General features: G+C 33.1%; 1 protein-coding gene across 1 annotated transcript; it reads right to left on the bottom strand.

Annotated features, from left to right (window-relative positions):
- Positions 1–3,044: 3,044 nt before the first annotated feature.
- Positions 3,045–6,223, bottom strand: LOC110101884 (putative disease resistance protein RGA3). The gene has a single exon (XM_020829982.2). The coding sequence runs from the start codon at positions 6,194–6,196 to the stop codon at positions 3,089–3,091; it is 3,108 nt and encodes a 1,035-aa protein (XP_020685641.2). The 5' UTR covers positions 6,197–6,223; the 3' UTR covers positions 3,045–3,088.
- Between the last annotated feature and the right edge of the window lie 65,866 nt (positions 6,224–72,089).

Genomic DNA, 72,089 nt, shown 5'->3' on the forward strand with positions numbered 1-72,089 from the left:
GGGAGCATGACATGCAGAGGAAAGTGGATGGAGGACGAACACGGACTGTGTCTCTCTGTGCGGCTTCTATTGCTAGTTCGGAGTCAAAATTGAAGGAGCATAGTCGGCGGGTGCAAGTGAGGGAGGCGGAGGGAGGTGGGTTTGATTGCTCAGAGAAGGAAGATATTAGAGCCAAATGTTTGGATTTCCTGAATGTAAGTGCGCACGATGTCACCAACGTGGGTGCCTAGGAAGATTGTGTGAAGTGTGGTGGGTGAGGCTTGCTGACAGTTAGAGGTCATCAGATGAATGAAAGAGGAATTTTGACAAAGAATTTTGGTAGTTAGTTACGGTGAGTCAGAAGCACTAACTTCTGGAGAGTTTAAGTTAAGAGTCTCTTTATGATAGGAAATTGGATCTAATGGAAGGGCTGGGACAAGGGCCAGGTGTAACCATAGCTGTCCTCTCAGCTATTTGAAGGGATGTATGGGAGAGTGAGGTGGTATGAATCTTGTTAGGTGACTGAGCAGGGTTATGGTAAGAGGAGATAACAAAGTTGTGAATGGTGAAAGCTGCAACACTGACAATGTCAAGCTTCTTGGATGCTATTAGAGAGTTGGAATGCGCAAAGGTACCCCAAAGGTCAAAGGGAACAAGTTTCCATTCGTATTGAATATTCAGGTTAATCATCTCACCATCTACAGATATTAGGGAACTCACCTTCAATTAAAACAAATATTATAATTGAGCCACCTCCTTATTTGGACAACAGTTAACTACATAGCTTTTTATAAATCTAAAACTCCGTAGAAAAAAATTATTCAAATGAAACCATATTAATTAAGACAACAATTTTCTTAACAGTTTGTAGATTTGGAAGTCTCCATATCATTATAGCTATGCCTATCAAGTTGAGAGTGTCATGAAATCGAAAGCCAATATTCCCTTTTTTTTATTGTCGTATACAAAGATATAGTGGTCATATTGTTATGAACACTTTTATTGTGAAGGAAATAAGAAATCAAACAAGTTACGTTTTTCGTAACCCCTTCAGATATCACCACAGACCTCTACCCAATTACTATGTTGTCTTATACTACTGATCAGCAAAAGTTTTTGCATCCAACCATTGAGACAATCAGTAAATTTGTTGAGAATAGGGAGGCACTAAGTGGTTTTCAACTTGTTGGAATAGACCATAATACCAAAGGTATTTCTACTGTAACGGGCTACATGTAATACCAAGCAGGGAAGAAAACTATTCAGCATCATAAGGTTAACTGCTTTGGACATATTTAAAGTATATTTAGAAGGGTTAATTATGATTGTAATAATAACTATAATATAGTTTATATTATTTATTTGATAAATATAATTTCTATGGCTGATATTAATGTTGATATCAAGTAATCATAATTTAAAAAGTCGATTGGGTTAGAAAATATCAAAACTCAAGCACATTGATTTAATGTTTTTAGTCACTGATATTAATGTTGGAATCAATTCGTAAATTTTTCTTCAATCTTAAGCTGAATGGTGAGTTCTCTGTCACTGTTCTCAATAAGAATAATATTTTGATTAAGCTTAGGAATGAATTGGATTACTGTAGAGTTTTCGCTCACCGTTCCTATTTTTTTAACAACTATTACATGAAGTTGGTTAAATGGTCTCCACATTTTGACGTTTGTGTGGAATCTTCTATCATTCCGATTTGGATTTCTTTCCTAACCTTCGTCCTCATCTGTTCTCTTATCGTATTCTTCAAGGGTTGGGGTCCATTTTTGGTAGACCTTTAAAGACTAATAACGTTACTGCCAATGGAACTAGACCGTCAGTTGCTCGTATACTTGTTGAGCTAGATATTACTAAACGGTATCCGGATCAAGTTTGGCTTGGTTCTGAAACTTTGGGTTATGCCCAAAATGTGAAAATGGAAGTTTCCCCTTATATTGTGGTCATTGTAAAGCTTTGAGTCATTCAAAAACTCATTGTAGTGTGTTGCATCCTCATCCTGCTGTTGTCCCTACACATGTGATTGGTTCAGTTTTGGAACATGTGGCTGAGATTGATAAGGTGGTTTCTGGTATTTGTGTCCAATCTTTGGCACATGTGGATTTGGGTTTGTCTGCTGATGCTATTTGTTCTCCTCTGATTATGCCTAGTGCTGTTGAGTTAAATAACTCGGATGTTGTTGCGGTGATTGACATGCCGCAAAACCCCTTGGTTGTTGAGGTTGATCCTGTGGATGCATTAGTTGCACCAGTTGTTGTGCCTAAGTCGGTTGCTCCTTCCTGCACTACCCCTTGCTTGTCTCACCTGATGGAGTTTTGACTGCTGGTGTGAAAGATGATGCTTATTCGGTTGGTATTGATGGTGAGGGTACCTTGCCTATTGTTGTTGGTTTGGGGAAGAAGATGGATGGTAGGGGTGTGGGTGGATTTGATGCTATTTTGAATACTGCTGCTGTGTTTTGTGCTCTTTCAGATAGCGATGATCCCTTGTCTAATAGTTTTGAAGAATCACTTTTGAATGTGCCTTTAACACTTATTTCCAAGGATGATCTGCGGTCTCACATTTCAAGGGATAGTGAGGTGATGCGGCGTGACTAGTTACATGCCGATAATTCCTCAGCTAATGGTGAAGATTTTTATGAGGATGATTTGGCTTCAAGAACTGAACTTATTAAAAGAAGTGGAAAACGTAGAGTTCGTAACTCTAGGAAGAAGTGATGCTCTTTTTTGCTTTGTTTTTCTGTTGTTTAGATTGTTGTCTTTAGTTTGAATCTTTGGCTCATAGGTTTTCTTTTTATGCTGTATTTCTAAAGGGCTTTAGATTTTTTAAGGACTTGTACCCTTACTTTGTTTTAACTTGTATGCCCCTTCTGCGGGTTTTTTGGAATAAAAAAAAAAATTGATTTAATGTTTTTAGTCTTACGAATATGTTCATTACGCGGAAAAGATCTTTTTAACTTCAGGAAGGGAATATAAATGTCATAAAATTCCATGGAATGCTAATGAAAACTCCAATCAAGCGATTTAGAAATAGATCTCTAAAATTCCTTCTATTTATCCTTATATTATTCTCCCTGTTTGACGAATTGTTATAGAGCTCAAATGTTTGTCTCATAGCAGAAAGGTAGCTTGACGAATCGCAGATATCCTTCTCCCTGTTTAATGTAGGCGTTCATCCGTGGAATGTGTTGGATGAAAGCCCAATCTTCCCCTCCTCTCTGACATCTTCTAAGCAACCTTTCATTGCACCATAACTGAAGCAGGAAATCGTCTCCATCATCCTGAGCTTCTCTTCCTCTTAGCAGCTCTTCAATTAACCTTAGTAACCACTCTGGTAGACAATCCATGGAGTCATCAACGAGTTCCAGCTGCTGCAACCCGTCCAAACTCTCCACACATTTTAAAGCGTAGCACCCTCTCACTGTAAGGCATTTCAGTAAAGGAAGATTAGAGATCCTTTCCAAGCTTTGGTTTTCATGCAGGTCAATCCATTCAGATAACTGCGTGAGATTTTCAAGTTCCTTGAGACTACTAGCTCCTGTAACAAAAAGCTTTTTCAAACCAGTTCTACCTAGTTCACCAGGAAGTGATCTCAGCTTAGGACAGTCCACAATGATAAGTTCATGTAAGCGAGGAAAGAGCACTAGTTTCTGTGAACCATCATTGTCTTCATCATAAGAAAAGAAACATTCATGCAGATTCTCCATGCGATGGATTGTGAGTAGTTGGAGCAAAGGGAAAGCTATTTTGTTCTCAGACCTTGCTGCTACTACACCTCCACCAAGAAATTCTGGTCCAATGCTCTTGACTGCATTTCCACCAGCAATATAAAGTATTCTCAAACTGGGCAATTGACCCAATGGAGGAAGAAGATGGCTTGATATGTTGTCCACAAGATCCAAGATTGATAAATAAGGGAGATATGATCCAAGGGACAGCGACATCATCCACTTCGGATAGCTATTGCCAAAGTAGCATTTGATGTAGAGTTCTTCCAGAGACTTAGGAGGGACTAATTCCTCAAAGAGCTTTTCAATCAAAACAATTTCCTTTTCACTGTTGTTTTCGTCATTACAATGGACAGGACTACATGAAAGCTGTAGTTCCTTGAGTCGAGAAAGTTCTCGGAGAACTAAAGAGCCTGATCGAGCCCTTTCAAGATTGTATACATTCAGGATGCTGAGATTGGAAAGTGAGCTCAGGTCCTTCAATCTACTATGCATTATTATCTGTTCTCCTCCAACCAGATCACTGATACTGTCATCACCCACGACAAAACCTTTTAGTCCATTGAGCTGCTTCAGTCTCTCTATACCTTTGGGTATGAAACTAAGTGGCGTATCTAAAAGAGCCAATCGCCTTAGATTTTGTAGCTGGGTAATACTTTGTGGCAAATGTGTTAAATATTTACATCCGCAAAGACTCAGAAATTGTAGGTTTGATAGGCGCCCAATGGATTCAGGCAAGTGTCTTACATGTGATCTGTCAAGATCAAGGTGTCTCAAATGAATCAAATCTCTAATGAAATTAGGAATGCTTTCTATCTCGTTTTCTGTAAGATCCAGAACTCGAAGGTGCAAAAATCTTGCCAACTGGTTAAAATCAAGAGCTTGAAATCCACTGAAAATGAACAGAGTTCTCAAACATTTCGGCTCAGTTATTGCATCAAGAACGATCATAGCATTTCCTTGCCCTGTTAATGCTAACCGTCTTAGCTTTGTCAATGATATGGTGCTTTTCTCTGTAACATTTCCGCTAAAACTTTCATCACGGGATAGGAACTGAGCAAGAGCTCGAAACAAATCATGCATTTTGCATGAATTGCCATCATAGTTTAGAGGATTCAGCTGCAGTAGGTTTCTCCTAGTTAATTCGTGATAGTATTCCTTTGCTGTATCTTCCATTAAAGAATCTCCTTCTTCTTTTATGAACCCTTCGGCCACCCACAGTCTAACAAGATCTTCACGGAATAATATCCAATCCTCAGGGAACAGTGAGCAATAATGAAAGCATTGCTTCAGGGGCGACGGCAGGTCATCATAGCTGAGGTATAAGGCACCCCTGATCTCTTCTGGAAGCTTGTTCATGTTCCATGCATTATTGTTTAGAATCTTCATCCACTCTTTAGCAATTGGCTCTTTCTTTGCAAGAACCCCTGCCATGGCCTTGATTGCAAGAGGAACACCATGACATTTTTCAACGATTTGAATGCCTAATTCCCTTAACTTATAAATATCTTCCTCTCTTCCACCAATCATTACAAGCCTTCTTGTAAGCATCTCCCATCCAGTCTCAACTGGTAGTTGAATGACATGGTGAATGTACACGCTCCCCATTTGCTTGGCAACATTTTCATCTCTGCTTGTGATTAGGATCAAAGAATCAATCAGCGCACTATGAAGTGGGCTTCGAAGCAAATCAATCCACACATCAGCTCTCCATACATCATCAAGTACAAGAAAAACACTCTTCCCGGAGACAGCTGATCTAAGTAAAGGCTCAAGCTCGGCTTTAGTATTTGCATCTCCATAGCTTGCCATAGCTCCTCTTATAACTTGTTTCAGCAAATCAATCTCATTGTAATTTTGTGAGACACAGACCCATAATTTGATCTGGAACTTAGTTTGAACCTTCTTGTGGTTGAAAATTTTCTGAGCTAAAGTTGTCTTCCCTATCCCTCCCATGCCTGTAATTGCAAAAACGCTAAATTTCCTCACTTCTCCTCTAATCATTGACTTAATCATATCTTTGGTTGCATCTTCAATCTCTCGTCCAACTACTTCAAGTTCAGCAATTAACGGAGAAGTCTGATGACTATTCACCGTTGTAATATTTGTTTTTGTGTTCTGATGGTCTAAGTTGAACTGTAATCTGTCTTTGTAAATCTCTTCAAGTCTACTATTGATGCTATTAATCCTTTCACCAATCTCATAGCGATGTGGAGCACACAGAAAACAAGAGAAACAAGAGAAGTTGCAGGAAGGATTTGAAGAGGAAGAAGGATTTTTATCCAGCAACTGGGAGCCCTCGATTAAAGAGAGATCTATAATGTCTTCTGCATCATACATGACATCCTTGAGCTCGTTGACCCAGTTGTTAATGGAAGAGTCTTCCAGCTTTCTCCTCTCAGCATCTTCCAAAACTTTTTGGATCCTTACCATTGTCCTCAGCAGCTTTTTCAGATCTTCTTTAACGCCCAGCATCATGACTGCCTTCTCCTCAATAAAGCTCAATAGCCTCTCCACGCACTTGCCCACGAATGCATCTAAGATCATGGTCATTTTCCTGCTTAGAGATTGAGAGCAGCAAGGAAAAGAGTCTCGTAAGTTTGGAAGAGCACTGTGATCGTCTCTGGCCAAGAAAAGCTAGTATACTAGAAATTTTCTTGAACTTACAAGAAAATATCTTGTATTTAAATAAAACATTCTACATTTGTGTTAGAATAATGGGCATTATATACATATACATTATGTTTGGAGCTATTGACAAAGTCATGTGATGAGCCGGCAGCATAGTACTTTAAGGCAGGTGACATATGGAAGTTGGCCAATGTATTGGCTTCATTAGAAGTGTAAAAAAATAACCCTATTAGAATTCAATTTAAAAAGTCTAGATTTGAGTTGGCCCTTTTAATGAGTCAGATTCGATTTTGGAATTTTAATCCGTTCATTAAACCTATTAGATTGGGTTGACTCGCTGGGACCCATTGAATTTATTATTTTTTTCATCAATCTTTTTAACTATTGATATGATTGACTTATCTTTTATTAGTCAATCTAAAATCTATTATTATTAATTATTTTAAAAGTTTCAGTCTGAGGTATCGTAGTTGGGCAACTAAAATCGAGGGGCCCGTTGTCTGGTGATAGAGGTCGAAGGGATAGTACTCGGCTGATGATAGAGGCCAGAGAGACCATAGTTGGTAGGCAACGGAGGTCGGAGTTAACATAGTTGCCGCGCGATGGAAGACGGAGGCATTGTAATCTGTGGGCCACGGTGGTCAGAGGGATCATAGTCAGTGAGCGGCCGAAGTTGAAGGGATCGATCTTTGTTGGCAAGAGACGGAAGTCAAAGAGACAGTAGCCAACGGGCCGCGGTTGTTGGACATACATTAGGTTGCTGGCAACAATGATTGGAGGAACCATAATCGAAGAACGATGGAGATCGAATGAATCGTTGTCGGCGTGCGACGATGGTCGGAATAATTGTATTAAGTGGGTGATTGTTGTTGGAAGGACCGTAGTCAAGAGTAATAGAGTTTTGGTAAAGGAACCATGGTGGCTTTCGGATAGAGGTTTGATGAAGATAGTTTAGTAGAGGTCCAACACAGTGGCTTGGAGGCACGGGTTCGCCAATAGTGGTCCCAAGGTGGAACTCCTGGATTTTTCAAGTCTTAAAGTTCTCTTTAATCTCTAGCCCAATGTCTAACCTCCAAAGGTCTAAGCCCCCTCCATGTTGGAAGAGGTAGTCTATTTATAGAATTTCAGAGTTGTATGCCCCATAATAATGGAGAAGATCCAGGGTAAATTTAGATTGCTCAATTGGACAACCCATAGTGATTCCCATAATCAAGGAGCATTTCTTTAGCAATTAAATGCCTTAATATTGTTGAATAAAGTGATCATTGTTTTGTTGGATTCGCCTCATCAAGCTACTAGATTTGAGTTTAAGCATACTATCTTTGGATACCATTCAATCATTAAATTAATGTCCTAAAGCTTTCAAATATGCACTTATCCTTTAATTCGAGTCCATTCTATCTCAGATTATTCCTATTCTGGTGTTTTAATGTTCGTCATGCCAAGATATTAGATTTAATTATATTTGTGTTGCTATGAGAGTTCAAATGGTCCCCAATTTAATTTTGGAAGCATCCAACACAGATATTACTAAAGATTTATGCTCGATCACGACGATTTTTGGTGGTGTATTAATTACCTCCCTATTTTTTAATATTGAAGCTTCTAGAGTCTCAAAATAAATTTATGAGTCTTCAAAAAAGTTTACAAATCAATATTACTATTTTAAATAAATTACTAATCGCCACTACCTCCGGGATATCAATATGAACTTCTCTTTGGGTTTGGGAACAAAGTATAATGCCTTTGATCATAATTTTAGCATTTTGTGAAGTCAGGGTGTCGGTTGGAGAAAGAAATTATGAAAAATTTCCCCCAATAAATTTAAAATTTACTTGAGACTAACTACAGAGGATCTGTTGGGCTCTAAAATTGTCAAAATTGGGTTTGTATATTTTAAAAATTGTACAGGGGATCATAAAAATTTTTGTATTAGACTGTTATATCTGAAATATGGCTTGGACATGGCTTGGCGGCCGAACCAACCGCGTGTCGACCAACCACCAATAGCTCTACTAGGCCACCCATGTGTATGAATTTATAGGCATTACAATGGCCCTTCATCATTTTTTAATTATTCTTAATTTTTTTAGTGCCACCTTATAGAGGCAGCGATAATGTTGTCTCCTCAAAATTGAGGGGTTATGAAATTACTTTATTATTATTACTTATTTTTAAATATGAGAAAAATATCTTTGGCCTAAAATTTTTTAAAATTTGAAGAAAAATTATTAAAAATTTAGAAGAGTTTTTTTTTTCTACTTCTCTCATTCATAGACCTATAAATACCTCCCTCGGAGTGGAAAAAATATACAATTCCTTAAGCTAGTCCATGTTTTCTCTTGTATTGTTAAAATTGGACATTATCGGTTGTGATCCAAGACCAGTTCTATTTTTTATTCAAGTTTTCTCTTATGAACTAAGGAACAACAAATTGGTAAAATTGGAGATCATTGGAAACGATCAAAGCCTTATTCGCTTATGTCAGTCCAAGTTTTTTTCTCATAAATTGGGAGAAAGGTGAAATGGTAGAATTGGAGACCATCACGGGTAATCCAAACCAAGTTCTCTTCTGTTAGTCTATGTTTCCTCCCATAAATTTGGGAAAAGGTTGTTCGGTAGAACTAAAACAGCATCGATGACAATCAATACCAGTTCTCTTACACAGGCAGTCAGACAATATTATTACAAATATGGGCCCACATACAAAGATTTTAATGATAAAAAACATTATTATTTCTATACTACTACTATTATTGCATATCTATTTTGTATTGCCTACTTACTAACATTTCAGGTCTACAAATTTAATTGCAATGCAAAATAGCTCAAGATCGGGTAGACTATGGTTGAGTCAGTCTGTAATTTAAATTTCAATATGTTTTTTAATTTTTTGAGTCAAGTCATGTATCTGGTGGATCCCAAGCTTGGTAAACCTGCACACATAAAGCTTGGTAAACCTGCACACATACACTTAGGGGGAGTGATTTGGTGAGTTAGAGAAATTTCTTTTTTTTAACCCAATCATACATAACGATTTCAATTATACTGAATGATTAATTAAGAAAAGAAACCCTAATTACAACATACTTATTAATTAAGAATTATGAAACTAATCATATTGGATGATCTATATCATATAGGACGATTAATTCATATTATAAAAAAAATAGCCACCAATCACAATTTAGGTCATATTTTAATTTCAAATTTTATGCTAATCGTATAGGAGGATATGTTGAGATAATTGCTACTTAGTTCATGATTGTTGATACTCTTACAACTTGTATGTTTTTTATGGCATGAAATTGTGGGGTCACTCTTCATCCCAATGAATATGAAAATTTTTCTAACTATTCGTACCGGATAAACTTGATTCGTACCGGACGATAATCGTGTATGATTTCATTTCATTCCGATTCAGAACATGTTCGTACACAACAGTTTTCGAACTGTTTGGACATACGAACATCTGATCGTATTGTATGACTGTGTACAGTCAAAATTGAAAATTTCAGTTTTAGGATGATTTTTCATGCCTTTGATATAAAAGGTCCACTAAAACTAATGTGAAAAGGTCTTATTTTTATGATTTTTCAAGGGAAATTGAAAGAGAGAGTGTGAGAGAGGGTTTGAGAGAGATTTCATGCAAGTTAAGTGTGAAGAGTTTACAAGGTTACTCAAACTTATGAATCTCTTTATGATTTTTGTTATCACTCTTTGTCTGATCTTTGTAGTTGTTCATGAGAAGATCTTTGAAGAAGATCTAGAGGATATGAAAGGATGAATGTACAATTTTATGACTCTTGGAGGGTATGAAAGGATGAAGGTACTCTTTCTACACTTTGAGGGTGTGAAAGGATGACGGTACTCTATCAACACTTGGAGGGTGTGAAAGGACAACGGTTCTCTGATTATACTTGGAGGGTGTTAAAGGATGATGGTTCTTTTTTGACACTTGGAGGGTGTGAAAGGATGATGGTTCTCTGTCGCACTGGGGATTGGTGGAAGAGATATTTTTGTAAAGGCTTCTTCGCCTTGCTGTGAGGGAATAAGAAGAGTCACTTTGGTAATAGTATAATATCTGAAGAGAGAGTCTTCAATGAGTGGATGTAGGTCGAGTTTGACCAAATCACTATAAATCTTCATGTCTTTTTAATTTTCACATTTATTTTCTACAAGTTATTTACTATGATTGAAAAGTTCATTTTAAAGATTTAATTAACTTGCTACGAATATTAAAAATGGTTTTCTATCTAAAAATTCAAGAGAAATTTTAAATTACCAATTTACCCTCCTCTTAGTTAGCCTTGGGTTAATAACTTAAGTTTAACAACTTATATGGAATCAAGAAGTGGTATCAAAGCTTTGTTTCAAAATCATAAGTTTAGACTACTTTAAAAAAATGAGAATGGCTACATTTAGAAACCAAAATATACCTGAAGGGTATTCGATCACTAGACCTCCGTTATTTGATAATTTTCTTTTTAATTTTTGGAAAACACACATGCCTACTTTTCTACAATCCTATATTATCGCATGTTGATTTTAGTTCAAAAAGGGTATACTAAACCAACTAGATTAGTTGATGGAATTAGAGTTGAAACACCCTTTGCTGATTAAACTATAGAATAAATTGACTTAGCATAATTAAATGCTAAATGCTTAAACAATTTCTTTTGTGTACTTAAGTTAGAATATTACATGCGGGTTTCAACTTATAAAGGTGCAAAGGACATATGGGATGGAATTTGCATTACTTTTGAAGGGACTAATGAAGTAAAGCAATCTAGAGTAAATATCTTATTACATAACTATGAATTATTTAACATGAAACTTAATGAATCTATTTCTGACATGTATACAAGATTCACTCAGATAGTCACTTCTTTGTAGGCATTAGGTAGGAAACTAATGAATGTTGAAATGATTAATAAAATTCTTCGTTGTTTGTCTACTACTTATGATACTAAAATAACTATAATTATAGAGTCTAAAAATTTAAATATTTACTCTATTGATAATCTTCTTGGATCACTAATTGCTTACGAGCAAGAAGTGAGTCAAAGAAAGATTAATACAAGAGAATAGAGAAAGGAGAAGAACATTCTATTAAATGTGGAGGACTACAAGAGTGATCAGTCATAACTTGAGAATGAGGACGACATTTCCCAAATGACTAGGCAATTCAAAAGTTTTCTTAAAAGAAGTAGAGAAGACATTAGTAGTGGAACAAAGGTAAGTTTAATAAAAATATTAAGGTTTCTAATTATATTATTTGCTACGAATGCAAGAAACCTAGACATATAAAATCAAACTGCCCTAATCTTAAAGCCACTCCAAGCAAAGAGAAGGTAGAGGAGAAAATAAATGTGAAGAAGGGTAAGAAGAGATTTCAGGAGCTTTTTGGGCAAACTCAGCTTCGGACTCATCAGAAATAGAAATAGAGGAAGTCACCAACTTGTGTTTAATGACCAATAATCTTGATCAATTAGATTAAGAAGAGAGATGTGACTTAGCTTATAATGAGTTGTTTGAAATTTTTTAAAGAATTCATGATGCATATAAAAAACTTAAAAAAATACATGCTAGTCTAAACCTTGAAATACAAGAATTACAAAAAGAATATGAAATCCTTAGGAAAGATCATGCATTAATAGATAACAACCACATGAGCTTACTTGATGAATTTGATGACTTAAATAAAAAGAATGATCTTTTAAAAACATCCTATGTTGAATTGGAAAAAGAATTTAAGGATTTTAAGGATGAATTAAAGAATATATAGCATTATTTAAAATATGATATTAATTTGTTAGAAAATATAAACACTTTTCTTAAGTTGAAAGTGAAAGCTCTTAAGGAAAATAGGATACCCCCAACACTTGAAGATTTTACAAATCCCATTTTGAGGTAAAAAATTTTAAAACACAAGAAGAGACATATTTATTATAAAAAATTAAGAAACCCATTTCTTGGAATTAAAATCTATACTTGTGGGATGATTGGACATATTTCATATACTTGTACCTTAAATAGAAAAATTCATTTAGTGTGGAGACCTAAGGTGCATACACCTAGTCATATCATACATGCTTCTAGTTTTAAATTGCCAAAAGGAGAACCCAAACTTGTTTAGAGTCTTACATTTGATTATTTTATAGGCACGCTCTCATATAAGCTCTCATGACAGTATTTGGTACCTGGACAATGGTTGCTCGAATCATATGACTAGAGACACTAAGCAATTTATATCACTGGAAGTCAGTGGAGGCAAGGTTATGCTGGGAGATAACACCATTAGGAAAGTAGTTGGAATATGTATAATCGAAAACTTGTAAAAAATTTTCATTGAGAATGTATTGCTTTAGAAGGCTTAAAGCATAACTTGTTAACTATAAGCCAGCTATATGAAAAAGGGTACAGTATAAATTTTTTTCCCACTAGCTACATATTAAGCTTAAGTAGAAATAATGTTTTGCATAAAATTAGGGTAAACAATATTTATATGCTAGATTTAAATTGTATTAAAACTCCTAATTCTTTCTATTTAAAACTAATTTATGATGATTCTTGGTTATGGCATAGGAGACTTTGTCATGCTAGCATGAAAAATTTTAGAAAAATTACCCAAAAGGAGTTGGTTAGAAGTATACAAAAACTAGACTTTACTAAGAATCATCATTGCGATGTATGTCAATTAAGAAAACATGTGAAGTTCTTATTTAATTCCAATAAGGATGTTAGAACTAGTAAACCATTGGAGATTATTCATATGGATCTTTTTAGACTGGTTCGCATTGTTAGTTTAGGACAGAAGGTATACAGATTTGTGATAGTAGATGATTTCTTAAGATTCCCGTAGGTTAAATTTTTATTACATAAGAATTAATCATTTAAGGAATTTAAAGACTTTTTTACTTAGATTCAAAGGAAATTAGGATATAAGATTTTAATAATTCAAAGTGATTATGGTGGTGAATTTGAAAATGATAAATTTGAGTATTTTTGCAAAGAACTAGGAATTAATTACTTTTTTCTGCACCTAGAAACCCTCAGCAGAATGGGATAGTCAAAATAAAGAACATTATTGCAGATCAATGGTTTATGATTTTGATGATAACAAACATTTTCATTTCTCTACGACTGCCTTATGTATTGACATTTTAGGTTCACACGATCGGACTGCAATTTAGAATCAGCTCAAGATTGGGTAGACTAGGTCTGAGTCAGTTTGTACTCTTTTTCCTTTCTTGAGTCTATTATATTTGTTGTGGCTCCTGATGCTTCGTAACGTATAAGAGTTTCTAACTAATTCCTAGTATTTACTGTTTTTGGTAACATCGTCCTGGATGATATTTATATCGGCCGGGACGATCTGTTCAAAAGCAGAAACCCTAATTAGGGCATCCTCATTAAAGCAGCCGTCTTTATGCAAAACACATCGTATTGGACGATTTTGTATCGGTCAGGATGATAGGCTCAATTTAGAAAGAGTCTGTCGCCATATCTACTTAGGAAATTCTTATTTTTGGATATCGGCCTGATGGATCGGCCTGGACTATAAAATATCGGCCAGGACAATTTTTAAAAAAAATTTCTCGCAATTTTGGAAAGCAATTAATGGTGATTTAGTCTGGACCGATCGAAAGATCGTCCGGGACGATTAGACATCGGCCAGCTTCATTTCAGGGCGATATTCAGGATGATTTTTCTCATATTTGAACTAATCGGCCAGGACGATAAGTCTATCATAATGGACGATAAAGTCAACAACTTTCATTAATGAGCTCATTTTTAGCTCTTTTATTTAAGCTATGACAAGACACTTTGAAAGTGTCTTTGGTAGCCAAAATAGCTTCGTTCTTTTGGGGGAAACTTGAAGAGAAAGCTTGAAAGGGAGTGAGAAACGGGTGAAGTCTGATAGAGGGAGAAGAACCTGTGAGGGGTGTTAAGATAGTTGCTATTTGAATGCTTTACATTTTTGCAACTTATGTAGTTTTGATGATTCCAAACATTATTGTTCAAAATGTGTAGTTATCTCCTAACAATTTTAGAAGATTTGTATTTGCTCTTGTGTGTACTAACATTTCAGAAAAAATGAACTCGACCGTTGTAATGGTAGGGGGAAGGTTGGACTAAGCCATTCTCTTATTGGATGCTTTGGGCTTGTAGAGGGGACCACTTGCCATTCTAAGTTAAACCAAGGGTTTAACTTGGTTTAGATAGCTACTAGGTAGCTTTGGGACTTAAATTGATCCTTCCAATTAGGTTAAGCTAGAGGGAGAAGTCACATGCTATAGGATTTAAATAATGGGAAAGGTTTGAACTTAGATAGACTTTTTTGACCGATCAACTAGCTGGGTTGACTTGTTGAGTAGAGTTCAAGGCTTCGAAACAATGTGATTGGAGTTTATGATGGGAGTTGACCATTTAAGAGAGCATTAAAAATTTTGTTGGCTTACTTTGACTGGTCAACAAAATCAAGGCTAGTGGTATGGCACTTAGAGAATATGGGGAGCTATTTGGGATAGGTTGGAGAGTGTTCAAAGGGTTAAGGCCAATTGGAGAATGAATGAACAAAGGCTTTGACCAAGAGCTCAAGGTGGACTTGGTCAAAGATAAGAGGTTTTGGGTCACCCAGGGCCTGTATGCATTTAAGGCATACCTTAGAATATGAGTGAAGGATTGAAGGCCTTGATTTGTTTTAGCTTGATTAAAACGAGTAATTTGACTTAATGAGGTTAGATTTGACCAAACTTTGACTTAGTTGACCATGTAAATTATTGATAGGGTTGACACATCTAGTCAAGTCCAAATAATTAGGAAAGTGTTCAAAGTGTTATAAATGAATCTGGGTTGATTTGGTGCTTAATTGAGTGATTATAGGTTTTATGGCTGGTCTAGTCAAGCTAGGTTGACCCAGGGGTAAAGGTTGGGTTTAACATGTTTGGATTGGTATTTAGAATCCACTGGAGGGGGTTCCATGGTCTGTTGTGGGTCCCAAGGTCAATTTCCACAAGGTGGGGTCTAGTGGCAAAGGTTGTAAGTATTTAAAGATTTTGTAGCCTTTGGAAATCAATTAGTTTCTAGGATTAGGGACCCCATATTGAACTCAAATTTGGAGGGTTAATGTTATAGGCATACCAAGTCAATATTTAACTGACAGATCTTGAATCAAAGGTCATTTGACTGGGATTCCAGGTGATATAAAATTCACCCAGAATAGACTTTATGAGCTAAACTTTTGGTTCTAGATTTGGACTTAGGAGTCTTGGATTTGAGATAGATTTTGAGCTTGAATAATTGAATTGAATCTATCATATCAATCTCAATCATAATAGTGGTTGATATATATTGAACAGGATTGGAGCTTGATTGAAAATTAATCTAGAACTTGGAGTTGGGGGCAAAACTGAAGTTTGGACTAGGCTTAATCAAAGACCTAGATTGGAGTCTAGATGGGAACATAATTTCAATTGATTAAATTTGAATTTTTAGCTGGGACATACATGGTTGACATGTAGATACCTTCCAACCACTAGGTCACCACAAAAAAAAAAACCCACTTGGGTTCTAGTGACCTCATACAAAAATGAGGTCAACACTGCCCCATCAATTTTTTGGCACCATTTTCAAGGAAGTAACATGCTTATTATAATTTTGACTATGTTATTTAAATAAGTGTAAATTTAGAACTACTTTTATTTGATATGTTTATTCTATTTAGTAAAAAATTTTAAAAGCATGAAAGTATTTTATTGATGGTTTAACTTGTGATTTTTGTTTTAGTTGTTTCATCATTGTTTCATTCTTGGTAGATCTAGTAATAAGTCCTTGTTTTTTTGTTTGAGATTAAAATGATCCATAAAAAAATTGTAAAAAAAAAAAAAAAAAATTTAAAGATGTCTGACCCATACAAGATCATGAACATTCTAGACCAATTAGAGAGCATGTTAACCCTATAATAGATGGAATCTATCATTGTAAACTTAGGATAGGTTGTTAAACCTGTAGAAATGTCCCAAGGTTAACCAAGAGCAAAGGTGAATTGGTATTTTAAAAAAAATTGTTCTCTTGGAAACTAACAAAAACTATTTTTCTTTTACTTTTTGCAAAAATAATTTTTCAACCAGAAAAACGTAAAATGCTTAAAATAAAAGTGTAGAAATAAAAATGAACACAAAATTTTATAATGGTTCGGTCCAACAAGACCTACATCTACTTCCTCTTTAGGTATTGCACTATTATCAAAGTGACTCTCCTTTTGCCCCCACAGTAAGGCGGAGAAGCCTTTACAATTTTGCTCTCTTTCACCAATCCCCGGTGCGGTAGAGTACTATCATCCTTTTACACCTTCTAAGTGTAAGCAGAGTACCATTATCCTTTCACACCCTCCAAGTGTTGGCAGAGTACCATTATCCTTTCATACCCTCCAAATATCGGCAAAGTACAATTGTCCTTTGACACTATCCAAGTGTCAATATAGTACCATTTTTCTTTCACACCCTCCAAGTTTTGATAGAGTACCATCATCCTTTCACACCCTCCAAGTGTCAGCAGAGTACCAAATCTTCTTAAAAGATCTTCTCTTGAGCAACTAGAAAGAAGAAAGAAAGAAAAGTAACAATAACACAAAAGAGATTATTACCTTTAAGTAACCATGTGAACCCTTCACAATCTACTTATAAAAACTCTCTCAATTACTCTCCCAAAACACTTTTTCACTTGCTCTCTTAGAAACCATGAAGAACAGATAGTTCAAGTCAGTTTGTAAGGTCTTTTTATATAAAAGACATGAAAAACTGTCCAAAAAACTAAAAATTATAATTTTGAGCATATATGATCGTACAGTACGATCATAAACCATACATACGAACAATTCAAAAATTGCTTCGTACGAACTTATGTAAAATATTTTCATACATAATAATAGTACAATACGAACCATAATTATATAGTACAAAATGTTAAGAATTTTTTTCTGGTTCATCAAGACAAAAAGATACCCAACATTTTTGTACTCAGGATGTCATCTGTATAAAGGCAACTTCGTATACTACGAACAGTACTTAAAATTTTTTTTTGTCTAAGTTTTTATTAACTGCTCACTGGAGGAAATAATTAACCAAACCATCCCGTACAAACAAAAATTGTCCAGTTCAATTAGTTTAAAAAATTTAGAAATTTTTAACACTCCCCGAGTGTGTGAGTGTGTGTGTATGATTATTTAATTATAATCACACTCTCTTATACTCAATAAAAATATAAAAATATAAACTCTAATACAATGATCCTTATGCAAATTTGAGTTGAAGAGTTTAATAATCTGGAGTATAATTTTGTTGAAATATTAGTACAGATAAATAACAAATGTAATATATCCAATATATGTTAGGAGAAATAGTAATTAAATCAACAATACTTAAATAAAAGCAAAAATGCAAAAAATAAAAAATAAAAAATAACAAACAAAATAAAATAACAAATAATATTATTACTCCCCCTTTTCACGACGTAAAAAAGAGAAGAAGAAATTGAAATGAAAGATGTCAAACAATAAACCAAAAGAATTGACCTTGAAAACTATTTTAAAATAATGGCAATAATAATATCAATTTTTTAAGATGAAAAAGAAAGATTTAAAGGCTTTAAATTAAACAACAACAAAAATATGAAAAGTTAATTAAGATCATGATGCATCCTAGACAAATAAAAAAAAGATGATTATTAAAAAAAAAATGATGAAATGAAGATTAGATAATTTCAATTTTCATTATAGAGTATAAATAGAAATTAGATTGATTTGAATTAAAGATTAAACGATTGTGAAAAGAGCATAAGAAAGAAAATTTTTAATTAGCGACATTGCATATCTTTTCAAATATTTGTGCCACACTTTGTGCATTTTTCTATTTGGGCTAATTTTTTGCCTCTTTTTATTTTATGAACCATTGTGCATACTTTCAATTTTTGAACACATTATGCATGTCTTTTTTATATACTTTTTGAGTTTTTATAAAATTAATAATTTAAAATCAAACATCTCTAATAAAAAAATAATATTAAAAAAAAAATAGAAAATAATAAGACATCAAAATTATAATAATATTCAAATTATGTTTGCCTGAAAAAACATGAAATTAATCTTCTTAACTTAATCTAGTTATAATTTAATTTAATTTTTTAAAAAATATTAGATTTCATAATAAAATTTATTTTATAATTCACGTTAATTTATAACACATTTTTTAGATCAATTATAAAAGCTTTTCATATACGCATACTAATATTTCAAAATAAGAAACATAAAACAAGTTTGCAAAATTTGTGATTTTCATTGATATCAAAATGATTTAATACATCAGTATAAAAATATTAATTGATAACACTATAAAATAACACACATAATCATCATATTAATAAACTTAATAACTAATAACAAACATATGGGTCTTTAAAAGGATTCTTCTTATGAGGAACATAATGTAAAGGGTACAATCACACTATTTTGTAGGACAAAATGGTCGTAGGCCTTTACGTTCTATACAAGTAGGCCAATGGGAGGCAATATGGGATTATATATATGATTAACCATGGAGGATAGAGGCTTTTGCCTACACACCTTAATGGGTAATAATATGTATAACCCAAGAGTCATGAGATTTCCCCCATTCGATACATAAGCTTAAATAAAGTTTATTTGATGTGGGGATTGGCTTCCCACATGTGTAAGCCCCCATAGTTAACTACAACTTATACCTCAGCCTAAGAAAACTCTCGATTAAGGATGCTACATTATTCTCTAAGATGGATTTAACATGTAGGATAATTTTTAGGCTTTCCTAATCAAAGGGGAAGATAAGATCAATTTAATTTAATCAACATATATGGATCAATATCATCACCTGGTTGTTCTGAAGAAGAGAAATTAGAGAAAAAGAAAATACAATTGCATTTACATATGCGTGAGACAAAGATAGAGCCTACCCACCAATGAGACATATAATAGTACATTAGTACTGCCAGCCTTAGACCTTAAATCTATAAGAGATGTATTATCGTACACATGACACTAACATCCACGACCTAACTAATATAATCTGGACTTATATCTTGCATAAAAAGGAAGCCAGCTAAAACCACCTAGTCGTATAAAATCCATGATGTCTAGTCCATAAGAAAGATGGGTTAATGGATAAGTTTTTGGAATTTAAGGCTGATATTTAGGAGGTTCCAAGTGGCCTCATACATACTAGAGGTATTATGCATATATAACTAATACAATTAAGTTTTAGTTTTAGCTAGTTTTTAATGCAATGCGTGCTAGTCAAAATCTCCAAATCAGGAATACATGAAATTTTAAAAGTAAGGCTTATAAAAATAATTCTTTTAGAAAGACTAGGCTTCCTTAAGTTCAGAACATCATCCTCATAGGTCGGATTATCTGAACACTACCCGCAGGCTCGAAAGTATCTAAATAAGGAAAAAAGATGCATTGATATACATGCAACCCCATATGATTCTGTCTATTCCCTAGATCATTATATTTCTATATTGTTTAATTCCTAAAATTTTGATTTTAATTATACGTAGAATAATTTTATTCCTAAAGAGCATAGTGTAACTTAGGCATATGCACATACAAGAAAGAAGCCTATGAAAAACATGACAGTTCTACTTTGCAAGTAAAGTAAACAATCATCACATCAAAATCATAAAAAAATATGTCCAAATTCTATGGCAAGTACCATATAATATACATCCTAGAGTACAGAAAATTAATGGTGGTTAGGCTCTACCGACAATAACCTGGATTCTAATTCTATAGAATGGCGCAAGTCTTAAAATGAGGAATTTTTAATCTTCACTCTTCATCTTTTGGTTCTTCTGTGGATCATCTTCATTCGATCTTCTGGTAGTATATCTTTAATAAGACATCCGAATATTCCTCAAAGAGGGACTTTATTTTCCCTTTGGATTCCTAATACTTTACTAAAATACCCTATTTTACAGACTTTTACTACTCTATATATTTAATGAATTAAATAATAATTATAAAAGAAAAATCTAGACTCTCCTACAAGGTTATCCTAAGCAGTTATAATCAAATATCCCAAGCAGTTATATATATGAAAATGAAATTCTCAAACTAGCCACACTTAGCCGTGCTCTTACTAATTTTGGGGCTAAGCAGCTGAAGCACCTATAACAATTATACATATTTTTATTTATTTTTTACCCCCTTTAGTGCTGTGTGAGCACAAACAACTGTAAAAAATATCATAAGTATCAAAATTGTTCCTAACCTATGGGTAGTCTATCGCTCACAACACAAAACAAAAAGTACTAGTAAATATCACAAAAAATATTACAGAAATCTAAAATAAATAACAAGACAAATAACACACATTTCACATGCAACATGTCACATCACAGAGATAAAAAGAAAGAAAATATTGGCCTAACATAGAGCTAGAAGTTGTGTCCTAACAAATTACTCTAGGTGTGTATAATATGCTATGTATTTTTTGGGTATCTCCTATATTGGATAATTAGTTCAAGTTATTTGTGTTTTAGTTTGTTAAAGGTCATAGAGAAATTTTAGTTTAAGTTTAAGTATTAGTATTTTAAGAGTGATTTTAAGAGTTTTATTTAGTGTTTAGTTGATTACTACTTTTGTTGCTCACCAAGGCTGTAAGGTTTATTTCACCCTTTTTGGGGCTAACTTAGTAGCCTCGTAGGCCTAGGTTACTCAATAGTAATCTATTTTGATGAATTAATTTATTTGGTTGTAAATTAAAAAGAAAAGGTGAATTTAATGATTTATTATTAAATAAGGGGTTTGTTGATTGATTTTAAAGGATTAATAAAAAGTTTGACTAAATTTTAGGTGAGTTATTAGGTTTTGAGTTAGGATTAAATCTCTTAATAAGTTCTCTTTTGCTGTTCGCTTAGTTATGTCTTGATCAATTGATTCAACATTAAAGGTGTTTTAAATTATATGTGTAGTTAATTGTAAGAGGGTTTGATTAAAGTTTGTGTTTTAGAAGTGTTTCATTTTAATAAGTTTTAGTTTAGGTTTTGTCTCTTGAGTTAGTTCACTTCTTTTAAGTTTTAGGTTTATTAGAGGTTAATTAATGGGTTGGTTAGACTTAGTTTAAGTTCATGTTAAAATTTTTTATTTTTATGGTTACTTGTATTAATTATGATTTAATTAAGAATTAAGTATTTTAATGCATTTTTGAGTTGGATTATGATTTATTTGTTGGTTGATTATTAGTAATTTATGGCACACTAAACCTAGGGTAACATGTCACTAAATTTTCTATGTTCAATGTCTCTATTCTATAGAGAGCATGCATCCCAAGTCTATGTTATTTAAGACTCGGTCCTTAATTTTTGTCCTTAGGTGTCACTAGAGTTATAGGATGAAAAAAATTTTATTTCTTACTCTTTAGACATACACACATGTGTTAACGGGTTTAGAGATCTAAAATAAAAGAAAGTAATCCTAGTTATAAATGAAGTTTCTATAATATCCTAAAGGGTGGGGGAACATTCAACCATGAGGGCTCCTAATGGGCTTTCTAAGTTTTAAAAAACTTACAGCACCGGGGGCTATGACCTGGTTGTTTTGCCCGTAGCACCCCCACAAGAATGAATCATGGCAACTGATTTGTTTATATAGGCTCCTTCATCACAACAACTCCAAAGGATCCCTTCTCCTTTCATTTCCCAAATGTACCTCGCAAAACACAGATAAGAAAAGGAAAGGATGTATTAGAGTACGATAATAATTAATATGAAAATAATTAAAATAAAATACAGTTAAAATACTAATGTACCTTTTTTTGAGCTTGGATATCGGTTGAGTCCTTTGCCTTTTGAATATTCCACTTTATAAGCATTTTACTATATTTCATTTCGGGGCACAAGTAGTGAAAAAAATAGTGAAAGGAGAAAAGAGAGGGGTAGGGAGAAGAAGAGAACAAAAGGGAGAAAAATAGTTAATACATGTTTACCAAAACTCCACCTTCTAACAACTGCTCACCAAACCCATCTTTCCCAACGCCACATAAAGCATCACACATTCACTTTCATCCTAATATGTCACAAATGCATACAATAGATTTTGCAAATACTTTCAAATTCTCCAACCATGAGACAACTTATGAGATTTTCTCACATAAAGCAAATCACATGATTTTCCAGCATAAAATGAATCATAAAAGTTTTCCAAAACAACTCATAAGGATTTCCAAAAAATAACTTGTAAAATTTTTCATCCCAAAAATAACTCATGAAATTATTTTTAACAGAATGATATCAATGAAAATATATATTTTTTGAGTACGAAAATACGAAAATCATGCCTTTCCAAATCAAGTAACAAGAAAACAACTTATTTGACATTAGACCTAACCATAAATGCAATTATGAGAAAGAAGTTTTGATACAAATTTGTTCTCTCAAAATTCAACAAAAGAGGTATTCTCATGTAATTGCCCGCATGTTTTTCATATAAAGCTCCAATAAGTAAAGATGAACCTAAAAAATGTTCATTTTCCAACCTAGCACTATCATTCAAGTGAAATTGGAAGCAGCAATGTAACTCAATGTCATTCCATATCATTTCGAAATTCAAGGAGATACTCCGACCAATATAGAGCAAAATAACACTTAAAGCTATACAAAACTCATATTTAAAGATCATGAACATTCTCCAACACCTCTAGACTATGCATGCTCACCAAAGGAGTATGAATAAATATAATGCTCTCCAACATTTCTCTAAAAATACTTTATGAAAGACTTACGAATAGTCACCTCTTCTCTTTTCCAAATTATATAACAACTCATGCTACCAATATATGGAAAGGTTATCAGAATTTTCTCATGTGTGAATGTAGCATGCAACAAAATATAAACAATCCTTTAACACAATTTATAAAGCCAATGTAAATTCAAAAGCACCAATGACTTCTCTTTCAAACCACTACAAGAGAGTATGTAAATCATTTTTTTAACCTTTACAAAAAGAAATCATATCTCGACTTGTACATATATACAAGATTGACTGAAATAAGTAACAACTCCTTTTCTAAATTCAAAGGGGCACTAGTTGTGTAACTGCCCAACTTTTCTTTTTTTCTTTTGTTTTTTAAAGCTCAAAGGAAACCATCCAACAAGAAAATCATATAATCTTATGCTGATTCAAACCAAACTTATAAGTTTTCATCTCAAAAGAACATAGGAAATCTTGAAACTCAATGCTCATAAGAGAATAGGTTAATACCAATTATTTCTTCTAACGTCTCAATAAAAATATTCCAACAACACAGTTTCATGACACTTTCCACCTTAATATTTGTACAAAATGTATTTATAAAAAGAAGGAAATTCTTTGTGTTTGTATTATTTCCTAAGTTCAAGAAAAACAACCCAACTACCATAACGCAATATTGATTCAAGACATAATATACATGATTGTTTTTTCTAACGAGTTTCTAACTCCCATGTCATAGGCCATCAAATGTTTAAGAAACTTTTAACCCAAGCTCATAAACTTGCCTTTACATATATCTTCAAAGAATCATTCAACTATATCATGATGAAAACAACTAGTCACATTAAATAGATAATCAAATCAATTAACTTTATGTGAAACAAACTTCTCTACCTTTACAAATACATTCTTTTGTCTAAGTAGAGGAAGGTTCAATATGAAAAGTATGAATAACAACCTTTAAATCATTATATGCTATAAAAGAAAAATGAAATAATTCAAATAAAGGATAGCCACACCTCCCCCCCCCCCCCCAAAAAAAAAAAAAAAAAAAAAAAAAAACCAACATGTATTATAGAAAAGAAAAGAATACACCCCATTGATTTAGCTATTTATAAATATACTATCAGTCACCTTACAAAGGGTTTGGAGAGAGTTCCTGTTGAAACTTGTTCACTATGAATTAGGTTGTTAAACCTAAGGTTTTGTCCCAGCGGCTAACCAAGCGGGGGGTGAAATGGTAATTAAAAATTAATCCCTCTTTTTAATATTTTAAACCAAAAATAAACTTTAATGAATTTTTGTAGAAATAGATTTTTCAACCACAACTTTAAAAGCAGTAAAGCAGAAAATAAAAAATAGCAGAAAAATAAAAGATACGAGATTTATAGTGGTTTGGTCAAACACAACCTACATCCACTCCCCGAAGGCACCCTCCGAGTATTGCACTAATACCACTAGTGACTCTCCTTTTGCACCCACAACAAGGTGGAGAAGCCTTTACAAAAACTCTTTCCACCACTACCCGGTGCGACATAGAACCATCGTCCTTTTAAACTATCCCTAGTGTTGGCAGAGAACCGTCCTCTCTTTCACACTCTCCCAGTATAGGTAGAGAGCCTTTCATCCTTTCACACTCTGCTAGTGTTGGCAGAGAACCCTTCATCCTTTCACACTCTCCTAATGTGGGCAAAGAACCCTTCATCATTTCCCACTCTCCTAGTGTGGGCAAAGAACTCTTCGGCTGTTCACACTCTTCTAGTGTGAGCAAAGAACCCTTTGGCTGCTCACACTCTTCTAGTGTGGGCAGAAAATCCTTCGGCTGTTCACATTCTCCAAGTGTCGGCAGAGAACCGGATCACCTTGACAGATCTTCTCACAAGAAATATAGAAGGAAGAAAGAAAAGAGTGAAGTAATCATAAATAAAAAGTTAAGACTCTTACCTTTAAACACCTTGCAAAGTCTTCACACTCCAGTAGTTAGAATCATCCTTTGAACACTGTCTCACACTCTCTCCTTGACTCTTCTTTCAATAGGCATAAAGATCAGTAGGCAAAAAGATTAAGTGACAGTCTAAATAGGACTATATATATGAAAGACAAGAAAAACCATCTAAAAACTATAAATTTTTAAGTCAACACGCAATGGATCGTCCCGTACGATCGTGGATCATCTTGGACGAATTTACTAAAAAGCTTGCGAATGAACCCAATATATATTAGCACAAATTGACTTCGTACCTGATCATCATCCCGTACGAACTATGTTCATCCAGTATGAACGGTTATTCCATAGGTTGGTTCCCAAAAACTGTAAGACAACATCAAAATTTGAAGAGTCAATTCATTTCATCCTGGGACAAATATATCTTTCTCCTGGACAATTTTTGTCCAGAGGACTTCGTCCAGAGACAAATAGTAAGTTTTGTCTCAATGACTAGTATAATCTTAATGTCTAGAGGAGTTCATCTAGGGACGAACTAGGACTTCGTATGGACGAGTAGGCCAAATTGGAAATCCAGAGAATTTTGTCTAGAGACGAATAATGCAATTCGTTTGGATGAACGGTATAAAGTGAGAATCCATAGGAGTTTGTCCAGGAACGAATATGGAATTTCATCCGGATGATCAGGACTTAGAAAAATTTTCTCACTTCCTGTTCGATCCATTGCTCTACCGAGAGGATAACTGACTTGATAGTCCCATAAGAACTTAGCTCGTCCCGTACGATTAGTATAAATTTTTTTTTCCCTAAGTGTTTGTGTGATTATTTACACAATTACAATCACTCCCTCTTAAACTCAATACTAAGATAAGTATAAGCTTCAATTTATAAACTATCTCATGCTGAATATGAATTGAAGTCTTCATTAATTTGGAGTTCGATTTTCCTAAAATGTTAGTTCACACAAGAGCAAAAACAAATCTTCCAAATAGTATTAGGAGAAAAAAAAAATTAAAACAATAATATTTGGAATCATTAAAACAATATAAGTTGCAAGAATGTAAAACATGCAAATAACAACTTTCTTAATAATCTCCCCTTTTTTTGTGATGGAAAAATAATTATTATTTGTATAATTTCAAGTTCTAAGAATCTCCTAAACTCCCCCTGAATTGATGAACACATGAAAATAAGGAGTAATCGAATCATAATTTTTTGTTTTTCCAAATTTAAAGAGATAGAAAACAAAGAAAAAAATACATACAAAAGAAAAACAAAAATAGAACACAAACAATAAAACATACAAATAAATGATTTCTCCCCCTTTTTGAAAATAACAAAAAGTGAAGAAGAAAAAAGACCTTAAATGTAAGTAGTCATATGAAAATAATTTAATAATTGACCCTTGAAAGTGATTGAAATTAATTTTACAAATAAAATCAAAATATTAGGCAAATCATAGTAATTCATAGAATTTAAGAAGAGATATATGAAAGTTCGTTAGGGATGTTAAGCCCTATAGAACTGGCCCAAGCTAACCAAGAGGGGGGGTGAATTGGTATTTTAAAAATTTCTTTTCACAAAGAATAAAAATTGCATAAATCAAAATCACGCCATAAAAATAAATGCGGAATTAAAAGTGCGGAAGCAAGAAAATAAGAACACAGAAATTTATAGTGGTTCGATCAACTCGACCTACGTCCACTCCTTGGAGGCACCCTCCAAGTATTGCACTACAAAACATGACTCTCCTTTAGACCCCACGGTTAGGCGGAGAAGCCCTCACAAGAACATCAGCCAGAGCATCGCCCTGGATACAAAGCTGGACGATTGGAAATTGGCTTGATTGTCCAAGCCAATCTCACGATCGTCTTGGCCGATCAGTTCAAATCAGAGGAAAATCGTCCTGAGAATAGCCCTGGATACGAGCTGGCCGATATTTATCGTTCTGAAGTAACTTAATGTTTTTGACTGAATCGTCCTGGCCGATCCTGCGATCGTCCAGGATGATATGATCGTATCAATCATCCTTAATTACTTCCTTGATTTCCTGATCAATTAAGGCATAATTTGATAATTTCGTCCAGGCCGATCAATGATCGTCTTGGCCGATAATTTAAAAATACAGTATACCTTAATTATCTATGGAGGCAACTTCTTTCTATTTTGAGCTTATCATCCTGGCCAATACACGTATCGTCCAGGCCGATATATTAATGACGGCTGCCTTAATTAAGAATCCTTATTTAGACTTTCTATTTTAAGCCTGATCGTCTAGATCGATAAAAAAATCGTCTTGGCCGATATGAGTAAAAATAGAAATTCTAAGTCTCTCAAGTGTGTGTGTGTAGGGTTACTTAGCATCAGTCTCTTTGACCATTACAAGTAGACTCAAGAAGTGAAAAACAAAAGTACAGACTGACTCAACCCTAAACCTATGCAATCCTGAATTGGCTTCGTCTTGTTCGTCCGATCTTCGATTCCTGAAACGTTAGAAGCAACAAGAAGTCCAAGAGAAATAGTGTTTGTCAATCATCAAAACATAAATCATGAAAATAGATTTGCAACAATATAACATTGATGATAAAAAGTGTTTATAAAAAACATGAGTCAGTTTAGACACTAAGATAGATAAAATCATTGCAAAAATGATAAATAGAAAATTTGTATATTTCAAATTTCAATACGGAATATAAATATACAAAAGATCAATTTGAATTAAGAGATTAAAAGATTATGGACAGAAATAACTACCACTTGTGGCGTTTTACGCTTTTTCAAATTTGTGGCACATTTTTGTGCATCGTTTCACTTGTGGGCTTTTTTTGTGCTTCTTTTTCAAACTTGCAAACCATTGCACATTTCTTTTGATTTTTATACATTTGTATATTTTTCAAGAGTAATTTTGATCTTTTCAAAATCAATAATAAAAAATTTTAAATTTTTCTAAGTGCATAAATATTTATTGAAAGGTGAAATATAAAATAAGAAAATATCACAGTTGTAATAATAATTTTAGACATTAATGTAGTCTAAATAAGAGGCATGAAATTGACAATCTTAATTACATCAAGTTATAAGCAAAACTCAAATTTAGAAAAATTAGATTTTCTAATAAAATTAATTTTAACTTGCATTTCAAAGTACAACACTTTTAAGATCAATAATTTAATGATTATCATAAAGGCTAATATACATTTCAAAAACTAGACTAAAGTCAAAATAGGATAACTTATATTGTTATCAAAATGAGGAATATTACAATCAAAACATATGATATCAATACACATGAGATTCACAACAAAAATATCTAAAGAAAAGAAAAATACATCAAACTTCCTAAGCCATAAAAAAAACAACATCAACGAAAGAAACACATAACATCAAGTGCAGCTGTCACTCTGAAGGACCCTGATCTGGAGGAGGAGGAGGTTGAGCATTGAAGAAGTTAAAATAATTGCTTATCATAAGCATGTTTGAACTAATATCATTCATCTGCTCTCTTATAAAACCCATATCCTGATTGTATTGAGTATCCTGCTGTTGTAGGTGAGTTTCAATTTGATCAATCCTTTGGTCAACATGAGTCTCTAAGCGACCAAATCTCTGAACCAAATCTTGGTAATTTGGTTCATTAGCAGGTGCAGGTTCTTCTTCTTCCTCTGATTCACTAATAATAACATTAGTTTTTCATGGTTCATCTTTATTTAATATTGCTCTAAAGGATCCGTCGTTGTAGTAGAGTGGTTCTTTAAAGTCTTATTCTGGATGAACCAGATCATACTTCTTCTCCATAATATAGGAAACTAGATGTCCTAGGGAAATGTTCTTCTTCTGTTTATGAGTGACATGACTAATTTCAGAGAGACCATAAAGGTAGTCAATTAGGAGTTGAGCCTCATCTATAGGTTGGTTAGTCATAATCAGTTAGTTTACAATAGAAAGAAGTGGGGTAATATTAACTCTATCTCCAGCTTTAGGAATAATGGAAGTTCAAATTACATGCTGGATGATGCGAGCATTGCGAACAAGAATCACTACCTCATGTAAATGCCCATTAAAATTAACTCCTCTAATCACTCGATTAACTTCAGTCCACTCAAAATTTGAGGCGGAGGAGAAGGTATGAGCCCTAATTCCTTGAGTTCTTAGATGAGAAAAACTTTCAAGTCAGCTTTGGTGATTTTAATCTTCTTCTTAAAAATATAGGATTGGATTATGGAGTGAACGGAGTTGAAAGACATATTTGCTAAGAAATAATGGAATGTTTCTTTATTGTAGAAGTGTACTAAAGTAAGAAAGAGACCAAATTGGATAGCGGCAAACAAGTTCATTATCTTAAAGGTTAACTGATCCTGAAGAAGTACTCCAGATGGGGTGATTTTTGCAGAGACAAATCTAGCAAAAGATTCTTCATTGGCTTTAAAAAGAAAATTTTTGAACGAATTTCTAGGTGGACCCTTGGCCAGAGTCTTTTGACGCTTGCTTGAACTTGCCATTGATAGAATCAAAGGAATGAAAAGGTTTGAAAGTGATGTGTGAGTGTGACCGTTGAGTTCAAAACCCTGTTAATTTACTGAAAAATGACTGTTCGTACCAGATGAAATCAATTTTGTCCTGTACGAATTTTTATTCGTTCGATACAAAAAAATTTTGTATGGACAAATGAATGAGTCCAAAATGAAACAGTTTTTTGTAATCACAAAACTTACAAAGTATCCTTTCGTAAAGGCTTTTGACCAATCAATCGTACAGACGAACAGGTGTTCATCCTGGACAATCAAACGTTTGAAAGGCAAATTAAAAACAATCTTATCTTATCCATTTTACTGCTATTCAATCATCCTGTCGTTTCAAAAATTCGTCCAGACGATCGTTACGATCGTACAGACGAAGTGAAAATTAAAAATTAAGAAACTGCATGCAGACGGTTTAAAATCTGACATTTGACACACTACACAATTCATCCCGTTTGAAACAATTTCATCCCGGATGATTGTTACTCAAAATTTTAAATCATGCACATAATCAAGAACTAAAACACAAGCACACAAAGAAATGCATAAAATCATAAAAATAAAAACTTAAATACAGAAAATCTCAAACACAAGATCAAAAATTCATAAAATAAAAAAATATAAAAAAAACATTAAATAGAAAACACAAATCAATGTTGCAAAAACATTTTTAATTAAGTATTCAAATCAATCACACAAAGCCTTATTCTTAATGCACTGAAAGTATCAAAGGTTAAAGGTTTTGTAAAAATATCTTCGAGTTGAATTTCAGAAGAAACATGAATGAGTTCAATTTCTCCTTTGGTTATTTGATCCCTTATGAAATGATGCCTGATGTCTATATGTTTGGTTCTTGTAAGTTGAATAGGATTTTTAGAAATGCAAATAGCACCAGTGTTATCACAATAAATTGGAATAGTGCTTATAGTTAATCCTAAGTCAATCAACTATTGTTTAAATCAAAATACTTGTGCCACATAACTTGATAATGCAATGTATTCAGCTTCTACAGTAGATAGGGCTACTAAATTTTGTTTTTTACTGGACCAAGAGACTAAAAAATTTCTAATAAACTGACATTTTCTAGAAGTGCTCTTTCCATCCACCCTACATTTTGTAAAGTAAGAATCTGAATAACCAATTATTTCAAATGAAGAGCTAAACTTAGGATACCAAATTCCTAAGTTCTGAGTTCCTAGCAGATATCTTAGAATCCTTTTTACTACTGTCAAATGTGATTCTTTTGGATCTGATTGAAATCTAACACACAAGCAAACACTAAACATGATATCGGGGTGGCTAGCTGTCAAGTAAAGCAAAGATCTAATTATCCCTCTAGATTTCTTTTGATTAACAGATTTTCCCTTAGGGTCATTATCTAACTGAACTGAGAAACTCATTGATGTTCTAACAGGTTTAGCATTGTTAATTTCATACTTTTTGAGGATGTCCTTAAAATATTTTGACTGACTAAGAAATGTACCTTCCTCAATTTGCTTAATGCTAAAGCCTAAAAAGTAGCTTAAATCTTCCATTAGACTCATCTCAAATTCACTAATCTTTTTTTTAGAAAAATTATCACAAAGATTTTTATTTGAAGATCAAAAAATGATCATCTACATAAATTTGAACAATGAGTATATCCTTTCCACATTTCTTTAAAAAATTGAGTTGTATCCACACTTCCTTTTTTAAAAGATCTTTCAAGTAGGAAAGTGCTCAACCTCTCATATCAAGCCCTAGGTGCTTGCTTTAATCCATATAATGTCTTTTTCAACTTGAAAACATTATTTGGGTATTTAGAATTTTAAAAACCTGGAAGTTGTTTTACAAAAATATTCTCTTGAATTACCCTATTTAAAAAGGCACTTTTTACATGCATTTGATATAATTTAAATCCTCTAAAATAGGCAAAGGCTAGCAAAATCCTAATTGCTTCAAGTTTGGCTATAGGGACAAAAGTCTCCTCAAAATCAATCCCTTCAAACTTATTATACCCCTTAGCAATAAATCTAGCCTTATTTCTAATGACTACACCTGAGTCATTCATTTTATTTTTGAAAACCCACTTAGTTCCAACTACACTTTGATCCTTTGCCCTTATAGTTAATTCCCAAACATTATTTCTTACAAATTGATTCAACTCTTCTTATATAGCTAAAATCAAAAATTCATCTGAAAGTGTTTGATCAATATTTGTGGGTTCTATAGTTGAAATGAAGGTTGACTGATTGACTTCTTTGTTTAATTCACTCCTAGTCCTTACACCCTCACTAGGTTCACCTATAATATATTCTCTTGGGTGGCTTTAGAAAATCTCAAATCTCTAGGCAAAGGGTTTTCTATCTCCAAATTTTCTTCCACATTTTCTTCCAAATTCATTTTACCAATCTTTTGGGAGTTAATTTCAATCTCATATTCTATAACATTTGGCTCTTTTCAAAAATTTAGATTCATCAAATATAATATGTGTGGTCTCCTCAATCACCAAAGTTCTTCTATTGAATACTCTATAAGATTTTCCAACACATGAGTATCCAACAAAAATTTCTTCATCTAATCATAGATCAAATTTTCCTAAGGCTGATTTTTCATTATTATGGATGAACACCTTGCAACCAAAAATATGCAAATGAGACAAATTAATTATTCTTCCTTTTAGCAACTCATAGGGTATTTTATTTAATTTAGATCTGACATTTACCCTATTCAAAACATAACATGCAGTGCAAAATGCCTCAGCCCAAAAATATTTAAGAAGTGAGTATTCTACCAATATTGCTCGGGCGGCTTCTATTAATGTTATATTTTTCCTTTCGACTATCCCATTCTTCTGAGGGGTTCTAGGTGCAGAAAAATTGTGATTAATTCCTTTCTCCTTATAAAATTCCTCAAATCTCTCATTTTCAAATTGTCCTCCATGATCACTTTGTATAGAAATAATTTCACACCCAAGTTTTCTTTGAATCCAAGTCAATTTTTTTTTAAAATTCTTCAAATGATTCACTCTTATAAAATAGAAATCTAAACCATGTGAATCTTGAGTAATCATCCACAATCACATATTTGTATACCTTCCCTCTTAGACTCACAGTTCCAACTAGTCCAAAAAGATTCATATGCAAAATCTCCAATGGTTTACTAGTTCTAAGATCCTTTTTGGACTGAAAAGAGGACTTCACTTGCTTTCCTAATTGACATGCATCACAAAGGTGATCCTTCGTAAAGTCTACTTTGGTATACCTTTCACTAAGTTCTTTTGGGTAATTATCCTAAGATTTTTCATGCTAGAATGACAAAGTCTCCTATGCCAAAGCCTTGACTCATTAGATACAATTTTCAAACAAAAAATAGTAGGAGTTTGAATGCAATTCAAGTCTAGCATATAATTATTATTTACCCTTTTTCCAATTAAAATATCATTTTTATTTATGCCTAGTATGCAGCTAGTAGGAAAAAATTTCACACAATATCCTTTATCACATAGCTCACTTATACTTAAAAAGTTATGCTTTAAGCATTCTACCAATAACACATTTTCAATATAAATTTTTTTAAATTTTCCAATTATACATGTCCCAATCTCCTTCCTTGTGGTGTTATCTCCAAGTGTAACCTTGCCTCCAGTCCTAGTTTCTAGTGATATGAATTATGCAGTATCTCCAGTCATATGCTTTGAACATCCACTGTCCAGGTACCATATGCTCTCACGAGGTCTTATGTGAGAGCGACCCTGTAAAATTATCAAACGTTAGACCTAGGAATCCAAACAAGTTTGTGTTCTTCTTTTGGCAATTTATAATCAGATGCATGTCTGACATATTTAGATTTATGCATCTTAGGTCTCCACGCCAAATAAGTTTTCAACTTCAAAGTACAAGTGTGAGCTATATATCCAAATAATCCACAATTATTATATTTGACTTTTGGAAATGGATTCCTAAGTCTTCTACCATTCATCTGTCTATTTAAGGATTGCATAAATTTATGATACATAATAGGATTAGTAAAATCTTCAAGTCTGGGGGTATCCTATTATCCTCGAGAGCTTTTATCTTCAATTTATAAAAATAATTCATATCTTTCAAGATTCAATTTGTATAATTGATTCGATATATTTTTCTCTCAGATTCATCCTTAAAACTTTTAAATTCTTTTTCAAGTTCTGCATAGGATGATTTTAAATTTTCATGATTTTTATTCAAGTCATCAAACTCATCAAGTAATTTCATGTGGTTGTTATCAATTAAAGCATGATCTTTCCTAAGGATTTCATGTTCCTTTTGTAATTCTTTAAACTCTAAACTTAAACTAGCATGCATTTTCTTTTTTTTTTTATATACATCATGCATGTGTTCAAAAACTTCAAATAATTCATCATAAGTTAAGTCACATACCTCTTCTTGATCTGACTGATCAAGACTATCGGCCATTAAACACAGATTAGTGACTTCCTCTTCCTTTTCAGTCTCTGATGAATCTGAAGCTGAGTTCGCCCAGAAAGCTCTTTGAAACTTCTTTTTGCCCTTCTTTATAGTTAGTTTCTCCTCTACCTTCTCCTTTCTAGGAGTGACTTTGAGTTTTGGGTGTTCTATCTTGATTTCTCCAGGTTTCCTGCACTCATAGCAAATCACATCATTTGAAATCTTAACATTTCTATTAAATTTACCTATATTTCATTGTTGGCATTTCTTCTGCTTCCTCTTTAGAAAGCTTCTGAATTATCTAGTCATTAATGCGATGTCGTCTTCATCCTCAAGTTGTGAGTGTTCACTCTAATACTCTTCCACTTTTAGTGCTATATTCTTCTCCCTTCGTGGTTTACTTGCATCAATCTTTCTTTGTCTAACTCCCTGCTCGTAAGCAATAGCGACCCAAGAAGATTATCAATAGAGTAAATGTTTAGATCTTTAGACTCTATAATTATAGTAATTTTAGCATCATAAGCAGTATGCAAAAAATGAAGAATCTTATTAACCATTTCAGCATTCATTAGTTCCCTATCTAATGCATGCATCGAGGTGACTATTTGTGTGAATCTTGTGTACATATCAGAAATGGATTCATTAGGTTTCAAGCGAAATAATTCATAATCATGTAATAAGATATTAAGTCTAGATTGCTTAACCTTATTAGTCCACTCATAAGTTATACAAAGCCTATCCCATATGTCCTTTCCACTTTTACAAGTGGAAACCCACATGTAGTCCTTCGATTTTAAAGCACAAAAGAAACTATTCAAGTATTTGACGTTTAGTTGTGCTAAGTCACGTTCTTCTACTGTCCAATCTACAAAAGTTATTTCAACTCTAACTCCGTCAACTAGTCTAGTTGGTTTTGTATACCTTTCCTAAACTAAGATTCACATACGATAATCAAGTGACTGTAAAAATATAGACATGCGTGTTTTCCAAAAATCAAAAGGTATATTGTCGAACAGTGGAGGTCTAGTTATAGAGTAACCCTTGGGTGTATTTTGGTTTCCAAATGTAGCCATCTACGTTAATCAAAAAGTAGTCTAAACTTATGATTTTGAAACAAAGCTCTCATACCACATATTGAAACTTGTTCACTATAAATTAGGTTATTAAACTTAAGGTTTTGTCCCAATGGCTAACCAAGAGGGGGGGGGTGAATTGGTAATTAAAAATTAATCCCTCTTTTTAATCTTTTAAATTGAAAAGAAAATTTAATGAATTTTTGTAGAAATAGATTTTTTAACCACAACTTTAAAAGCAGTAAAGCAGAAAATAAAAAATAACAGAAAAATAAAAGACACGAGATTTATAGTGGTTCGATCAAACACGACCTACATCCACTCCCCGGAGGCACCCTTTGAGTATTGCACTAATACCACTAGTGACTCTCCTTTTGCACCCACAGCAAGGCAGAGAAGCCTTTACAAAAACTCTTTCTACCACAACCCGATGCGGCAGAGAATAATCGTCCTTTTACACTATACCCAATGTTGGCAGAGAACCATCCTTTCTTTCACACTCTTCCAGTATAAGCAGAGAACCATTCATCCTTTCATACTCTCCTAGTGTGGGAAGAGAACCCTTCATCCTCTCACACTCTCCTAGTGTGGGCAGAGAACCATTCATCATTTCACACTCTCCTAGTGTGAGAAGAGAACCCTTCAGCTGTTCACACTCTCCTACTATGGGAAGAGAACCCTTTGGCTGTTCACACTCTCTTAGTGTGGGTAGAAAACCCTTCGGCTGTTCAGAGGAGTTTATCTAGAGACGAATATGGAATTTCGTCCGGAAGATCTGGAAGACTTAGAAAAATTTTCTCACTTCCTGTTTGATCCATTGCTCTACTGAGGGGATAACTGACTTGATCGTCTCGTACAAACTTAGTTCATCCCATAAGATCTGTATAAAGTTTTTGTTCCCCAAGTGTGTGTTTGTGATTATTTACACAATTATAATCACTCCCTTTCAAAATCAATACTAAGATAAGTACAAACTTCAATTTACAAACTATCTCATGCTGAATATGAATTGAAGTCTTCATTAATTTGGAGTTTGATTTTCCTGAAATGTTAGTTTACACAAGAGCAAAAACAAATCTTCCAAACAGTGTTAGGAGAAAACAAAAAATTAAAACAATAATATTTGGAATCATCAAAACTATACAAGTTGCAAGAATGTAAAACATGCAAATAACAACTTTCTTAACAATCTCCTCCTTTTCTATGATGGAAAAATATTTATTATTTGTATAATTTCAAATTCTAAGAATCTCCTAAACTCCCTTTGAATTGATGAACACTTGAAAATAAGGGGTAATCAAATCATAATTTTTTGTTTTTCAAAATTTTTAGAGAAAGAAAACAAAACAAAAAATACATACGAAACAAAAATAAAAATAGAACACAAAAAATAAAACATACAAATAAATAATTTCTCCCCCTTTTTGACAACAGCAAAAAGTGAAGAAGAAAAAAGACCTGAAATGTAAGTAGTCATATGAAAATTATTTAATAATTGAATAATTAAATTTTGCAAATAAAATCAAAATATTAGGCAAATCATAGTAATTCATAGAATTTAAGAAGAGATAGAGCATTGATGATAAAAAGTGTTTATAAAAAACATGAGTCAATTTAGACATTAAGATAGAGAAAATTTTTGCAAAAAGGATGAAAAGAACATTTGTATTTTTCAAATTTCAATACGGAATATAAATATACAGAAGATCAATTTGAATTAAGAGAATAAAAGATTATGGAAAGAAATAACTACCACATATAGTGCTTTGCGCATCTTTTTTCAAATTTGTGTCACATTTTTGTGCATCTTTTCACTTGTGGGCTTATTTTGTCCCTCTTTTTCAAACTTGCAAACCATTGTGCATTTCTTTTGATTTTTGTACATTTGTATATTTTTCATGAGTAATTTTGATCTTTTTAAAATCAATAATAAAAAATTTCAATTTTTTTTAAGTGCATAAATATTTATTGAAAGGTGAAATACAAAATAAGAAAACATCACAGTTGTAATAATAATTTTAGACATTAATGTAGTCTAAATAATAGACATGAAATTGACAATCTTAATTACATCAAGTTATAAGAAAACCTCAAATTTAGAAAAATTATATTTTTTAATAAAATTAATTTTAACTTGCATTTCAAAGTACATCACTTTTAAGATCAAAAATTTAATGATTGTCATAAAGGCTAACACACATATTAAAAAATAGATTAAAGTCAAAACAGGATAAGTTATATTGATATCAAAATGAGGCATATAAAATTCAAAAGATATGATATCAATACACATGAGATTCAAAACAAAAACATCTAAAGAAAAGAAAAATACATCAAACTTCCTATGCCATAAAACAAACAACATCAATGAAAGAAGCACATAACATCAAGTGTAGCTGTCACTCAGAAGGACCTTGATATGGAGGAGGAGGAGGAGGTTGAGCATTGAAGAAGTTAAAATAACTGCTTATCATAAGCATGTTTTAACTAATATCATTCATCTGCTCTCTTATAAAACAAATATCCTAATTGTATTGAGTATCTTGCTACTATAGGTGAGTTTCAATTTGATCAATTCTTTGATCAACATGAGTCTCCAAGCGATCAAATCTCTGAACCAAATCTTGGTAATTTGGTTCATTAGCAGGTGCAGGTTCTTCTTCTTCCTCTGATTCACTATTCACAATATGAGTTTTTTGTGGTTCATGTTTATTGAAGATTGCTCTAAAGGATCCGTCATTGTAGTAGAGCGATTTTTCAAAGTCTTATTCTGGATGAACCAGATTTTACTTCTTCTCTAGAATATAGGCAACCAGATGTCCTAGGGCAATGTTCTTCTTCTGTTTATGGGTGACATGACCAATTTCAAAGAGACCATAAAGGTAGTCAATTAGAAGTTGAGCCTTATCAATAGGTTGGTTAGTCATAATCAAGTATATTACAATAGAAAGAAGTGGGGTAATGTTAACTCTATCTCTAGCTTTAGGAATAAAGGAAAGTTCTAAGTACATGCTGGATGATGCTAGCATTACGAACAAGAGTCGCTATCTAAGGTAAATGCCCATTAAAATTAACTCCTCTAATCACTCGATTAACTTCAGTCCAGTCAAAATTTGTGGCGGAGGAGAAGGTATGAGCCCTATTTCCTTGAGTTCTTAGATTGAGAAAAACTTTCAAGTTAGCTTTGGCGATTTCAATCTTATTCTTGAAAACATAGGATAGGATTATAGAGTGATCGGAGTTGAAAGACATGTTTGCTAAGAAATAATGAAATGTCTCTTTATTGTAGAAGTGTACTAAAGTAAACTGGATAGAGGCGAATTAGTTCATTACCTTAAAGGTTAATTGATCCTGAAGAAGTACTCTAGATGGGGTGATTATTGCAGAGAGAAATCTAGAAAAATATTCTTCATTGGCTTTAGAAAGAAAATTTTTCAGACGAATTTCTAGGTTAACCCCTGGCCAGAGTCTTTTGACACTTGCTTGAACTTGCCATTGATAGGATCTAAGGAACGAAAAGGTTTGAAAGTGATGTGTGAGTGTGACTGTTGAGTTGAAAACCCCATCAATTTATTGAAAAATGATTGTTCGTACCAAACGAAATCAATTTCGTCCCATATGAATTTCGATTCGTCCCGTACGAAAAAATTTCGTACGGACGAACGAATGAGTCCAAAATGAAATGATTTTTTATAATCACACAACTTATGAATCATCCTTTCATATAGATTTTTGACCAACCAATCGTACAGACAAACAGGTGTTTATCCTGGACGATCAGAAATTCAATTCATTTTAATGGCAGTTGAGATCGTCCCCACACCGAATTAAAAGGTGTTCGTACATACGAACTAAAGGATCTTATCATATTCATTTAACTGCTATTCAATTATCCCGTCATTTCAGAATTTCGTCCAGATGATTGTTACGATCGTACAGACGAAGTGAAAATTAAAAACTGAGAAACTACATGCAAACAATTTAAAATCCAACAGTTTGACACACTACACAATTCGTCCCGTACGAAACAATTTCGTCCCGGATGATTGTTACTCAAAATTTCAAATCATGCACATAATCAAGAACTAAAACACAAGCACACAAAGAAATGCATAAAGTCATAAAAAATAAAAACATAAATATAGAAAATCACAAACACAAGATAAAAAATTCATAAAATAAAAAAAATACGAAAAAAGACATTAACTAGAAAACACAAATCAATGTTGCGAAAACATTTTTAATTAAGAATTCAAATCAATCATACCAAGCGTTGTTCTTAATGAACTGAAAGTATCAAAGGCTAAAGGTTTTATAAAAATGCCTGCATGTTGATTTTCAGTAGAAACATGAATGAGTTCAATTTCTCCTTTGGATACATGATCCCTTATGAAGTAATGCCTGATGTCTATATGTTTGGTTCTTGAATGTTGAATAGGATTTTTAGAAATACAAATAGCACTAGTGTTATCACAATAAATTGTAATAGTGCCTATAGTTAATCCTAATTCAATCAATTGTTGTTTCAAACAAAGTACTTGTGCCACACAACTTCCTAATGTAATATATTCAGCTTCTGCAGTAGATAAAGCTACTAAATTTTGTTTTCTACTGGATCAAGAGACTAAAGAATTTCTAATAAACTGACATGTTCCAGAAGTGCTCTTTCTATCCACCATACAACCTGCAAAGTCAGAATCTGAATAACTAATTATTTCAAATGAAGAGATAAACTTAGGATACCAAATTCCTAAGTTCTGAGTTCCTAGTAGATATCTTAGAATCCTTTTTACTACTGTCAAATGTAATTCTTTTGGATATGATTGAAATCTAACACACAAGCAAACACTAAACATAATATCGATGCGGCTAGCTGTCAAGTAAAGCAAAGATCCAATTATCCCTCTAATTTTCTTTTGATCAAACGATTTTCCCTTAGGGTCCTTATCTAACTGAACTGAGGAACTCATTGGTGTACTAACATGTTTAGTATTGTTCATTTCATACTTTTTGAGGATGTCCTTAACATATTTTGACTGACTAAGAAATGTACCTTCCTCAATTTGCTTAATGATAAAGCCTAGAAAATAGCTTAAATCTCCCATTAGACACATCTCAAATTCACTAATCATTATTTTAGAAAATTCATCACAAAGATTTTTATTTAAAGTTCCAAAAATGATATCATCCACATAAATTTGAATAATTAGTATATCCTTTCCACATATCTTTTAAAAGAGAGTTGTATCCACACTTTCTTTTTCAAAAGATCTTTCAAGTAGGAAGGTGCTCAACCTCTCATACCAAGCCCTAGGTGCCTGTTTCAATCCATATAATGCCTTTTTTTAACTTGAAAACATGATTTGGATATTTAGAATTTTAAAAACCTGGAGGTTGTTTTACAAAAACATTCTCTTGAATTACCCCATTTAAAAAGGCACTTTTTACATCCATTTGATATAATTTATATCCTCTAAAATAAGTAAAGGCTAGCAAAACTCTAATTTCTTCAAGTCTGGCTATAGGCGGAAAAGTCTCCTCAAAATTAATCCCTTCAATCTGATTATACCCCTTAGAAACTAATCTAGCCTTATTTCTAATGAGTACACCTGAGTCATTCATTTTGTTTTTGAATACCCACTTAGTTCCAACTGCACTTTGATCCTTTGGCCTTGTAGTTAATTCTCAAACTTTATTTCTTACAAATTGATTCAACTCTTCTTGCATGGCTAAAATCAAAAATTCATTGGAAAGTGGTTGATAAATATTTGTGAGTTCTATAGTTGAAATGAAGGCTAAATGATTGACTTCTTTGTTTAATCCTCGCCTAGTCCTTACACCCTCACTAGGTTCACCTATAATCAATTCTCTTGGGTGATTTTTAGAAAATCTCAAATCTCCAAGCAAAGGGTTTTCTATCTCCAAATTTTCTTCCAAATTTATTTTATCAATCTTTTGGGAGTTAATTTCAATCTCATCTTCTATAATATTTGGCTCTTCCAAAATTTCAGATTCATCAAATACAACATGCGTGGTCTCCTCAATTACCAAAGTTCTTTTATTGAATACTCTATAAAATTTTTCAACACTTGAGTATCCAACAAAAATTCCTTCATTTGATTTTAGATCAAATTTTTCTAAGGCTGATTTTCTATTATTATGAATGAAAACCTTGCAACCAAAAACATGCAAATGAGACAAATTAGGTATTCTTCCTTTTAGCAACTCATAGGGTATTTTATTTAATTTACATCTAACATTTACTCTATTCAGAACATAACATGCAGTGCTAACCGCCTCAGCCCAAAAACATTTAGAAAGTAAGTATTCTACCAACATTGCTCGGGAGGCTTATATTAATGTTCTATTTTTCCTTTTGACTACCCCATTCTGCTGAGGGATTCAAGGTGCAGAAAAATTGTGATCAATTCCTTTCTCCTTATAAAATTTCTCAAATCTCTCATTTTCAAATTCTCCTCTATGATCCCTTTGTATAGAAATAATTTCACATCTAAGTTTTCTTTGAATCCAAGTCAATTTTTTTTAAAATTCTTCAAATGATTCACTCTCATGAAATAGAAATCTAACCCATGTGAATCTTGAGTAATCATCAACAATCACATATCCGTGTACCTTCCCTCCTAGGCTCATAGTTCCAATTGGTCCAAAAAGATCCATATGCAAAATCTCCAAATGGTTTACTAGTTCTAAGATCCTTATTGGACTGAAAAGAGGACTTCACTTGCTTTCCTAATTTACATGCATCACAAAGGTGGTCCTTAGTAAAGTCTAGTTTTGTATACCTCTCACTAAGTTCTTTTTTTGGTAATTCTCCTAAGATTTTTCATACTAAAATGACAAAGTTTTCTATAAGTAGTAGGAGTTTGAATGCAATTCAAGTCTATCATATAAACATTATTTACCCTTTTTCTAGTTAAAACACCATTTCCATTTAGGCTTAGTATATAGCTAGTAGAAAAAAATTTCACACAATATTTTTTATCACATAGCTAACTTATACTTAATGAGTTATGCTTTAAGCCTTCTACCATTAACACATTTTCAATGTAACAATTTTTAAAATTCCAATTATACCTTTCCCAATCACGTTCATTGTGGTGTTATCTCCAAGTGTAACCTTGCCTCCATTCTTGGCTTCCAACGATATGAATTGTGCAGTATCTCCCTATAAAATTATCAATCGTTAAACTTGGGAACCCAAACAAGTTTGGATTCTCCTTTTGGTAATTTATAATCAGATGCATGTCTGATATGTCTAGGTTTATGCATCTTAGGTCTTTACACCAAATAATTTTTTAACTTCAAAGTACAGGTGTGAATTATATGTCCAAACAATCCGCAATTATTACATTTGACTTTTAAAAATGGATTCCTAAGTCTTCTATCATTTATCTGTCTATTTAGGGATTGCATAAATTTAGGATTCATAATAGGATTAGTAAAATCTTCATGTCTAGGGGGTACCCTATTATCCTCGAGAGATTTTATCTTCAATTTATAAAAAGAATTCATATCTTTCAAGATTCAATTTGTATAATTGATTTGATATATTTTGCTCTCAGATTCATCCTTAAAACTTTTAAATTCTTTTTTAAGTTCTGCATAGGATGATTTTTAATTTTCATAATTTTTATTCAAGTCATCAAACTCATCAAGTAATTTCATGTGGTTTTCATCAATTAAAGAATTATCTTTCCTAAGGATTTCATGTTCCTTTTGTAATTCTTCAAACTCTAAACTTAAACTAGCATGCATTTTCTTTATTTTCTTATATGTATCATGCATGTGTTAAGAAACTTCAAACAGTTCATCATAAGTTAAGTCACATACCTCTTCTTGATCTGACTGATCAAGAGTATCAGCAATTAAGCATAGATTATTGACTTCCTCTTCCTTTTCAATCTCAAATGAATCTGAAGCTGAGTCCGCCCAGAAAGCTCTTTGAAACTTCTTCTTTCCCTTCTTTACAGTTAGTTTCTCCTCTACCTTCTTTTTGCTAGGAGTGACTTTGAGTTTTGGGCATTCTATCTTGATATGTCCAGGTTTCCTACACTCATAGAAAATCACATCATTTGAAATCTTGGCATTTCTATTAAATTTACCTCTATTCCATTGCTGGCATTTCTTCTATTTTTTATTCAGAAAGCTTCTGAATTGTATAATCATTAATGCGATGTCATCTTCATCCTCAGGTTGTGAGTGTTCACTCTCAAACTCTTCCACTTTTAGTGTTATGTTCTTCTCCCTTCGTGGTTTACCTGCATCAATCTTTTTTTGGCTAACTCCTTGCTCGTAAGTAATTAGCAAACTAAGAAGATTGTCATTAGAGTAAATGTTTCGATTATTAGACTCTGTAATTGCAATAATTTTAGCATCATAAGTAGTAGGCAAACAATGAAAAATCTTATTAACCATTTTAGCGTTTATTAGTTCCCTACCTAGTGCATACAAAGAGATGACTATTTGTGTGAATCTTGTGTACATATCAGAAATGGATTCATTAGGTTTCATATAAAATAATTCATAATCATGCAACAAGATATTAAGTCTAGATTGCTTAACCTTATTAGTCCCCTCATAAGTTATATAAAGTCTATCCCATATGCCCTTTCCACTTTTGCAAGTGGAAACTCGCATGTAGTCTTCTAATTTTAAAGCACAAAAGAAATTATTCAAGCATTTAGCATTTAGTTATGCTAAGTCACGTTCTTCTACAATCCACTCTGTAAAAGGTATTTCAACTCTAACTCCGCCAACTAGTCTAGTTGATTTTATATACCCTTCCTGAACTAAGATCCACATACGATAATCAAGTGATTGTAAAAATATAGACATGCATGTTTTCCAAAAATCAAAAGGTATATTATCGAATAGTGGGGGTCTAGTTATAATGTAACCCTCGGGTGTATTTCGATTTCCAAATGTAGCCATCTACGTTAATAAAAAAGTAGTTTAAACTTATAATTTTGAAACAAAGCTCTGATACCATATATTGAAACTTTTTTACTATGAATTAGGTTGTTAAACCTAAGGTTTTATCCCAGCGGCTAACTAAGAGGGGGGGGGGTGAATTGGTAATTAAAAATTAATCCATCTTTTTAATCTTTTAAACCGAAAAAAAAAATTTAATGAATTTGTGTAGAAATAGATTTTTCAACCACAGCTTTAAAAGCAGTAAAGTAGAAAATAAAAAATAGCAAAACAATTAAAAGACACGAGATTTATAGTGGTTCGGTCAAACATGACCTACATGTACTCCCCGAAGGCTCCCTCTGAGTATTGCTCTAATGCCACTAGTGACTCTCCTTTTGCACCCACAGCAAGGCGAAGAAGCCTTTATAAAAACTCTTTCCACCAATACCGGTGCGGTAGAGAACCATCGTCCTTTTATAATATCCCCAGTGTTGGTAGAGAACAATCCTTCCTTTCACACTCTCCTAGTGTAGGTAGAGAATCTTTCATCCTTTCACACTCTCCTAGTGTGGGCAGAGAACCCTTCGTCCTTTCACTCTCTCCTAGTGTGGGCAGAGAACCCTTTGTCCTTTCACACTCTCCTAGTGTGGGCTGAGAACCCTTCGGCTGTTTTCACTCTTCTAGTGTGGGCAAAGAACCCTTCGGCTATTCACACTATCCTAGTGTGGGCAGAAAACCCTTCAGCTGTTCACACTCTTCAAGTGTTGGTAGAGAACCAGATTTCCTTGACAGATCTTCTTACAAGAAATCTAGAAGGAAGAAAGAAAAGAGTGAAGTAATCACAAATCAAAAGTTAAGACTCTTACCTTTGAACACCATGCAAAGTCTTCACGCTCCAGTAGTTAGAATCCTCCTTTGAACACTCTCTCACACTCTCTCCTTGACTCTTCTTTCAATAGGCACGAAGATCAGTAGGAAAAAAGATTAAGTGACAGTCTAAATAGGACTATATATATGAAAGATAAGAAAAACCGTCCAAAAATTGTAAATTTTTAAGTCAACATGCAGTGGATCATCCCGTACGATCGTGGATTATCCTGGATGAATTTACTTAAAAAATTGTGAACGAACCCAATGTATATTGGTACGAATTGACTTCGTACCCGATCATTATCTCGTATGAACTATGTTCATCCGGTACAAACGGTTATTCCATAGGTTGATTCTAAAAAATTACAGGACAGCGTCAAATTTTGAAGAGTCGGTTCATTTTGTCCTGGGACAAATATATCTTCATCCTGGATGATTTTTGTCCAGAGTTGAATAGTAAGTTTCTCCTCAACGATTAGTATAATCTTAATATCCAGAGGACTTTGTCTAGGGATGAATTAGGACTTCGTCTATACGAACAGGACAAATTTGAAATCCAGAGATGAATAATGCATTTCGTCTGGATGAATTGTGTAAAGTGAGAATCCATAGGAGTTCATCCAGGGACGAATATGGAATTTTATTCAGATGATCAGGACTTAGAAAACTTTTTTAACTTCCTGTTCGATCCATTGCTATACCGAGGGGATAACTGACTTAATCATCTTGTGTGAACTTAGTTCATCCCATACGATCAGTATAAATTTTTTATTCCCCAAGTGTGTGTGTGATTATTTACACAATTATTGTCACGACCCAACCTGATCGGAACAAATCTTTTCGCGTCGAGTCGCGTCGAAAATGAAATCTAGGATCTAGTTTTTGAATTTGTTTCAGAACTTTGTTCCAAATATTAAACAAACAAAAAACCAGACCTCTATGTACCTCCCAATATATATAAAAATGCATCCACTATTTTTTTCTTTCTTTCTTTTCATCAAAATAATCATATACAATACAGTGCATGGCTTACAGACAAAAGGAATAGAATTAAACAAAAAAGCCTTGACTGTATAAAAATCAAAAGTACAAAATACCTAATCACTGATCAGACACAAAACTTCTAGTCCAAGACTTCATTCCCTTTCCTAGAACCTGAAAACCATGCAGAAAGCAAGGATGAGCTAACAGCTCAGCAAGACAACACTCACCAATCCAAATCTCAAGAAATTCACATCATAAATGCATTAGAAAAGTAGCCATACAGAATTCAGATAACCGTACAAAAATCGTATAACAGATAGAACACAGGAATTCATACAGAACAGATGTCGAACAGGAATGACATACTGATACAGAAGAACTGAATTCAATTCAAATAGCCGAATATTTAAATAAGAATTATCTTTAAATCACAGAACAGACAGAATCGGATAAAATCATTTCATACAGAATATATATCATAATTCACATATCAGATTCCCGGACACTGACAGAATCTATACAGATTCTGGCCCCTTATGCCTCCCTTCCCAGACAGATAGAATCTCAATGGATTCTGACCCCTTATGCCTCCCTTGTGCTTGTAGCAACAGAATAAAACAGATATACAAAATTTTTAGAACAGAGCTCATTTTCAAATTTTTAGATTTCTTCCCTGACATAGACAGAATCTCAATGGATTCTGACCCATTATAACTCCCTTCTGATAGCATACAAACACAACAATTCATTCAAATCATCAATTCAAAAAATCAGATTTCATCAGAAAATCATCAGCGGCATAACGGTAGTATACGGAATTCACACATAATTCACAATTTCAGAAATTTACCAAATTACCACAGATAGTGCAAAACATCATTCAAAGACTTTCATTATACTGAAGCAGTAAATTAAGACATCCATATAAATTATTGTTCGCTTAAAACGTCATAGAATTCAAAACATCTGATAAAAATATTTTAAAAAATACTCAAAACGTGCAGAAATATCATATCTACAACATACCAAAAGTTACGTGGGAAAACTTTTATCAGTACAAAATAATACCAAAATTTTGCTAACAGAAACAGAATTTAAGAAAAGTCATCAAAATCCTCATTTCTGAAAATTGAGAAAGGCGAAATGTGCCTTACCTCGAGTCGGTCAAATTTTCCAACTACTGTGACGGACAAAAATGGACAGAAGTCGCCCAAAAATAACTTTCTTCCTTTTTCCTTTGGTTTTCTCTCTCCTGGGCATTCTTTCTCTTCAAAAAGATCTCAAACCCATATATATCCATACTGATCGTACCGAACGATCCAAAATCATCCCGGGATGATTTGCTCACTAGAAGAATTTCGTTCAGGTAAAATATTAGTCGTAACTAGACGAGTTGCTCTCGGGATGAATTTCATACGGACGAACCCCACTTCGTCCTGGGATAAACTTCTCTGTCCAGAAATTCCTCTATAACCTGTACCGATCATCCCAGAGATCCAACTTCGTCCGGATGAACCTGGAAGAAAAAATGGCTTTCATAATCTCCCCAACTTCCAAAATAGGTCATCCTCGACATTTCCAAAACAAAATTGAGTCAAAACAGGTTCAGATACAACTGTCTCATATCGGATTCCTTCTCCCAAGTCTCCTTACATACTATTTTATATTTCCACTGAACTTTAACCATCAGAATCTGTTTACTTCTTAACTTATGCACATCATAAGCTAAAATCTTTTTAGGCTCTTCTTTATACTACAGATTCTCCTGAATCTTCACATCATCAACAGACAGTTTCTTTTTAGAATCAGAGATCCACTTTCTCAAAGAAGATATGTGGAACACATTATGTATATTGGACATTTGATCGGGCAATAATAATCTATAAGCAGAATTTCTAATCCTTTCAAGGATTTTGAAAGGTTCGACATACCTTGGACTAAGCTTGCTCATTCTTCCAAATCTACTGACACATTTCATCGGACTGACTTTGACATACACAAAGTCACTAATTTAAAATTCTACAAATCTGTGCTTCTGATTATAATACTTCTGTTGTCTATCTTGTACAGCTTTTAATCTTTCTTTAATTAGATTGATTTTTTTAACAGTTTCATCCACAAAAGTTAAACCCATTTCTTGTCTATCTTCCACTTTAGTCAAAGGTGTCCTACACTTTCGACCATACAGAGCTTCATAGGGTGCCATACCAATACTTGACTGATAACTGTTATTATAAGTAAATTCTATCAGTGGGATGTGATCTTCCCAACTTCCTCCAAAATCAAAAATACATAACCTCAGAAGATCTTCTAGTACTTGAATAGTCCTCTCAGACTATCCTTCAGTCTGTGGATGAAAAGTATACTGAAATGCAACTTTATACCCAATCCTTGCTGGATACCTTTCCAAAGTCTGGAAGTAAACCTTCCATCTCGATCAGATACAATCACCTTTGGCACACCATGTAATCTGACAATTTCTTTAACATAGGTCTGAGCTAACTTATCCACCGAATTCGTCTGTCTAATCGAAAGGAAATATGTAGACTTCGTCAATCGTTCGACAATCACCCAAATAGTATCATGTCCTTGTCTTGATCGAGCAAAACCCATAGCAAAATCCATCGTTACCTCCTCCCACTTCCACTCAAGGATAGGCAACGACTGCAAAAGACCTCCTGGTCGCTGATGCTCTACCTTCACTAACTGACATGCTTCACATTTTGAAATAAACTCCGCTATATCCTTTTTCATTCCAGGCCACCAAAATAAAGTTTTCATATCTCCGTACATCTTTCCACTTCCTGGATGAATAGTATAGCCTGAATAGTGAGATTTGTACATAATCTCTTTCCTCAGATTTCCAAACTCAGGAATCCATATCCTGTTCTTACAGAAAATAATACTAGAATAAGAAATTTGTAGTTCAGGTTTCTTACCAGATTCAATCTGATCAATCAACTTCAAATAGTCAGTGTCTGACTTCTAAGCTTCAAGGGTCTTTTCTTCCAAAGAAGACTGAATGTTCATCTGAGTCAAAACACCATAATCCAGACCAGTAAAAGAAATCACCTCAAACTGTAATCTTTCTATATCTCATATCAAATGCTCGTTGGAAGTAAGGTAAATACCTGATAATCTAGAATACTTCCTGTTCAGAGCATCTGCTACAACATTAGCCTTACCAGGCTGATACTGAATCGTTAGATCATAATCCTTGATTAATTCATGCCATCTTCTTTGCCTCAAATTCAGATTCTTCTGAGTAAATATGTACTTTAAACTCTTATGATCTTTAAATACCTCACACCTGACGCCATACAAGTAATGACGCTAAATCTTCAAAGCAAACACAACAGCAGCCAATTCCAAATCATGCGTCAGATAATTCTTTTCATGTGGTTTCAACTATCTTGAGGTATAAGTAATTACCTGACCATGCTGCATCAGAACGCAACTCAAACCTTTCAGTAAAGCATCAATGAATACTTGAAATCTATCCTTACCTTATGGAAGTGCTCACACTGGAGCAGATGTCAAATAGTCCTTCAATTTTTAAAAACTAGTTTCACACTCCGGTGTCCAAACAAAAGCTACTGATTTCTGAGTCAGTCTCATCAGATGTGCAAAAATCTGGAAAAATCTTTTCATAAAATTTCTATAATATCCGGCCATGATCAAGAAACTACGTACCTCAAATACCGTAGTAGGCTTTAGCCAATTAGTAATTGCTTGAATCTTCTGGGGATCAACAGAAATACCTTCGCCACTCATGATATGCCCCAAAAAAGAAATACTCTTCAGCCAGAATTCATATTTGGAGAATTTAGCATACAACTGATGCTGCCTTAATATCTCCAACATAGTTCTCAAATGTCTGGTATGATTTTTCTCAGAAGCAGAATATACCAGAATATCGTTTATGAAGAAGATCACAAACTGATCCATATACTCCTTGAACACTCGGTTCATCAAATCCATAAAAACAACCGGTGCATTGGTTACCCCAAAAGGTATAACCAAAAACTCGTAGTGCCCGTAGCGAGTACTGAAAGCTGTCTTCATCACATCATCTTCCTTTACCTTCACCTGATAATATCTAGATCTTAAATCAATCTTTGAGAATATAGAAGATCCAGCCAGTTGATCAAACAAATCATCGATCTGTGGCAACGGATACTTATTCTTGATAGTGACTTTATTCAGATCTCTGTAATCAATACACATGCAGATTGTCCCGTCCTTCTTCTTTACAATCAAAATAGGTGCTCCCCAAGGAGAAACACTAGGGGGAACAAATCCTCTATCCACCATTTCTTGAAGTTGAGTCTTCAACTCCATAAGTTCCTTCAGTGCCATCCTGTATGGAGCCCTAGATATCGAAGCTGTACCTGGAAAAACATCAATATAGAACTCAATATCTCGATCCGGAGGTAAACACACCAACTCCTCAGTAAATACATCTGAAAACTCTCATACCACCTGGATATCAGAAGTAGAACCCATATCTATATTCATATCCCGTAGTGAGGCCAACAATACTGTACAACCCTTCTTTTACATTCTCCTGACTTCTAATACAGAAATCAAGCAAGATAAGACTCCTCGTAACCCTTAAAATACACATCTTTCTCCATCCATAAGCAAGCTCCCTTTTTTCTTCAAACAGTCAATCTGAGCCTCATATAGACTCAGCCAATCCATGCCCAAAATCACATCATATGATGAAATCGGCAATAAAATCAAACTCGATTTCCACTTCTTGCTAGTAATATCAATATCAGAAAAACAAAATTTTCAAGCAATTAAAATAATCCCAGCTAGCAAAAGAACAGAAAGAGAAACCAGTAACGTCACAGAATCTAGATGCAAAGCATAAAAATAACGCTCAGACAAAAATGAATGACTGGCTTTAGAATTAAACAAAACACGACAGGGATGATTAGAAATATAAATTATACCTGTCACCACATCCGAAGCATCTCGAGCCTCTTGCTGATTCAAACTATAGACACGTGGCTGAACTAGAGCTAGAGCTACAGAACTAGCAGACTCCCTATGATCAGCACTAGGTGGTCTGCTCGCCACAGAACCCAAACCACCCGCTCTACTAGAAGAGCCTTCAGACACAGTACGTGGAGGAACTATCCTCGGCCTTTTTGTTGAACCGGTAGGTCTAACAAAACTCTCAGATGTGGACTCAGATCGTCGATCAAATCCAGCTTGTGGACACTCTGCTATCCGATGTCCTGGCTAACCAAATCTGAAAAATTGACCAGTCACCCTATAGAACTGGACAAAATGTCATTGTCCACTAGTTTAGCACACAGGTGCTCTACTGACTGATCCAGAACTAGTCACACTGCCACTACCCAAAACTGTAGTGGATCCTGACTATCCACTCCTCTTGGAGTCGCCAGAAACAAATCTCTTCTTTTGTAGAAAAACCACTACCAGATGTGTCACCACTGAATCTCTTCCTACTAGCAGTCCACCGCTGCTGAGTAGCCATCAAATCATTCGCTATCAGACGAGCTCTCTCCATAAGCTTAGAGAAATTAGAAATATGAAATGGTACAAGGGGCTTCCTTAAACTAGCTCGTAGTCCCCTAAGAAATCTGTAGCACTTCTCAGCATAAGTACTCACCTGATGCGGAGCATATCGGGCTAAAGCAGTAAACTCTACCTTGTATTGCATCACTGTCCTGCTCCCCTAAACCAATCTCAGAAAAGTCTCCTACATTTACTGTCTTGTAGAAGGAGGTACAAACCAAGATCGAAATACTTCAAAAAATTCCTCTCAAGTAATCAGAGAATTCAGTTTACCTTGGAATTTTTCTTCCTGCTGGCCCATCCACCAGTGCTCAGCCTCACCATCCAATAGAAAAATGGCTAACAGTACCTTCATGTCCGGAGAACACTGCATACCATCAAATGTCATTTCTAACCTCCTCAACCAATACTAAGCTGCTCTGGACTACACATTGCCCTCAAATCTCGGAGGCTTCAATCTCAGAAATATCTATAGATGTCTATCCACATCCTTAGATTGAACAGTAGAGGCTCCATTCTGAGTCTCGCTCATCATCTGAGCAACCAAAGTAGCAAATTGAGAAACTGTATCTGAACCAATCACTGGGGCATTACTGGTTATAGGAGCTGCCTGATTAGCACTCTGCGCATCAGTCATATCTGGGTCTGGCAGATCCATATTCACACAGAAAACTATGCACAAAAACAACATAATAAAAATCCAAACAACCTAGAACTACCCCCGACAGACTTACAGATCATTTTCTATAGCTATGTGTTACAATCCAAATTCCAAAACTATTGCTCTGATACCACTCAAGTTGTCACGACCCAACCCGACCGGAATGAATCCTTTCGCATCGGGTCACGACGAAAATGAAATCCAGGATCTAGTTTTAAAATTTGTTTCAGAACTTTTTTCCAAATATCAAACAAATAGAAAACCATAGCTCTATGTACCTCCCAATATATATAGAAATGCATCCACTATTTTCTTCTTTTTTTTCTTTTCATCAAAATAATCATGTACAATACAGTGCATGGCTTATAGACAGAAAGAACAAAACTAAACAGAAAAGCCACGACTGTACAAAAATCAAAAGTACAAAATACCTAATCACTGATCAAACATAGAACTTCTAGTCCAATACTTCCTTCCCTTTCCTAGAACCTGAAAACCATACATAAAAAAAGGATGAGCTAACAGCTTAGCAAGACAACACTCACCAATTCAAATCTCCAGCAATTCACATCATAAATGTATCAGAAAAGTAGCCGTACAGAATTCAGATAATCATACAAAAATCGTATAACAGATAGAACATATAAATTCATACAGAACAGATATCGAACATAAATCAAATACTGATACAGAAGAACTGAATTCATTTCAAATAGCTGAATATTCAAATCAGAATTATTTTTAAATCACAAAACAAACAGAATTGGATAAAATCATTTCGTATAGAATATATATCAGAATTCACATATCAGATTCCCAAATACTTACAGAATCTCTAGGTGGCCCCTTATGCCTCCCTTCCCAAACACAGATAGAATCTCAATGGATTCTGGCCCCTTATGCCTCCCTTGTTCTTATAGCACCAGAACAGAATAGATATACAGAATTTTTAGAATATAGCTCATTTTCAAATTTTCAGATTTCTTCCCTAACACAGACAGAATCTCAATGGATTCTTGCCCCTTATAACTCCCTTCTGATAGCATACAAACACAATAATTCATTCAAATCATCAATTCAGAAAATTAGATTTCATGAGAAAATTGTCAGCGGCATAACGACAATATACAAAATTTACACAAAATTCACAATTTCAAAAATTTACCAAATTATCATAGATAGTGCAAAAACATCATTCTAATACTTTCATTGTACTGAAGCAGTAAATTCAGACATCCAAATAAATTTTTATTCGCTTAAAACTTCACAGAATTCAAAACACCCAGTAAAAATATTCCAAAAAATACCCAAAACGTGCAAAAATATCATCTCTATAACATACCAAAAGTTACGTGGGAAAACTTTTATCAGTACAAAATTATACCAGAATTTTGCTAACGGAAATAGAATTTAAAACAGAAAAGTCATCAAAATCCTCATTTCTGAAAATTGAGAAAGGCAGAATGTGCCTTACCTCGAGTTAATCAACTTTTCCAACTACCGTGACGGACGAAAATGGACAGAAGTCATCTAAAAATCACTTTTCTTCCTTTTTTCCTTTGATTTTCTCTCTCCTGGGCATTCTCTCTCTTCAAAAAGATCTCAAACCCATATATATCTTTACTGATCATACCGGATGATCCAAAATTGTCTCGGGATGATTTGCTCACTAGACGATTTTCGTTCAGGCTAAACAGTAATCGTATCTGGATGAGTTGCTCTTGGGACAAATTTTGTACGGATGAACCCCACTTCATCCTGGGATGAACTTCTCTATCCAAAAATTCCTCTATAACCTGTACCGATCGTTCTGGATGATTCAACTTCGTCCGGACGAGCCTGGAAGAAAAAATTGCTTTCACAATTACAATCACTCCATCTCAAGCTCAATACTAAGATAAGTACAAGCTTTAATTTACAAACTATCTCATGCTGAATATAAATTGAAGTCTTCATTAATCTACAGTTCAATTTTCCTGAAATGTTAGTTCACACAAGAGCAAAAACAAATCTTTCAAATAGTATTAGGAGAAAATAAAAAATTAAAACAATAATATTTGGAATCATCAAAATTATACAAGTTACAAGAATGTAAAACATGCAAATAGCAAATTTCCTAATAGTTCCAAAGTCAAATCCCTTTAGATGATAGGTCCAGTGGCATGAGTTGTAAATATTTAAAGTTTTATCAACCTTTGGAACTGGATTTAGATTATGGGGTTAGAGTCCTTCAAATGAGCTAAAATTTGGGTGGGTTACACTAATGACATGTCACATCAATATGGAATTGATAGAACCTGAATGAGATGCCAATTAATTGGGTATCAAGGTGATGGATCCTTGACCCTGGATTTTTGGTTTGGATTGAGTTAAGATCTGGATTGATCCTAAGGTCTAGGGACTAGGGACATCCTAAGACCTAAAGTCAAAGGAAACCTAGGGTCGAGAGGGTCTTAAGGGCTATAGTTTAGAATGGGGTTAAAAGTGGCCTCATATAAAAAAGAGGTCAACACATACTGTCTCTCATAACCCCTCCACAACCCAAGGAGGAATCAATGCTAGCACCATCCACATTCAGCTTATGGAAGTTTATGGGGCGTTTTGTCAAGTGAATAATTCTAGGATCTTTAGTAATATGATAAACCTTCCAATTAAGACCTAAAGAAGAACAAATAAAAAATAATTTTTAAAATTCTTGATAGAGAGTATCTTAACAGAGAAAAGAGCCAAAACCTTATCTTTCAAATTTTGGTTAATCCTATGATGGTTCATACTAACACCATTAAAAAGAGATTTATTCCTTTGCAACCATAAGTACCATAAGATGAGAGAACAAATAACATTTCTATGTAACATTTATACTTAATTACATTGATAAAGGTAGTTCAGGATCAATGATTCTAAGTGAACATTATATGGATTGATAGTCATGATAGCTTTAATACCAAAATGTATTATTTTTTGTCTGCTCCACTAGTGCTACTCCATTACCTGTATAACATTATCATACCCCCTCAAGATGGTGTTGCCTCCATTGTAACCAGCTTGTCTGCTCGCCAACAAAAAAGAGGGATAAATTAGGATTTTGTAAAGATATTTGCAAGTTGGGCCTTAGTAAAAATGTGATGAACTGTAATATGGTTGGCTTTAATGCAATCACAAATAAAGTTATAATCTATTTCAATGTGTTTAGTATATGCTTTAATCACAGGATTGTTTACTAAGGTTATGGAGGAGGTGTTGTATAGAATAAATGTGCGGGGGTAGAGGGGTTACATCCAAAACCAAAGTAGCCAAGGCTAAAGCTCTATATTTAGCTTTGGTTGATAATCAAAAGATAGAAGCTTATTTTTGACACTACATGAGATGAGAGAAGAGCTTAAGAAGATGCAATAAGTTGATGTTAATTTTAGATCGAGTGGATCACTAGGCTAGTAGGAGTTAGCATATGCCTATAAAGTGAAAGAGTCATTATATAACAGAAGACCAAATTGAATGGTACAATAAATGCATCATAAAAGGAATTTAAAGTCATCAAAATGAAGAGCAAGGGACAATGCATATATTGACATAGATTATTAACTACAAAAGTGATATCTGGTTGAGTTATTGTAAGATATTATAGTAAGAATGTAATATAATAGAAAAAGGTTGGATTGTAGAACTCAGTTGTATCAGTTGTAGTAATGACCTTCTTAATCAGAGTAGGTCTAGTTACTAATTTTGCATATTGCATGTTTCTCCTTGAAAGCATGGTATTGGCATATCTACTTTGATTGAGGTGAAAGTTATAAGGGGTTGGTACAACTTTTATGCCAAGAAAATGGGCAAGAGAACCTAAATTTCACATATGAAAGGTGTTATGTAATTTTTTAAGCAAGTAATTAATAACATAGGTTTAGTTACCAGTTAAAAGAATGTCATCAGTATAGATGAGAAGATATAAAGCTTTACCAACGAAGTTATACATAAGGAGGGGTGAGTTAGCAATGCTAAAATAAATACCCAATATAAGAAGATGATCAGATAAAGTAACACACTATTAGTGTAAAGCTTGTTTCAATCCATAAATAGCTTTCTTCAACTTGAAAACATATGTATGATGAGCAACAATTGGGAACCCAATAGGATGTTGCATATAGATGGAGTCAGTCAAATAACCATGCAAGAACGAATTTGAGATAACTAATTGAAAAATGGCCAATTAAGGTGCAAAGCTATGTCAACGAGCACTCTTATGGTGGGCATTTTAGCTAGGATAAAAGTTTTGGTATTGCCAAATCCATATTCTTGGTTAAATCCTTGATCTATAAGATGGCCTTTATACCTTGATGTTGTACCATCAGAGTTGTGTTTGGTTTTAAATAACCAGTTACAACTTTGAAGATTTTGAGTGCCAAAGTTGAAGAGAGAGAAGCTCTACAAAATTAGGAGGATTTTGAAGAGAGTCCATGGATGACCAGAACACAAAATCTTTTCTATCTACCACGATTCCAATTATGTTGGATTCAAAAGGTAGATTCTCCTTCAAACACATCTCCCCTCACAATCTTTGGGTTTTAGAATCTCCTCTTGTTATCAAAGAGGGAGGTTTGATGGCTAAGCATAATCCTTTGCCAGAGTTAGGTATAGGGAAAGAGGTAATTTCAATTTTGGACAAGATACCAAAATCTCCTTTATCGGTTATTATCTCTGGAGCAAATGACAAGGAGGCTTCTTCTTCAAGGAGCAGTTTTATTGATATATTGAAGAATGATAAGGGTATTGACAATGGTAATGCCAATATCAAAAATCCAATCATTTCATCAAGATTGGATAATTCTAATGTGTATATCAAAAAACCACACATTACAATTAATTTGAGTAATATTCATGATGAAATTGAAGAGGCAAATGTTGTTAAACTTGACATAGATAAGGAAAAATCCAATATTGAAGTTTTGAGTAAATCTTTGGTTGTGAAAATCCTTGGGAAAAATTTACCTTTTTCAAAATGTGCTATTGAATTAAGGAAGCAATGGATGAAATATGGAGGATTTCATATAACCTTGCTTGGTCTAGATTGGCTTCTATGTTCCTTTCAATCTCATGAAGCCATTGAAGAAGTTCTTAATGGAGGTCCATGGTTTGTAGGGGACTTTGCTGTAGGGTTAGACAAGTGGTCTCCTAACTTCTCTCATAATTCCTTGGAAGGAGTTTCTTCTCCGATTTGAGTTCGTCTTCCTCACTTACCTCTACATTGCTAGGATGAATCCAATATCACTTGAATTATCACTAGAATTAGGACTCCTTTATTGTTGGATGGTAACATGTTTAGATGGGGGAGAAGAGAATTTGCTGGAGCCTGCATTCGGGTTAATTTAAATTCTAAACACCCTTCTAGTATTTGGGTTGAAGGTTTGCATGGTAGATTTTTTCAAAAGTTTGAATACGAAAATCTATCATCAATTTGTTTCAAATGTGGGAGAATAGGACATATTGATTTAGTTTGTCCTAATGTTAAAGATTTCCCTTCCAACTCAAGTCATACAGATAATCCTTATGGACCTTGGATGCATGTGAAGTTCAAAAACAATAATAGGAAAAATTTTGTGAAAAAGCAAATTAATTCTAAGGTCCTTTCAACCAAAGAAAAATCTGAAGCTGTTTGTCATACTTCAAAAAATTCAGAATTTATGGAAGGAGGTGAAGAAAATGTTATTGCTGAATCAGATGTTATTGTTGAACCTTTGGCAGATCAAAATGTGTATGTGCAAGAGTTGATGACCGACCCATTGAATGTTGCAAAAATTAGTTGTCAAATTAAAGAAGATGCTGAAATTAAGGAAGGAGGTGAAGATGCGATTAGCCATGATTTGAATTTGAGTTTTGAACAGCTTGTAACTCAGAATTCAAATTTAGAATTCAATCCTTTCCAAGACTTGGCTGTTGTAGATAATGTTGTTAATGCTGTTACCTGTTTGGTGAATGACCCAAGTGAGATTGCAGCTTTTTTCGTGAACCATCCCTTGATTGCTGAAAATTTGGAAATTCAAATTTCAAAATTTGAAATTCCACAAATTCAGGAGGAAGATAAGGAGGCTGATAATTCTGGAACTATTATTGCTGTTTAAACTCCAAATGATCTATTGAATAAGTCAAATTTTGTTGAGATGCAGATTCCGGTTTTCACTCCAACAATTCCAGCAAGGCATTTTATAATGGATGATATAAACAAAGGAAGAAAAGAGAATGCTGTTATTCCCATGGATCAACCAAAGATTACTAAAGTTTTGGAAATTCAAAATTCAAAATTTGAATTCCTACAAGTTATGGAGGCAGATTAGGTGGAGTTTGATGAGAAGCAGAATTCAATTTTGATTCCTACTAAGGCAGCAAGGACTTTTGAAAGACATGTTAATAATGATGGAACAAGAGATGGTTATTTTGGAACCATTTTTCCTACTTTAATAATCAATTTAAAGTTCAAAAAAACTATCTTATTGAAGGATGATTCTACTAAGGAGCATGGTTCTTCCAGTTCTAAACACAAATTGTCCAAGGAATTAAAAGCTCTATGACTGGTGAAAGATCAACCTAGAAGAAGGATTACTAATCTCATAATGAAGAACTACTTGAGAGGTTCTTCTCAATCATCTCAATAATATGAATGCTGGTATTCTCATTGCTATCATCAAAGTGGAAAGATACCTGAGGATGGAGCATCTGATCAAAGAATTTACCATAACTCTTGCTTTGGACTACATCATTGAATGTTGGAAAAGACATCTAAAATACCTATTGATGTTATTCTTAGGTGTTTTATGATTGTCCTTGATTATTTGTAATTTACTTTTGATTATCTGTTATAGCTTCCTTCTTCTTTTGGCTCTTTATTTGTTTTTTAAACTTATTATATTTGCTTATGGGATCGATACAAGATCCTATTTTTTAACCGGATGGGAACTCTGCGATACTAACCAACCCTTAGGTTATTTAATATTTTGGTATCCCCTGCATCTCAATGGTCTTAAAATAGGAAACAATGAGTTTCATTTCAAAAATAATAAGTTTAATTTAAACAAATATGCTTTCAATAAGGATCCTTTTTCTCTTAATCAAGGATCTTTTAGTTTCTACTTTCTAGTATGTATTAGGTTATTATTTATTTCTTTTTAATGCAACTTTTTTATTTCTTCAAAAAAAAAAAAATCATTTACAACTTAAGACATTTTGATCAGGTGATGGCAGAACTAATTCCATGTGCCTTGGGATTGAAGAGCTTAAAACTCTTGTGAGATTGCAGTTTGCCAATTCTGATGCTTACTCTCTTGACTATAATTTGTTGGATCAATATTAAGAACTTAATGCAAAATTGTGAAAATCTATTTGGGCTTCAGGTGACCCATTTTTAGTCTGGTTTGCATAGGATGTATGGAAATTGGTTTTGGTTATGAGAGAGTTGAAGGTAATGATGGTGTGGAGTTTATGGGGAAGTTAGGCATAAGAAAAGATATATGCAAATTTGATATGTAGGAAGCAGAGTAGGAGAAGTGACATATAACTTATTTGACAAAAATTTTGGAGAATTATGTAGGGAGGATGAGAGATGCTATCTGATTTATGAGAAATAGATGAAGATAGTTGATGACAAGAGTAGGTGTTTTCATTGAAAATTACATGACAAGATATGTAAAACTTGCCAGTGGAGGAATCATAATACTGGTACCCTTTATGAGAAGAAGCATAGAAAAGAATAACACATGGATTTGAGAGGTAAGAAAGCTTATTAACACTATATGGTCTATGCCAGGATAGCATAGCACCCTGTCGAAGTAAGGAACCACATCCAAAATTTTTAAGATGAATGTACATATTGGTGGTTTTCCATAGAGCTCATATGGTGAAGGTGAGGTCATATGCATAGATAGAAGACAATTAATAAGATATACAACAGTCTGTAGAGCATCGAACCATAAAGATTGAGGCAATGAGGCATTTATTAATAGGCTTCATGTTGTTTCAAGAATTTATCAATGTTTTCTATCAGTTACTCTATTCGGAGGAGTATAAGGTCAAGTATATTGATTCAATATACCATATTATTTTAGGAGTTGAGTGAATGAATGATTAATAAATTCACCCCTCCATCATAATGAAAAACTTTGAGTTTCATATTAAACTGGAATTCAACCATGTGTTTAAATTCTTGAAATTTATAAATAACATCATATTTGTGAAGTAAAGGATAAACACAACAAAATTAATCATAGTCATCAATGAAAGACACATAGTAATGAAAGCCTTAAATAGAAAAAATTAGGAAAAGACCCCAAACATCTAAGTGAATAGGTTCAAAACATTATTTACTATGAGTATATGTTGTAATAAAAGGCTAGTAGTGACTCTTAGCCATTTGACAAATATTACAAAATTTATAGTTTAAGGGAGATAACATTTATTTGTTTAGATAAATATGATAGTGTATGTTGCGACGGGTGTCCAAGGTGGTGATGCCACAAATCAAGAATTATTTGAGCCTAAAGGAGTGTAAATGAGGAAGTGGGGAAAGCAACATAAGTGGAGACACGTAGCAGATAAAGCCCACTGAGAAATGGGCACTGAAGAAGACCCTGCTTGGTATTCAAGTCACGAATAATATATCTATGAGGGGAAAAGGAAATAATGCAGTTATCAGTGGAAAGGTAATGAATAGATAACTAGTTAAATGAGAGGCTCGGAGCATAGTGAAGTTGAGAAAGTTTTAAGCTACCTGTAGGCTTGGGAAGTAAACCATTACAATTATGGTGAATTGGAAGCACGTGACCATTGTTGGGAACTACTTGATTTGTTCTAAATTATTGTTTGGATGAGCTAAGTCGGGTTAAATCAGAAGTAAAATGGGTTGAAGCTCCAGTGTCCAGGTACCGGTCCGGTGTAGTAGATGAAGTAGCAGATGTAGACAATGTTGGTATGGAGCAACGTATATTATAATTTCAATCATGCCTATACCAGTAATGTATGATGGTATGCCCATTTTTTCCACAAATTTGAAAGATAAGGGAAGAACCGAGAAGCATGGTTATTTAAATGCTGGTGATTGCCATCCATGAGGAATGGAGAAGAACCCTCTACCAAAACTATAAGAAATAGTAAGAGCTGTTAAACTATCAAAAATATAAAGAGATTCCAGTTCTCGAGCGACCTCTTAAGCCAAATTAAGTTCCTAACTACATAGAAGTACATATAAATCATCCAGACTTGAAGGCTGAAGGTTGGTGTGAATGGTGGTTTTGAATGCATGATATTGGGTGGGAAAATTGTTTAAGGTATAAAGATAGTATCCTCTGGATCAAAGGGAGAACTAGTTCCAGCAACAGCATATACATTGGATTAGATAGTTAAAAGATACTTTGTTATAGAAAGATCTTTCATGGAAATGGCATGCAACTCATTTTTGAGTTAGATGATTCTAGAACAAGTAGAGGATTGGAGTTGGCAAGCAATGGTGTCATAAATGTCAAAACAATGCTCTATAGACATCACATAAGGAAGTAGAGATGGAGAAATAGCTGAATATAGAGCATCAGTTAGGTTTTGATCAAGAATTATCCAGGTTGTATGGTGAAAGTTTGACTGATAGATACCTTTCTCAGTTGATAGAACTTTAGGTGGATGTATATAAGAACCATCAAGGAAACCAAAGTAACCATTAGCTCGAAATAGCTTCAGCACTTGCAAACTCTAGGTGGGATAATTTTTAGCTATTGCAGGTGTGGACATAATATTTTTATATTAGACATCATAAATTTTAACTGAGAGGGAATAGTAGTGTTGTTGAGACATAACCTAGAGGTTACATTGAGGTCTATATTATCAGCCACGAAAACTTCTTAAGGGTTCATGACTGAAAACAAGATTTAAAGAAATGATGAAGAAAAAGGGTGCCATTAAAACCTATAAACAGAAGCTACTAGCTGGGAAAAGAGAAAACCTCAAAAGAATACAAACCACAAAATAAAGCTTACTATTCCATTCCTTCTCCCATTACTTGTCACTCTATCTATATAAAGTAGAAAGAGCATAAACTATAATTACATTAACAAAGGTAGTCTAGGATCAGTGGTTCGAAGAGAGCACTTTATGGATTGATGGTCTTGATAGCTTTAATACCATAAAGAACTATTTTATGTCTCCTCCCCTATTGTTTCTCCATTACCTATATCACATTATTACATATAAGGTGAGTTCCTAATAATTTAGCTAAGGATCCCCCATGGGTAGCTATTATTAAATTTGGTGAGTACTATATTGAGCTAGTCATTGGATACATCATTAAAAAAATACATGAATTAAGGATAGATCTTGATATAAGTCTATGGATAAATAAAATTATGATTGGCTTTACAACCATTTTAACTTTGATTTTAATAAACTTATTGTCAAAAAAATAAAAGTTATGAGAAGAGTCCAATGATGCCAAAAGTGTTCTACTAATTTATGTCCAAATGAGTGCATAATTTTCACTTAAAGCATAAATAACAACTTCATTACTCCATTTAAAGAACTGAATGACCTATGAATATTGGATTTTCATAGTCTAAATGATTTTCAAAATAAGAGGAATTTAATGATTCAAAGATCACTTAATTTTCATGTTAATAAGACACTCAAATATCTAAGCAATAATCTATGATTGATGGAAACAACACATGTTGTCCAATGGACCAATTGGAGATTTTACTAAAATTACCTAAATATCACTCTAACAAACTATAAATGGAATACCATTCTTCACACGAATGGGGCTTGAAATTGGAGAGACATAAGAAATTTGAAGAATTTCTAAATCTTATTAGATGACTGACATTGTCAATCATCACTAGCAATCTCTATCATTTGAACACTATTGTTTGACTATTATCATTCGGCCCTTATCGCTCAACCACCTTGGTGAACGATCATCTCCCAATCACCTTTTGGTTAATATTCATAACCTGATTACTATCACCAAAATATTATTTCCCAACCTTCATCATAGAGCAATCTTCTTTTGACCCATTGTAGATTGATGACACTCACATTTATTAACTGAAATCTCCAACTTTTGATCACCATTATTGTTGCACCCCATAATCTAAATAAAAAATACATCTTTTTATCTTCTTAATTAATTCATAGCTATTAATTTCAATTGAAAGCAAAGTAACCAATAAAATAAATTCTATTCATCAAAACATTCATATACAATTATATTCTTCCCCAAAATTTGTTATAATGACCAAAAGATACCTGAATTACGTCAAATGCATGCCAAAACAGCTAGTTGTAAAAGAAAATAGGGTAATTTAAACTAACCCTAAAAATGCAGACTTTGATCAACCTTATTTCACCAGATACTTGCTTGACCTAAAAGTTAATTAAATCCACATAATGAATGATAAAGCACATTAGTTAACTAAAGATTACAACTACACTCAAAGCACAAAAAAAAATGCATGTAGTCATTCAAATCATAATAGTAGCATTTATCATAATCTTAAATCCATGTAATACAAAAAAAAAATAATTTAATAATCATAACTTGTACAAATACTATAATAGTAAATATATAAATTAATAAAATCAGTTGTGCACCATCATAAAATCTGAAAGTAGATCAAATCAGTAAATATATCACATCAATTACTAAATCTAAATACCCATACAATTGTTAGAAATTCATAACAATGAAAAGGAAATATTATTTAAGCAGTTATATCATATAGAATCTAGAATCTACACTTATAGATTTATTGGTAGTATATTTTTATCTCTCTCTCTCTCTCTCTCTCTGTCTATATATATATATATCAATACATATAAGTAATAGTGCATGTATGTGTGTATAAGCAAACATATTAAACAAATAAAGAGTTCTGACTTGTATTATTCATAATTATACCTATGTTATGTTCATTTTTATATCTTAATCTTTAATTTAGTATTCAGGTGTCTTTTTAAAGAGTCATCAGCTTTGCCTATCGGCATCTTAACTTCCTCTAACTCCCAATATTAATTTTGATCTTGATCGAGGATATCACCATAAACTTTGTTTATGGGAAAGCCTATCGGCCCACCCTCTAGTACAGGATAGAGTAAATCTCTAGTCAACCTATCTTAATAACCAACATTTCTTATTTACACATAATATAGGAACATATATATAATTAATATCAATTACAAAGTATTTATTCACATAGAAATTATTCATCACAAAGCCTGTTTCATCAGTATGCTCATATCAAAATGCCAAAATCACTATATATATATATATATATATATATATACACTCAAAAGTTGTATCAAAAGTTGAAAATCATGAAAGCCCATTTTATCTTCTCTTTCTCCTCTCATTCTCCCATTATCCTCTCTTCCTTTTACCTTCCATTCCCCCTCAAGCCAAATTAGGAGAGGGAGGAATAGCTGAGTGGAGAAATTTATATTAAAAACTATGATTCAGTGCTTAGCTCTATGAAGCTCTAAACCTAACGATGTATGCTCAATCAAGAATTAATGTAGAATAGAGAGCTCAGTGCTCCAACATCAAATACCAACGCCCTAGTGCCACTACACTCGAAAGCACATTGTTGCAGTGCTCCAATTAAGAAATTTTGCAATTTTTATATAAATTCATTTAAGAACATTAGGTTATTACAATCTCTCCACTTTAGAAAAATATCATCCCCAACCTTTCTACTAAGATTTTGGAGTTTAAAATCAATATAAAATAATTTTATTCAAAATATTAAACTAATATAATAAATATTTGATTTCAAAATATAAAACATATAGGAAATTTAATCAAAAGCATGTCAACAATCTCATTGAACTAAAACTCAAATCTCTATCATTATTCATGCAAACCATTCAATCACACATCAAATAAAAAGGTATTAGACTATACCTTCCTTATTTTTAGACATTGCATACTATCAAATATCTTATCTATCCACAACAACCAATCCTTACAACTTGAGGCTCTATATCTCTCTTAAATAGTAGGGGGTTTAACTTGTGAAATATTTGTAGTTGTTTTCCCCCATTTTCTTCCTTTCTCCTAGATGGTTTGCTCTATGTATAACTCATTCGTTGTGTTGTCACACTAGCTAGCTGCATTATATTTTTTTCAAAAGGAATGGGACATGTGATATTGTGCTACTCGTTTTGATACATTTTGTCCAAGTGGATCTATTACAACTACTCACTTATAAAATTTCAATATTTGTACTCATGTATACATGCAATAAATTATATATGTAATTATCAATTAGGTATATAAAATAATTCACCTTAACCTGCCTAATGACCAACCATCTCTCAAACATCAATTCATATAGCTTTAAGGAATTCAACTCTTCAATGAATCATGCACTAATATTTATTTATCACACCCAAAAATTTAAATTGAAAGAATTATATGTTTTTAATCTTCATGATTAAAACTAGAGCTACTAATTTCAATTTAAAGAAAAATAACTAACAAAAATTTCTATTTATAAAAAAAACTATATCAAATTATATTCTTCCCCAAAAAATAATTTACAATAACTAAAATTTCAATGCATTATATCAACTACCTACAAAAAATTTATGGCCACAAATTAAAATAACACAATTAAAATTAACCCTAGAAATCTAGGCTCTAATTAACGTCATAACATTGGATCCTTTCCCCAACCTAAAAATTAACTAAATCCACATAATGAGCTATAAAGCCCAACAAAACTTACAACTATACTTAAAAAAAAAACATGTAGTCATTCAAATCATAAAAAAAACATTTAGTATGATCATAAATATGTGCAATATAAAATAGTGAATATGATAATCATAAGTCGTACGTGTCACACACGAGAATCTAATTTGGAAGAATTCTTTCTTTTTTATAACAACACCAAAGAAATCTAATATAATCTATTAGTCATAAATGGTTGATATAATTTTTATAATTCAAAACATTAATATACATCTATGTTCATTACTCTAAAAATTATCTATAATACTAAGGAATTATTAATCATATAACGTTGATCTAAATCCTGAGTGTAAAAGAATAACTTAAAAAATTAAACATGAAGGATCCTGATCAATCTCTCACTCTTGCTCCGTTGCCCTGTGCTAAAATCATTTAACAACATATAATGATCTAACTAGCCTAGCATGTCACATTAAAACCTATAACTAAAGTCAAAGCATGACAAAGGAGCAATATACATGTTAGGAATCAAATCATACCAATGACATTCATATGATTATTGAATAAAAGCAATGATAATAAAAATTATTTTCAATAGCAAAATTTAGTACGATACGATAGCCAATAAATAAATATAGGTATCAAATTTATAGAGCAATTATTATATCAATACTATAAATCAGTAGAAAAATCATATAAAGCAATAAAAGCAAATCATCGATAAAGACAGGCAAAATCATATCAATGTAGTGAAATCTTGAAAAGGTGTACACATGCTATATATCTAGTGAGTAGCATTATCGTATCAGTATGTTTATCACATGCTCAGCATATTACGTGCATATTTAGTATTAATAATCAATATAATATAGTGAGTTAATAGGAGTAACTATGCTAGTTTCACTATCCATATTTGTACTTGTGAATCCAATAATATTAACAATCAATCAATGTTATAAATGTAATACTTACGATAATAATGAATATGAACATGTATTTCAATAGTCACATTAGAAAAGTAAGAAGTCTTGACTATCATAGTATTTTCAGTATCATATCTATATTAGTAAACTATTGACTTAGTAAATAGAGTCATCACTCTTCTTCCATCGACGTAATAAAAATATCTTTATAACTCCTAATCGTTGCTCTGAAATCATTGTATCATTATATCAGATAACACCAAATCATAGTATTTAGAAAAAAGCCAGTCAGGCCTCCATGTTGTATAGGTCAATCAATCTCCAATAAATGAACTTTTATTTGTCTTTCACACATTCTTATAAATGTTATAGCAACTAGCTATTACTCAATTATAATTTTATTTGTATTATTAAAGCTTATATAACAATATGCTTATATTGAATACATATTGGGTCAAATGTACAATCAAAATGCATAATTTTAAAATATAACTAAATTACAAAGGATTGTATAAAACACCATTTCATGACTTTTATCGCACTAAAACATTATTTTTTGAATTCCAAATTATTTTTTGTTTAATAAAAATCACACAAATTCAAAAAGACCTAGTAGAAAATTTTTAGAACGTATCGAAAATGTTTATAATCTCGATCTCAATAATTTAGATTTAATAAAGAAATTTGAAAAAACATCAAAATTTTGAAAGCACGGGAAGGTAAAATGTGACTCATCTCATTCTTGCCAATTTTCCCAACTGGCCAACAGCTAAAAATGATCTAAAAGAGCTCATAATGAACTTTCTCTCTCTAAAACCTCTCTCTTTCTCTCTCCTCTTGGACTGGCTTAGCGCTCAAATGATTGGAGAAAAAGAATTTTTAAATATATAAAAATTCTCATAGTGGCCTAAAGTTGTGGCGCTAAATTTGGAGCATAGTAGCTCTCAAAAATCTACAACAACCTATGAACTAGCACCACAATATCACTTTATGGTGCCTTGGCTAAAGTGCGCGAACATGAGATATTGGGGTGCTTTAAAAGTGATATTATTAGATTTTGTTGAAATTCACATGTAACAGTTGTGACTCATTCTATAGCACACCCAAGCATTTTCAAGTATTAAAATACTTCATAACATATGCAAATGGGTTCAAACCCACAATTTCAAATCTTTAACATTTACCTTTTTCGAGTTGCTATATTATAAATGTTATAATTGTAATGCTATAAATTATTAAAATTATTTGTGCACAATCATCAAACCCATAAAAAGATTATATTAGTGAAGAGATTTTATCAATCATTAAAGTGAAATACCCATATAATAGTTAAAAGTCAATAATAATGAAAAAGGTGATGTTATTTATACATTTATATCAAATAAAATCTAAAATCTACACATGGAGATTCATAAGTAGTATCTTGTCTTCATCTTAATCGTATGTATATCTTAATCTTTAAATCAATATCATATCAATAATAGTGCATTTATGCATGCATAAGCAATCATACTATATAAGGAGTTATGAGTTGTGTGTTGTTTTTCATATTACACCTGTATCATGTTCATTTTAATATCTTAATCTTTTTATAATATTTAGGTGGCTTCTTGAAGAGCTATCACTTATGCCCATCAACATCTTAACTCGCTATAACTCTCAATCTTGATCAATAATTTCACCACAAATCTTATTTTAAGAAAATTCTATCAGCCCACCGTCATGCACGTGATAGAGTCAATTTCCAACCAACATATGTTAATAACAACATGTTCTTATTGACACACAATATATGAACATAAATATACCATTAATAACAATTAGCAATTAATTATTCACAGTAAAATTATTTAGTCATAATGTTTGTTTCATCAGTATGCTCATATAAGGATGAAAAAATCACAATATATATTATTCATACTCAAATTATATAAAATATCTATCATAAGTAATATTTTAACACATGAAATAAAAAATCATCTAGTGAACTTAATCAAAATAATCAATAATATAATATATTACAAGTTATGCTGTGAAAGTTTACTAAATCAAGAAAAATATAATAAATATCAATTTAGGCAAAAGAATAAATCTAGCGATCAAAATATTTGAAAATAAAAGTAAGATATAAGTCACCTACAATGATTAAAATAATTTTCATAACATGATTGATGAATGAAAAAAAAATCTCAAAAACCATTTTTTCTCTTATTTCTCTCATCTCCTTCTCCCCTTCTCCTCTCCATCTTCTTCCTTTCCTGCCTCAGCAAGCTAAAGAAGGAGAGGGAGGATTGGTTGAGTGGACAATTTATATGAAAAAAAAAATGATTTAGTGCTCGGTGATGTGGAGCTGTATGCTCACTCTAGACTTATTATTAAATAGATAGTTTAGTGACAAAAAGTTGTATACCGGCGCCCAAACACTACTCCCCACAACACTGCTACACTCAAAAGTACTGTGCCACAACGCCCCATTCAAAATGTTTAGATCTTTCGCATAAACCCATTTTAAAAAAAATTGGGTTATTACAATTATCACTACTTTTTGTTACTTTTATGATATTTACATAAAGTCAAGCTAATAATCTATGCTTATTAATTACAACTACTACAATATTTTTGTAATATTACTTATATATTGAATTATTCAACACAATAACTTGCTAAATTTGATTATTAATAATGAAGAAACTTTCCTAGTGTTTAAACAAATATTTGTTTACCCTTACATATTGTTCACACAAAATGAGAATGACTTATGGTCATGATATCAAAAACTATTGGCATCCTCTTAATTTGGTTAAGTGGACTCATAATAGAGAAAATCCCAATAATATATTATTTGAGGCTCCCATTATGCTCATACAAACTATAATTACACACAACGTACATGGTATCTTTAACATGTTCATGATACTTGCCACATGGAAATTTAGTAATTTTTGTTGGATTTCATTATTATTCTTAATGAATTTAAATAACTTATCAAGTTAAAATTAATAAATTCAGTAGCTGCTATTCCTGAAATTGTATGATTATTATTAATTAACTCAGAGAACATCTCAATTAAAATATATTTATTAATTAAACCTACCTCTTTCACATGGGAAATCTCAACAAATATTCATCATAATTTAGTGAACTAAAATTTATTGCTTCAATGAAGCTCAAGAATTTGATTCTCTTATTTAGTAAATTGTTAAAGAGACTGTTATTTCAAGAAAATGATTTCAAAATTTTTTAGACCTAAAATTTGACTCATCCTTAAAAAAAGATCTATATTGACTTCCTAAGCATACTAACTCATCCCAATAATGTCTACATTCTCTCTCCTCTATGCAGTCATCCTCTGGTGATCAGGTTTTTCCTATTGCAGCTTGGTTGTTCTACTATTTATTTTTATGGATTTGGTTTACTATTTTCAATTTTGTGGTTCTATTTTTAATTTTTAGGGACCTAAGGCCTTTCATCCTTTGGTTTTGCTTTTAGTTTTTCATCATGGTGGCTTGTCAATCTTCATCTAAGTTCTCCTTGGGGTAATCCACCTCCGATTTCGGTTGTTAGAAATAAACGTTTCTTTGGAGTGGCTAGCAACGATTCTAACTCGAAATCTCACTCTATTTGTGATGTTCACATTCATGATGCTCAGTGGAAAGATCTTGGTTTTTCTTTTACTATGTCTTCAGCTAAAGGTTATCTTACTTTACTTAATTTTGAAGAAGATATTATGAAACTTGCTTCTCCCTATCAATTTATATTTGTAGGGAAGTTTTCCTTATGATGCCCTAATCTTGACTTGATTAAGTCTTTCTTCGGCAATCACAAACTATTTAGTATTTTCTCTATTGGATTACTTTATGCTTGGCATGTAGCTATTCAACTGTCCAATGATTTGGACTATAGTCAATTTTTTTTTGAAATGATCTTATTACACTATCAAATGAGACTTTTGAAGTGGACTCCTTACTTTGATATTAAAGAGGAGTCCCCTATTTTCCCCTTATGGATCAATTTTCCAAACTTTTGATTGCAATTGTTTAATCCACTTGTTCTTCATGCTTTAGGATTCATATCTAAAAGAACTCTTCAATCTGATCAGGACACTACCTCAAGATCTTGGCTTTCTATTACCTTGATTTTTGTGGAATTTGACATTACCAAAAAGCACCCAAGTGAGGTATGGCTTGGATCAAAAATTTCTGGTTAGTTGCAAAGGTTGATTTTGAAAACATACGAGCTTTTTATTCTTATTGCAAAGTTCATGTACATTCATTTAATGAATGTTTTGTGGCTTAACCAAATTTAAACTAAGGGATCATAGAGGGAAAAATTGAGGGTCATGCTAGTCAGAATGATTGTATTTATAATGAGGTTCATATCCCTTTAGAAGTGAACAATGATAATATAGTTGTTCAAGACAACATTGTTACAATACCTACAGATATTTCTAATATTGATGAGGAAGCTAATGATGGAAATCATTCTTTAAAGTAATCTCATGTTGTGTCCTAGTGGTGGCTGAAGCCTATAGAAGAAATGTTAAAATTTTGATGAAGATTTTTAAAGATTACTATGGTTGGACAGGACAAAAAATAAACTCTCAAAAGTCTATGGTTCTCTATGGAAAGAAAGTTTTGAAGAAGAGAAGTAATTTAAACAATCTTATGGGAATTAAAGAAGTGAAGAAGTTCAATTACTTGGGGATCAAATTGGCATTAAGGAGATTAAAGGCAAAAGACTACAACAATGCTATTGAAAAAGCTATGGGAAGATTGAATTCATGGGGAGCTCGGTGGTTATCTTTGGTAGGGAGAATTCTACTAATTAAAAATTTTTATTCTAATATGATTTCCTATCAGGTGGCACATTCTTTAATTCCAAAAAGCATTTTGATGAAAATAGACAAGCTATGTAGGAATTTTCTTTGGCACAAGGGAAATGGGAAGCAATGGATGCATTATATTGCTTGGTCCACTTTATGCTTGCTTATAAATTCTAGTGGTTTTGGTATTCAGGGAGCAGTGGAAAGGCAACGACCACTGAGAGCTAGAATAGATTGGATGTTTTTACAGGACAAAGAATCACTTTTAAACAGAATTCTGGAGTGCAAATATGGGAATGCAATTTGGGAAGATGTGGAAAGAGGTTCATCTCCAACCTGGAAGATTATGAAAGAAGGTCCTAATTACCTGAAATCAATAGTAAGATGGAAAGTAAACAATGGAGAAAAAATAAACATCACAAATGAATATTGGATACTTAATAGAAGATTGAATACTTGGCCGGCCACTTGCAACACAAATGATCATTATGACAAAAAGTTGCATTCTTAATTGAAGAAAATGGAAGC

This window comes from Dendrobium catenatum, unplaced genomic scaffold, assembly GCF_001605985.2.
Source record: "Dendrobium catenatum unplaced genomic scaffold, ASM160598v2 fragScaff_scaffold_974, whole genome shotgun sequence".
Classification (NCBI taxonomy): Eukaryota; Viridiplantae; Streptophyta; class Magnoliopsida; order Asparagales; family Orchidaceae; genus Dendrobium; species Dendrobium catenatum.

What these genes read in the sequence shown, in the direction of transcription:
- LOC110101884 (XM_020829982.2), bottom strand. Translation starts at nt 6,196, where the DNA reads ATGATGCTGGGCGTTAAAGAAGATCTGAAAAAGCTGCTGAGGACAATG.